The sequence below is a fragment of the Sprattus sprattus genome (genome assembly GCF_963457725.1).
Source record: "Sprattus sprattus genome assembly, chromosome: 5".
In the NCBI taxonomy this organism is placed as follows: Eukaryota; Metazoa; Chordata; class Actinopteri; order Clupeiformes; family Clupeidae; genus Sprattus; species Sprattus sprattus.
In genome coordinates, this window is record NC_137924.1 from 27286690 (window position 1) to 27358778 (window position 72089).

The 72089-nt window shown below is 42.4% G+C and overlaps 1 protein-coding gene and 1 long non-coding RNA gene across 2 annotated transcripts; one reads left to right on the plus strand and one right to left on the minus strand.

The window, feature by feature from the left end:
- Window positions 1–10172: 10172 nt before the first annotated feature.
- Window positions 10173–32239, minus strand: ttf2 (transcription termination factor, RNA polymerase II). Its single transcript, XM_080839740.1, has 23 exons — window positions 32156–32239; window positions 31563–31674; window positions 31310–31399; window positions 30950–31019; window positions 29404–30534; window positions 29005–29125; window positions 28356–28526; window positions 27945–28102; window positions 26324–26405; window positions 26040–26150; window positions 25231–25381; window positions 24705–24810; window positions 24104–24288; window positions 23499–23652; window positions 23184–23275; window positions 22667–22746; window positions 19087–19250; window positions 18593–18769; window positions 12881–12933; window positions 12496–12649; window positions 11718–11800; window positions 11373–11447; window positions 10173–10977 (listed from the first exon to the last, which is right to left on the minus strand). The coding sequence occupies exons 1-23, from the start codon at window positions 32181–32183 to the stop codon at window positions 10833–10835; spliced, it is 3693 nt and encodes a 1230-aa protein (XP_080695866.1). The 5' UTR covers window positions 32184–32239; the 3' UTR covers window positions 10173–10832.
- LOC308365912 lies at window positions 14670–17697 on the plus strand. The gene is made up of 3 exons (XR_013968668.1): window positions 14670–14700; window positions 16898–16980; window positions 17642–17697. It is a non-coding gene; the product is annotated as an uncharacterized lncRNA (long non-coding RNA).
- Window positions 32240–72089: the final 39850 nt, after the last annotated feature.

The window sequence follows — 72089 nt, forward strand, 5'->3', positions numbered from 1 at the left end:
GGAAAAACATGCCAGAGATGGTGTGCCAAGAAAGCCTCCATTGTTTGCTTTATAGCATTCGTACCAGTCACCGTCAAGGAATACAGCTGCCATCCAAAATAGCCCTGTCAACAGAAGACGAAGGAACTGCTCCACAACAAAACTGCTCCGATTACAGTGTTTGTCCTCCAGGCTCTGGTCACCACATAACAGTTTATGTTTGTGTTTGTCAATGATGAATACCAACAAGATAAGTGGAGGTGCGCACATGTACATTATTTCGTAACTGTTGATTCCAGGAGATCAGGTGCAAAAGAAAGCAAGCTCAAATATGTACTTGAGGATATAGAATATGACCTGGGCCACAAAGGCATTTGCAGCTGTGGATAAGAGAGTGAAAAGACTTTCTGCAAAGGCCTGGGCAAGATTAGGCATTATGGGTCGATGAGGGTAAAGATGGTCTGCTTAAAGCAAGGGTTCCACTGAAGAAGATGTTCAGTCAGATGATGCTGTGCTGCTGCAGATGGACAGCTGGCTCTGGAAAGGGAGGAAACACTGTTGAGTTTCAGTGTGGAATTTGCTGTCATACCTGCTTTACAGGACATAAGAAAGTATGATCATTCAGTTTTAATGAAATATCTTGCTTCTACTAAATGTAAAGTAACACTATGGAGTTTCTGGAGCCACCAGGTAGGGGGCTACTTTTTGCTGTTCTATTCAGTAACTTATTTGCTAGATACCAGTTACATTTTTCTGTCCATGTTCCAGGTCTGAATGAATGGTGTATCTATTTTTAATGTTGGCATTTACCCTCAAGTGCTTTGCCAAAGAGCCCAACAACAGACACTAGTAATCAGGATTGAGGTTGGTTTGTCATAAGACTATATCTGATTACAGAGAGCATGGATGACTATATCCCATTCATCAGCAATTTGGCAGCAGCCATAACCATTCAGTTTAATGTAATAGGATGTTAGGTACTGTGAACTTAGATACCTGTGATATATTGTAGAGAATATCCAGCATAACGCCCAAAAAACATACTATGGTGATAGTACTGAACCGGAAACAGGACTTAGAATTAGTCAGTTTCCTTCTTCTAACCTACATATCTCTATTTAGCGTTACTTTTGTGATGTTTACTTTATGAACTCGATTTGAGAGTGCCAGGTTTAAGTCTACTGTTGCACAAAACTTGAGTTTCTGTTGTTTGGTTTGTTTGTTTTTAAGAACCTCCAAACAAGCTATTTATTTGAGATAAATAGTGGTCATACTCCAAGAATATATGAAGATATAACTAAGGAATCGCTGCAACTGAGATATAGATTTTTTGTGTGATCATGTCCAGGGAAAAGGACCCATGTTCTCTTATACTGTGATTTTTGCTCCACAAACTGTGAGTTGGCAAAAAGTAAATCGGATGTATAAAATATCATTAAATTAAGGAAAATGCCTATAAGGTGAAGGTGTGAAAGGAAGGACAAACTCATTGCCGTTTAATTTCTAATCCGGTTTGCTGATTGGCTATTGGCTATTGGTGTGCCTTGGGCACAATACGTTTGAAAAACCTTGCAGTAGGGTATAGTTCTGACAGAATCATACCTTTAGCGTAACATGACCAGGAAGCTGGGCTCTTACCTGTAAAACTGCAGGTTTGTCACAGGTTTGTAGCTGAACACCTAGTTTGAAGAAGTCGGGCTATTCTAAACACACAATTTGTGCCATCAATTATTATTTTTTTTTTTGGTGGAATTGTGACAAACGCAAGTGTCATCATCACAGGCATTGTTTTAATCTAAATAGTTGACGATTAATCTTTTAAGGCACTGATACATTCTGAGCACAGAAATACTTCTTGCTTGAAAAGTATGACAATCCAAATGGAAATCCAAAGCAAAAACATTAACATTCTCTCAACCACATGAAAACACTGGGGAGGTAAAAGTTAATCTATAATGAATATCAGTTGCTAAATGAAATGGTGTTTTCAAAGTGCTTATAAATTCTTTAAAATGATTAATATTCACAACAGTTTGCTTTATTCAAACCACCAGAAGATGGCGATATGAGAATAATGTGTTCTATTGGTGTGTCTTCAGTAATCACAAAAGAAAAATATATATACAGTATATTTGCGGCTTGGCCCCTCTAGGTCAATGTACTACTTACAGCCCTGTGTCATGTCACGAAATGCTGATTCCTGATTGGTCCACCTTTAATAGTCGACTAACTTGGGGAACCATAAACCACATTATACTACAAAAGCATCCTCTGCATCACCAGCACACAGTTTGTCTCTGGGGTGTTGTGGAGCTCTGCTGTTCTTCTGGAGGGAGATCGGATGATCGGATGTCTTTCAGCGAACGTGACTGAACACAGTGCATTCCCTGCAAAGTGAACCACGGTAAATAAAAACTTTTACAGGACTAAAATATGGCTATTGCACAACATAAAGTGACATGAAGGTAAGTATTTAAGACAAATCTGACATAGACAACATGCATTTTCCAGTTATGATCATAATTCCATGTTCATGTTGTATCATATGGCAGGCTATGTATTATGTATGACATTAAAACTTTTTGGGAATCTGCTCCCAATTTAGTTTATCGATAGATAAACAAGTATGGACAGTGTTCAGATGTATTATTTTGAGGACAGAGATGAAAAAAGCCGTATATAGGACTAATCATGTTGCTCCTTGGATCATTGTTGTGGTGTGGTTTTCACACGTTGAAGAACAAATGCTACTGTTCTATCAGAGGCTGTGTGAAGAAAGCCACTGAAAAATCCTTAAGAGCAGAGCTGCAAAATAATATCTGTTTAATACACATGTGTCAAACTCAAGGCCCGGGGGCCTGATCAGGCCCGACAAGCTATTTAATCTGGCCCGCCAGCTCCTCAGAATGTTGCAAAAGTTCCATTGATTTGAATGAGCAACGGTGAAATTTTATTTGGTTTGCCTAATTTTCCCTCAGGATTAAAGTAACAGTATGCAAAAATAAATACTTCAGGATTAGGGATAGGATACTCGGTTTTACCTTAAAATAACAGCTTGAAAAAAATTGGGGCGCTACAATGACTTTTTATATGGAAAATTGCCTCCGTGCCGTTGCCATACCAGGGTCCATAGGCATATAACTGCTAAATGTAGAATTGACTGACGCTGCCCAGCTTTCCACTGTCTGCCGAACTAGTAGCTTATTTGCAGTCTTGCTTTGTCTTGTGTTGCACTTGCTTGATGTTTGACTGTGTTAGGACCAGTGTTGGGAAAGTTCACTTTCTACATGAACTTGTTCAGTTCATAGTTCATAATTCAAAATTTTTAACTGAGTTCACAGCTCCAAAAAATGAACGAGTTCAGTTCTTTTTTTCAATATGTTACGGGCTATATTTTTTCTAAATCTCTATCTGTCTGCAATACCGCTGTCGGCCTCTACGCAACTTCGCCGCTCTCACACTTGCCAGGCATAGGCAGTATGAGAAAGCACACGCAGCAATTGGATATAGGACTGTGAACGGACTCTTTTTCGCTTGGAAGTCTCTAGAAATCTGGCACCTTATTGAACAAAATTAAAAAGAGTGAACGTGCCGTTCACAGTCCCCAAAATTAATGAGTTCACAGTATCGTTCATCAGGCAGTTATACAGTATGAGTACGTTCAGTTCACGTTCACCAAAATTATGAACGAGTTCATAAACTTTCGTTCAATGAACACGTTCAGGTACAACACTGGTTAGGACAGTTGTTGAGTAACTAGTTCGTCATAATGTCAAAGTCAGCACATTTCAAGAGATTTCGTTAGTTTTAGCCGCTAGCATATCGTTAGCAAATAGCAGTTGATCCGGAAAGTATCAATCTATTTTTCTATCAGAGCTTGTCTGCCGCGGCCGCTGGTATGTCGAACACACCACAAATACTGAAAGTCACACAATGCACTGTCCCCGCGTTGGCACCATACGTCAATTTAGGGAGCGCTTGCCCCACTGTCTGGCCCTCGACTTCCACCCATTTATTTTATTTTGGCCCTCTGTGTATTTGAGTTTGACACCCCTGATCTAGAGGCTGCAATGTGTGTTTCTGACTTCCATTTCTGATACATCAACCTATGTTGCCATGTGTGTTCAGTGTGTAATGACTAATGAGACTGCTTGGACTATTATTTTCCTACAAAACATAGTGTTTAGTAGTATAATGATCCTGCTTGGAGTAGTCCTTTCCTTCAACACATGGAGTGTTCAGTAGTGTAATGAAGTAGCCTGTTGCTTATTGGTTTATTCTTATTTCACTTTCTTCAGTTTTATGGCTTTATCTGCATCTTTGGAGTTTCGTTTCTCTGGTTGCTATCCTCTTGCCCATGCTCCAAGACTCCATTTTACAAACGAAAGTATGAAAAATGGCTGGAGAAGACGACACATCTGCATATTAAGGAGCAATTGCAGGCCATGGCCAAAGCCAGAGCCCACAGCATCTGTAAAGACCCCCTCAGGATTATCAGAGAAACGGAGCATCTGCCACAGCAGCAATATCAGCAACAAGACCAGCTTCAGCAGCAGTTGTTTCTGCAGATACAACTCCTTATGCGACAGCAGCATGAGTGGCTGGAGGGACAACAACAAGGGCAGCATGCAGCACCAGCACCAAGGGGACAACAGGCAAATGCAAACAATCCACCTGCAGATGCAAACAGTGCAGACAATCCACCTGTAGGTGCAAACAATGCAGACAATCCATCTGCAGATGCAAATAGTGCAGACAATCCACTTGTAGGTGCAAACAAGGCAGACAATCCATCTGCAGATGCAGACAAAGTACTTAAATTGTGTATTAAAATATCTGATCCAGCCTTTCACATTACACTGCCAGCAGCGCAGCAATAGCAAGACTGAAAACAGCTGTTTCAGGATTAGCAGCCTGAAGACCAGCACGGTCCTGCAGCAGAAATAATTAGGTTTATAAAACATGAATGAGCCTTTCACCTAACCATCTTCGCTGATGAGTAAACATAAAGCAGGTATTTTCCACTGCACGAAATGTACAGCAATAAGCTGTCAGTATCTATTCAGTATGATAGATGGCATTTATAAACGTATTTTATAGCTTGCAAAACTAAGTACTATGTTGACATTCCTAGGCTTCTTATTATAGTTTTTGCAAAGAAAAGCTCTATTTTACATTTACATTTAGTCATTTAGCAGACCCTTTGTCCTAAGCGACGTACAAGGGAGAGAACAATCAAGCTAAGAGCAATAAAAACAATAAATACTGCTTTTTTTCAAGAAATAGAAAACGACATAGAAAGAAAAAGAAGTGCGGGACTGTCACTGCTTAAGTGCAAGTTAAGCCAAGGTGCCAGTTAGGAAGGGAGGTGCTCTCTGAAGAGTTGGGTCTTCAAGAGCTTCCTGAAGGTAGAGAGGGACGCCCCTGATCTGGTAGTGCTTGGCAGGTTGTTCCACCAACGTGGAACTACAACTGAGAATAGTCTGGATATTGGATACTTGATATTGTTCTACCTAGTCTTCTTATTCTTCCAGGATTACAGTTTTTCACTATTGTTAAGACCGTAAAAGCGAAATATTGGCACAATCTACACAACCTTCACGACATGTATCAATCGCTCAGCCCAAGTGGGCAATATTCAAGAGTCCCTTATCTGCATTAGACTCTAATTTTCCTTGTGAACACTCTAATGTCAATTACACATCACATTGTTGTCAAAACACTGTACACAAAGTTCTGTTGTTGCACACACTTCTCAAGTAAAATCTCAAAGCATCAACCTGCAAAATACAAATAGTCAAATCTCTTAACTTTCAGGTCTTTTGACCAATTTGCAGTGAGGACTGCACCATAACAGTGTCTTGAGCCTCTGTTTTGTTTGGTAAACTATTGAAAACTTTGAAAAGATCGACAACCAGAGAAGGAGAGGGGTAAGAGAGAGAGGAGGAGGAAGAGGAGGACAAGAAGGAGGAGGAGTAGGAGGTTGAGAAGTAGGAGGACAGAGTGAAGGAAGAGGAGGACAAGGAGGGGGAAGAGAATGAGGACAAGGTGAAGAAGGAGGAGGAGGAGGAGAAAGAAGAAGGAGAATGGTCATCTCTAATGAGATTTGAGCCGCTTGTGGTAGACCATGTTTTCATGGTTTTTCATTAGAACCTTCAGGATAGAGAAGTACAAAATCTGTTTGCCTTGTGTACTGTAATACTGCATATCAATAGAATATAGTGTGCTCACAGTATTTATATTTTGCAGGACTGAAAGAGAACCACACTGTGGAGGAAGAAAACACACTTTCAATATTTTTTGAAAGCAAAGTAGCATTTTCCTAGCCTGACGATGTCATACTCATAATTCTAGTCAGAATATGAGTCTGATACCGAACCATTGGGCTGTGATTATGGGGCGTGTTTCAACGAACCAGGGAAAAAAATGCCTCTTCGCTCAATTGGATACCTACAACTTATCAGAGCAACATAGTATGACCATCTGATACATTAAATGTTTTACCGGATCCCCATTTTTTCGATCGACAAATGCCTTGATCGCGTTTCTCTGTTCCTCTTTCAAAATGAATGCGCTGTCAATATCTGTGAGATATGCCTGCTCACGTACATATTAGCAACAAGGCTATAGCTAGCTACCATTTGTTTCAATGGGTTTTTTGTCTAGCGTTAGCAATAACCTATCAATAATGGTCTAGAGCGCTTCAGTTAAGACCTACAATCCTCGGCAACATTCGTGTTGCACATACACAACTAACCGAGTCAATGTAGACATAAAAAAGTCGTGTAGATAGCTTAAATCATATAAAATATGTCCCACTAACCTCCCGAGACGGCGCCATCATTGTTCGATGTATAATCTATCTATCTAATCAACTCAAGCGTTGGTTGGTCATCTGTCCATCAACGTATAATACCCGCCCTTACAATTTGATTGGTTTAGATTGCTTTTTCGACTTTTTCGAAAACTTGAACCTCTCCCAACTAGCTCAAGTCCAGACTGAATCTCCCAGACCAAAAATGTTGTGGGCGGAGCTCAGGCTGGTATCCAGGCTAGCATTTTCCAGGAGATATAAAGGGTTTTGCATTTATTGTTAGTTGTTTTGGGATTTGTGTTTAGAGTTTTAAGATAACGAGGCATGCTTTAAAAAAATGTGTGTAAGCAATTGAGAAAAACTGTAAGCATTTTGTATACAAATTTATGTCAATACAATATAGTGTTTGGTGGAACAGGAGACTGAAATTGTAAATATGGTTTGTGAGAACATCGGCATTGATGTTTTATGTTTGACTATGAAAAATGGTGTGATTCGATGGTGTGATTCGATGATTGTGTTTTCAATTTTGCACTTCTGTGTGCTGTAAATGCTTGGTAGTGTGATGCAAATGCTTAGTTGTGTGTACAAAATGAATGTATATGTGTGTGTTTTGAAAATATGGCCGTGTGTACCAAATGAAAACACGGGTTCCATTTTGTGAACAGTTAAGAGATTTGATAGCAAAGAGTCATCTTGCAAAGGGAGTGTCAGGTTTAGCATTTTGTGTGTGAGGTTTTCAGTTTTCTGTGTGCAGTTTTGAGAAAGCCGTTATTGTTTTGAAAAACGGGTTTTTAGCAATAGTGAAAAACTGTAATACCTCAAAAACCGCTTGAGGTAAAAGCGTTGTTCAAACTTTGTCTTGTAAATAGCACAATATGTATGTTATTAGCATTTTTCTACACTATATACTTTATACTATGCCAAATATTGTATTATTTTAAACTAACTTGATTTCCGCCCTCCCTTTTATGTTGCAGTCCATGTTGTGTCACGGCCCGGGTCATGTGACCACAACATAAAAATGGGAGGCAGTCAACAAAGTTAGTTTGAAGGAATAAATAATTGTATTACTCTTAACTTTTATTCTGACTGAAATTTGGTTTCTCTGTTATGGGCCTTAATCTGAAAACGGCTATCAGGCTCTCTTACCTATTGTGGATACTATTCGGGCTATTGCTATGGGTCTCTATTCTCTCTTTAAAAGAAAAAACACACACATACACACAGTCTACTTCCACAATATTATTATTCTATTTAATGTAGATAATGTACCGGTACTTTATTATTTTAATAATGTTACTATTTTTAATGGAATTGGTCCTTTATTCCTTATTTATTCACTCTGTTCTTTATTTAAAATTGTTCTATGCTCTTCACTGTTATAATGCAATTTCATTATGGAAGCATTCTCTAATCATTTCAGTAAAGTGACTATTGCTCTAATGTTCTGTATTTGGTGTTCTGAAAGAGATAAACCCACAGCAGATGCTAATTCCATTTTGTTGTTATTCCATTGTATGTACTTTCTTTGTTATATTCTTCACTTTCTTTTAACTGTATTTGAATCTTTTCTTTGTCTTTCTTTTTTCCTTTTGCTTAATTAAGTTTAACACCTTGAATTGCCTCTGTGTGTGTGATATACCTGTAAATAAACCTGCCTTGCCTTCATGAGGAAGCAAACAGCTCAGTGGCTCAACAGCATGCCTTGTGATCTATATGTTCTGTGCAGCACTGTTATGGTGCATCTACGAGTAGAGCGATGAAACGGAAAAACTAAATACTGAATAAATTGTGTTGTATGTAGCCATATAGCCTCAGTTGTATGCAGGCCTATAGCTTATTTAAAAACTGCAATGTCCATTGCTGAGGTAAAAAATGTCAATCAGTAATGGTGGTTTAACTTTTATAAATATGTGCCAGAGAAAGCTTATGCTAACTCTTGCCTTTAAAGTTGTTCAGATTGCTAAGGCATACACTTCTGTTTTACACAGGAGATGATGCTAAATTCTTTGTGCTATTGGTTGGGGACTTCTCATGGCGGCCAGAACTCTCACTGGCTGTGTTACCACGGGTCAACAGAAGCTGGGGCCATATTCTGGCCAACTGGGGCTAATGGTGTAAACGTCTCAAGTTGAGGTGTTGAGGTTCAAGTTGAGGTGTCCTGCAATAAAGTCTGGATGCCAGACGCCTTAGGACCTACTTCTGTTTTGTTGCCGATAGTATAGTTTTTGCATCCATACGCCCCGAGACACACCTTTTTTTTTTGTCCCAGCACGGCTTTGATACCACAACATAAAAGGGGGAAATTTTGTTTCTCTGTTACGGTTCGTTATCTGAAAATGGCTATTAGGCTCTCTTACAGACTATGGATAGGCTACTATTCAGACTATTGCTATGGGTCTCTATTCTCTCTTTAAAAGAAACACAAAAACAGTCAGGGCAACTTCTACAAATGTTTTTATTCTATTTTGTGTACTTTGTAATTGTTTTTAATTATGTTATTATATTTAATGGAATTTGTAATGTATTTCTTCATTTATTCACTCCGTTCATTAGCTTTTATTTTTCTATGCTCTTTTAAAGGCACCCAGTGCAACTTTATGTAAACATTCAATGAAAAATAAACATTCAATTTCTAGTCTTTTTTACACGTAGTAAGTTTCAATAACTCCATACCATTACATATCGACATTCAAGGAGCAAAGATGAGACGTCGTTGTGTGGTGAGAACTGATAGAAAATCGTAAACAACAACAATCGCCGGTGGGGAGAAGCCATTTTTCCATTGACTGGAAGCCTGCTTTATTTATTGTAGGTTACAAAAAATAAAGAAAATGGCGGCGATTGTTGTTGTTATCGATTTTCTATCAGTGCTCACCACACAACGACGTCTCATCTTTGCTGCTTGAATGTCGGTATGTAATGGTATGGAGTTATTGAAACTTACTAAGTGTAAAAAAGACTAGAAATTGAAAGTTTATTTTTAAGCCTCGAAAGTTGCACTGGGTGCCTTTAATTGTAATAACGCATTTTAATTCTGGAGGCAGACCTCTAATCAGTTCCTGACAGCGAAGTGACTTGAGTTAGTGTTCTCTGACGTGGAGTTATGCAATTAAGCTGGTTTTCTCGGGGGATGGATGATGAAATATTTTATTAAGGACAAAACATTTGACTTTCAGAGACAAACATAATCATGAACAGATAGATAAAAACAACAACAAACAAAAACAGGCAGAAGAAAAAAGGACAATTCAGCCAGCGGCCAAACTGAAGGGCTGAAAATCTTTACAGAATGTGATGAACAGAACTGAATCCAATATGACCAGACTCAAATTATGCTAAATGAGAACATAATCCATTATGAACAGACTCAAATGATGCTAACGGAGAACTAAATCCAACATGACCAGACTCAAATGGTGCTAAACGACCAAATTAAAATGGTAACATAAAAACGAAATCCTCTGAAGGCACATTTAAGTAAATCAGGTATACAAAGGAAGACCACATGCAACTAAAATAATACACTGTTGTAGTTGTCAGAATCGAGTCAAAAAAAATATGCATGTTGCATGATTGTTTACATTGTTTTACGCGTCTGACATTTTGCAGAAATAAAATAACTAGTTAAAACAACTGTCAAGCCAAGCATACAATCAAGTGTTTTAAACTAGCAGCATTTCACACCTGTTGGTGTAAAGCAGCATTCAAGTATCTACCCCTTGAAGGTACAGGTCATACATACGGTTGCTTATAATAATAATCTAAACACCTAAAAGTCCACTCCAATATCAGGTTGTTATTACATATGGTGGCAAGAGACCACTTTCCGATCAGTCCACCTCAGGCACAGTTAGGTCCTTGATATAGTATTTTTGTTGTTGACGTCAAAGGCAAAAAAATGAATACATTTATTAACAATTTATGTCTGAGCACTCACACCCCATTGCGTTTAAATAGGTTGCTTTCAAGTAAGTCCAATAAGTACTAAAGCAAGGTACAGCAGCGGTACCACGGTACACCATCCTGCCGTCACCTATACTCCAAAGATGACCCTGAGGTCGGCCAGAGAGAGCTTGGTGAAGGTGGAGCCTGTGCCGGTCAGCACCTTCTGGGCCAGTTCCTTCTTCTTCTCCTGGAGGGAGGAAATCTTGTCCTCCACTGTGCCCTCACAGATGAATCTATGAAAGGTGAGAGTAGGCTCAACACAGCTGAACACAACCCAGCTGAACACTGAATAGCTCAGCATAGCTCAACCCAACACAACACAACACAACCCAGCTTTACACAGATGGACACAGCCAACACAACTTATCACGGAATGTTCATGCTGTTGGGGCATTCTCCAGGAAGAAACAGATTAAATTATATCCCTATGCCTTCTGCTTTTCTTTTCTTTTCAAAACGTTCTCACTTTAAGGGGGATACAATCAGCTTAACTTTTTTTACACCTTTACACTCAGCATGTTCATAATGGACTTGCTTGTTTATTATTTGGAAAAAAAATAAGATGTATTGTACGATATAGTACAATAAAAACAATATAACATCAGGCAATTATGTAATATATTCTCACTTGTGAATGGTGACGTCGCGATGTTGGCCCACCCTGTAGATGCGGTCACAGGCCTGGTCCTCTAAGGCAGGGTTCCTGTAAAGCCACACACACACAGAAACGCACACACACAGACACACAAATAAAATCCATGGAGAAAAAAATTGCTTGAAGAACATACTGTTTTTTTGTAGTTCACTAAATTTATATGACACATATGTTCTATATACTGTATTTATGACTTTTGCAAACTCTAGTGCTTTCCATTTCTCCAAACCTAGACCAATGTTAAAGCTATTTAATAAAGGTTTTGCATTTCTAGCCCACTATGGTAATCAGTTAGGCGTGGGTTATGGGGGTGCTCACCAGTGCATATCGATGAGGAAGAGGTGATTCCCACCGGTCAGGTTCAGGCCTACCCCACCAGCACACAGGGACACCAGCATCACCTGCAAAACATTTTTTTTCTTAATGGGAGAACAGTCAGTATGCGTCAACTCTCATCCCAAGTCAAACAGCTGTGTGCAGGTGCGCACGTGTGCGTTTGCGTTTTTGTGCGTTTTCCTATCTGAAGAATGGACAAACTCTTCACAAACTTGCAAAGAGAGAGGTGTGTGTGTGTGTGTGTGTGTGTGTGTGTGTGTGTGTGTGTGTGTGTGTGTGTGTGTGTGTGTGTGTGTGAGGAATATAAGTGGATAGTGATGTTGTCTTGTAATGGTCCTACCCTTTTATTTTTAATATAGCTATTATTAATTATCATGCTTCATATCATAGACCTACCTTTTGTTGATATTTGATCATTTAAAATTCATAATACAGGTTATTCAGTTCAATCCAGTTCAGATGGTGTAAAATAAAATACAAATAAAATGTGCTTCTTGTAATTAGCAACAGGTTAAACCGACTGGTCAGCGTCCCCGAGGTAGTTTAGGGGATTGATCGTGGGGTTCAGCAAAAATGAACTACCGTTGAAAAGTAGTAATTCATGTTCCCCTAGTGAACTGCAGTAGAGACAGAGACAGATCATTTTGTTGGTTGAACATACAGATTCAAATCCAGATAATGATGTTGCTGTGCACCTCTCGTTTCTGTGCGTGTGCGTGTTTGTGTGTGTGTGTGTGTGTGTGTGTGTGTGTGGACACACCTCTGGGCCTCTGGGGTTGGTGTTGAACTCCTCCACCAGGTCCATGCGCTTTTTGATGTTGACCGTTCCGTCGATCACAGCAAACCTCAGCTCCATCTTCTCCAGGTGCACAGCCACGATACGCAGCATACTGGTCCACTGAGACACGATCACACTAACATACACACACACACAATATAATTCATTTTGTGGTCATGTACAAATGTCAAAGACAGTCCGTCAGTTTTTTTATCCTTTACGATGAAAAGACACATTTGAAAGACACCATATGTACATTTCAACTAAACTTACTGGACGTATCAATATGATATATTATTGTATCAGGTGCCAATGCAATGTTTAATTTTAGACCACTAGTGGCAAAAGAATACAACCAAGTCTGCACCTTTTCTGGTCTTTACTCCTGATCTCCTTCAGTTCAGTGAGGACCGCAGAGAGCTGAGAGAGGGAGAAGCAGGAAACAAGCTTGAAAATGTTGAAAAACTTAATAGGTATCAGCGAGAAAAGGCACAGGTTGTTTCAGACATTATTGAATTGAATCAATACAACAATCTCTGAGTGGGAGAGTAGAGTTGAAGGGTAGCACACTTTCACCATGGGCAGAGGGAGTATGGGAAGGAGGTGTGTGCCCTGTGCAGAGGGAGTATGGGAAGGAGGTGTGTGCAGAGGGAGAATGGGAAGGAGGTGTGTGCCCTGTGCAGAGCGAGAATGGGAAGGAGGTGTGTGCAGAGGGAGAATGGGAAGGAGGTGTGTGCCCTGTGCAGAGCGAGAATGGGAAGGAGGTGTGTGCAGAGGGAGAATGGGAAGGAGGTGTGTGCCCTGTGCAGAGGGAGTATGGGAAGGAGGTGTGTGCAGAGGGAGAATGGGAAGGAGGTGTGTGCCCTGTGCAGAGGGAGTATGGGAAGGAGGTGTGTGCAGAGGGAGAATGGGAAGGAGGTGTGTGCAGAGGGAGTATGGGAAGGAGGTGTGTGCAGAGGGAGTATGGGAAGGAGGTGTGTGCCCTGTGCAGAGGGAGTATGGGAAGGAGGTGTGTGCCCTGTGCAGAGGGAGTATGGGAAGGAGGTGTGTGCAGAGGGAGTATGGAAAGGAGGTGTGTGCCCTGTGCAGAGGGAGTATGGGAAGGAGGTGTGTGCAGAGGGAGTATGGGAAGGAGAGGTGTGTGTAGAGGGAGAATGGGAAGGAGGTGTGTGCAGAGGGAGTATGGGAAGGAGGTGTGTGCAGAGGGAGTATGGAAAGGAGGTGTGTGCCCTGTGCAGAGGGAGTATGGGAAGGAGGTGTGTGCCCTGTGCAGAGGGAGTATGGGAAGGAGGTGTGTGCCCTGTGCAGAGGGAGTATGGGAAGGAGGTGTGTGCAGAGGGAGAATGGGAAGGAGGTGTGTGTAGAGGGAGTATGGGAAGGAGGTGTGTGCAGAGGGAGAATGGGAAGGAGGTGTGTGTAGAGGGAGTATGGGAAGGAGGTGTGTGCAGAGGGAGAATGGGAAGGAGGTGTGTGCAGAGGGAGAATGGGAAGGAGGTGTGTGCAGAGGGAGTATGGGAAGGAGGTGTATGCCCTGTTCAGAGGGAGCATGGGGAGGAGGACTGTGGTTGGATTTAGGCCGTAAGGTGACCCTCTAAAAGTGCTTTAGAAACCTAACTTCGCTCCACAGGCTCCGAACTAAGCGAACTTCAGTTCATAAACAAGAATGAGTCGTGCTGAGCTACCAAAAAAAAGTTCACCGTTTTTCGCAATGCAAGGCTATTCAAATTCACAACGTTTAATGAAGAACTAGTGTCTCCGAGGCGTATGTACATATTCGGCAGGCGTAACAATACTTTTCGCCTCGAGAGGTGCCACGGTTCAGATGTCATCAGAAGGAACGAATCGGATAGCTAGTATGTCAGCTGAGCTCGAGTAAACAGAAGCGGCATGGCAGCCATCGTATTAGCCGAAGAAGAAGAAATCTCGACAGAAAATGTAAAACAAAAGATATCTTCGAAACGCAAGATGTGTTACATGCATATATCTTCTGTTAAGCATGAGGAAACACAGAATTTCACCAACGCAAGGTGGAATACCTATCGAAACCTAGGAAACTTCGATCCAGATCAAGCTCTGGCCCCGTCCTACCTGCCATCTGTATAATTTGCAAGAAAGACAGCAAATTCATCGTCGCGAGTGGCAGACGTCAAAAAGAAGCTTTGTCAAAAACACAGACTTTAACAGCAGGTAAGACTGTTTCACCCTCACCCCCAACACACACTAACAGTAGGTAGTCTATGTGAATGCATCCCATCCCCCAAAACACACACACACACACAGATGTTTGGAGAAGTTGAATGACTATCTAGCCTACACTGCTGCACAATCATTGTATTTGTCCAATTCTAATATGAATGCATGTGTGAATTGCCATAATGTGTTGTGCATGTGTCTGGGTGTAAAATTACATTTGGGATTTTCCGCTTCTGTCCCTGTGTGTTGCTGGGCGGTCCCAGTAACCTTACTCCATCTCTAGAGGTGTATCCTGCCTGTGCTGCACATATGTGTGCTTAAGGACTCTTTTTTTGGGTGCACCACCTAGCACCCTTTTTACTATCTAGCCTACACTGCTGTACAATCCCTGTATTTGTCTAATTCTAATATGAATGTATGTGTGAATTGCCGTAATGTCCTGTGTGTGTGTGTGTGTGTGTGTGTGTGAGAGTGAGAGAGAGTGAAATTACAATCCAATACATAACATTCCCATGCCTATAATCAGTGGCGGACCTACCATTAAGGCGAACTAGGCAACTGCCTTAGGCCCCCACCCAGCAGAAAGCCCTCGACGAGTTGCCCACCCAGGCACCGATGAGCCGATGGGATGGCCCAAGTCCATAACCAACCGGCCCTCCCGCAGATGTTGTCGTTCGCGACAGGTTTCCTTGCTTCACAGAATACATTATATACTTCTAATGACAACAATTTGGAATCACTGTCTGGTATTTATACTACTCCTAGTGACCTGTATTCACACTCATGGTTACTATTTTCTTTACTAATCTAATCTCCTCCGTCAGTCTTACTATGTTTATTTGTTATTAAATGTCAATCACTCTAGCCTAATACTTGCGTGTCTCGCTCGTAGACACCTTTAACAACCCTACACACACACACATAATCACACACCCAGCATGCAACACTACCATTACCACTGATGTTTACACCCCATCGTATGTTCTGTTCTGTTCATTTCTACAATAAAGTTCAAACCAGTGGCGGCGGACCTTAAGGGCGATTGTGGCGACGAACTGCCTTCAGGAAAAGGAGATTTTTTTTTCTCTGTCGGAAATTACCAAATGTCGAATCAGGCAACAGTCACGCAACAGTTGTGCTTCAGAAGGCGGCGTCCCTATTTGGGGTTAAATGGAAATCGCCCCAGATCTCTCTCACTCTAATGTTAAATCCATTCTCTTTCATAAAAGAGGGCTCTCAATGCATTTTCCATGGCTTCCGGGAGGGCTCGCCATGCTCCATTCTTTCGTCATAAGTATAAGGACGTATGAGTTTAAAAAAAACGGTCAAGGCATATTCTGTCAAGATGTCTAACATTCAGTGCAACAACTGGAGTCACTCCTTGAAAGAAACTCATTTTTAGTCGGCGTACTAATTAAGATAACTTGACAACAAAACAATTAGGACTTCCTACACCAAATGTATCGATTCAACAGGTTTCTACAAAGGGTGGATATTTTACACATATTTTATGTGTCCTGTAAAGCTATGTTGCATCATACAACATTTGAGACATGTGGATAATGAAAAAGTGGGATAATTTAATGTGGAGCCAAATCATGTTTGCTTATGAAGGCTCCTGAATGCAACTTTCTTCCATATAACTAGCTACTGTAGCTATGTAGGTAGAGGGGAAATACGATTGATTGTGTGCTGCCATCTACTATACAAAAAGGTATTGCTGTATGAGTTAATCAGCCTACAAAAAAAATGATATTGCTTAATGTAGGATACTAGCCCAGAGTTAAGCATATTCATCCAGCAAACTATACCTACCTTGAAGTGTTACAATAGCCAGTATCATTTTATTCCATGTGTCCATTCAGGCAAATTTGTGGATCCAAATGTTATTAAAAAACATATATAATGTTATTTCTTTGTAATCATCCAAAATTATGTTAAGTGTATGGGTATTTTGCATACATTGAGTGGGCAACGCGCCGTATATTAAGTGGGCCGCTCTGACAGACAACTCCCGGGCCACTTTTTTCCCCCAGTCCACCCCTGCTTTGAGGTGGCCCTTTTTTTTTTTTGCATTAAAAGGACGGATGAAGAGGGCCCCTGGCTATGTTCGCCTTAGGCCCCCAAATGACTAGGTCCGCCACTGCCTATAATACCCCTATAAATTATTTTTTCTTTTCTTTTGTACAAGGCAAGTTGCAGGAAGCAGCTGAAGTAAAGGATGACCAGAGCATCCTCATTCACATCAAGGACAGAGACTGTGTGGCTCTGGAGGTGCAGTACCACAAAAGTTGCTACAGAGAATATACAAGGTTTTTGAGTGAGCCTGCCAGAGCAGAGAAAGAACAGCAAGTCATATCTTAATTTTATGAAAACACATACAGCACAATGTGTGTCCTATGATTGAGACAGTTTGTTCTCACAACACAGATCTCACAACGAAAGCTCTCACAACACATATCTTCTTCTATATTTTTTGTAAGGATCGGGTCAACATTTGATCTGAGCTATAAATTATTCTGTGAAAGGGTAATCCGTCAAAGGCTGCTGATCAACCAAGAGGTGCTGATGATCCAACTGAGGAAGGCATTTATTGACCTTGTGCAGTCAGTTTATTATTTGTCAAATCCAAGGGAATCTGCTCTGCTTGTCATATGCACATACTGTACATGTATTATTTTGCAATAAGGAGGATGACAGTGTTCTTGATAGTGTGATGTTTGTTACAGTATGTGTTTCTCTTGGGAATACTTGGTATTATATATCTGTGGCATAGCAAGTAAACTCCACCAATATTATTTTATTATTATATTATATTATATTATTATATGAGTTAATTTGTGAAGGTGGCTATTGTATATCAGCCACAACATGAAGCCCCCCTTTGCTGGTACTCATATGACTCTTTTTTTGTTGTTGATTTGTTGTGTTGCAGACAGGATGTATTGAAGAAGAGACTCAGCCGTGATTTTCCACAGCTAGTGTTCCACATCCCCGATAAACGCAACACTTCTGAACTGGTCTTTGCTTTTCTGCAGTACTGTGTTGCACAGATTTATGTCATTATAGTTATTGTGCCAATTCGAAAGAAAGTGAGGAACTTGATAGCTGTCCTGACACTGACAGTGAGGACTGAGTGTCCTTAATCTGTTATTCTTTAATTCTGTTTTGTACTGTTTTCATATTTTTCATAAAGATTGTTTATATGGTTGATCAGTGTTGTATTCATTTGTGGAAGAATGAATGAATGAATGACTGAATGAACAAATGGTCATTGGTTGAAGTACAATGCTGCCTTTTATTGATACAAGGAAAGAGGTTTATTTGTCACATACATAGAAATACTAACGTAAAGCATGTAGTGACATTTTGTTTGGTGTTAAGCTTTTTGCCTGACCTCAGTGTTTTGAAAAGTCAATGGCCAGTGATGATGCCGTCAGGACACTATCCACAGCTGTGGGGTGTACTACGAAACTCGATTTGAGAGGTAGGTATGCAGTACCACGAACTTTGTTCTCTTTTGCGTCGCTACATCACCATGGTATCTTATGCTAGCAAGTAAACCTGGTCGGGAGGAGATTTTGTGCTAAGTAAAACTCAAACCGTGTGAAAACACCGCCTACTGAACAAGCGATCTCACGTGTCGAACCGTGCCACCACTCGCGACCAAAATCTTATTACGCTGCGAAGGCTCTAGTTCTGCATAAAACATAGACGTATCGACAATCGGCTGGAAAGTAAGCGCCAAACTTTTTTTTGGTAGCTCAGCACGACTCGTTCTTTTTTATGAGCTAAAGATTGTGTAGTTCGCCTTCTGTGGAGCGAGATGAAACGATAACAGGGTTCACCATCCGGCCTAATTGGGGAACATGAGGTTGTAGGTCACCTTGGTGCTCCCGCGGGTCTCCTCGAAGAGCACGGAGCGGAAGCGAGAGCCGTTGAGGCAGACGGTGTCCTTGAGGTCGGCGTTGGGGTCAGACGGCCCGGAGAGGGAGAGGGCGTTCAGCTGCTCCTCCAGAGACAGGGTGATGCCATCGCCCTGCAGCTCGGACTGGTCCAGAGTCTGTGGGGAACAGGCATCCAGAGAGAGGAGCAAGGTAGGGTCACAGAGGGTGAAGGGAGTATAGGAGTGTGTGTTTGTGTGTATTACCTTCTTGAGCAAAGACATGTGGCAGCAGCACTGCCTGCGTCTCGGCAGTAGGGAGAGGATGTGTGTGTGTGTGTGTGTGTGTGTGTGTGTGTGTGTGTGTGTGTGTGTGTGTGTGTTTTACTACCTTCTTGAGCAGGGACAGGTGGTAGCAGCATTGCCTGAGTCTCAGCAGTAGGTAGAGGATGTTTGTGTGTGTGTGTCTGTGGTGTGTGGTGTGTGTGGTTTATTACCTTCTTGAGGAGGGAGAGGTGGCAGCAGCACTGCCTCAGTCTCAGCAGTAGGGAGAGGATGTGTACTGCGCTGGAGGCCTGAGGCTGCTGCTGGGACGAGGAGGGCGCCCCCTGCTGGGACGAGGAGGGCGCCCCCTGCTGGGACATGCCAAACTCATTCGCCACTGCAATATAACCACACGGCCACACAGACAGAGAGACAGACAGAGAGACAGCCACACAGGCAGGCAGGCAGGCAGGCAGAGACAGAGACAGAGACAGAGACACACAAAGAGAAGGGGGGTATTCTTAGTCTGAAGATTATTGTATAACATGAATTACAAAATGTCATAGAAGCACTATTTGCCAAATTCGTTTATTTGAACAATAAAATGTGAATGCTACTAAATGAACGACCCTGATATAAAAGGGTCAGTGACAAATAAGGATTGGCAAGATGCCAATTAAAAAATATGTTTTAAACTTGTTCAAACAACATGCCCAAGGACTGTTAGAATGTATATTTTGCATTTCTGTTGGTTTCATAGTATTTTATATGACATTTCTACCATTTTTCACCAAATACAGAACTAATGGCCCTGTATATTGTCAAATGGTGTAACCATTACACAAGTACAAGTATTTAATATTTCATCCTCCTAGATTTTATGTACGTGTAGTCATGAAAACAAGTAATTGATTTTCAAATATCACATGCATTTTTTAAAATTATATTTATTTAAAAAATTCAGATTAAATTGATGTTTTAATGTACTGAGCAAGACGTTATGTTGTAAACATTAAAGTTTTCTGCATATTCCATGGCCATTTGGGTAAAAATGGTTTTAAAACACATTATAACAGTGTAGTGGAATACTTAAGTATCATCCATATTCACTTTTTTGTACAATATGAGATTTTTGTGAAAAATACTGGTTACGCCAATTGACATTAATCGGTTACACCAAATGACCATACTGCTTCAACAGCCAAAGAGCAAGCAATTGACACAGAAAAACAAATAAGTAGTCGCCAAGGTAAAATGAATTAGATGTTTTAATATATTCTCATGTTATTAATTAAATACATAAATAAATAATTCATTAAATAAATAACTAAATACAACTAAACATACAAAAAATGTATCTATCAATAAACTTCATGGGAAAAAAATCACATTTAAACCTGCTGTTAACTCTTTGGTGACTGCCCCAAAATTGACAATTTTTAGTGACTTTTTGTAAATCTTGGATATCTCTGCAAATATTGAACATAACACCATATATTATGATTCATTTTAAAGGGTGATGAATGTAGAATCAATGTAGAATAGATTTTGAAAAATAATTCTCTCAATTTAAATTATTAATAAATAATTTATGCTAATTTATGCGGCGATATTTCTGAAATAAAACACAAATTGTAGGTGTAATCTGCTGTGGTTGCCATCATGTTTAAATTACTGCAATTGTGCAAACGCTAAGTTTTAGTATATATTGTAAGGAATCTTCCTGCCAAGTTTGGAGTCAATTTGACTAAATCTTCATCTCCTATCATGCATCTATAGGTCGCTGAAAAAAACGGAAAAACATATTTATTTAGAAAAAAACATAATTTTTTCCCAAAAAAATATATTTTCTGTATCTTGTTGAAACGACAATGTATTTGCCTAAATAGATATAAAACATGTCACTATAGAACATTTGAACAACATGAACAACAATTATTTGATCAGGTTACTTCAATAAACAAACATGGCATGGAAGGTCAAGAGTGACCTATTTTGTGGTAGCCCTTACTCTGCCAAACTTGAAAACTACAAACTATTACGAGAAATAACAACACAAATGCAAGTATAGAAATATATTAGCATTTATTTTGGTTGATCAAGATACAAAACAAAAGAACTATGAGACAGAAGTGATAGCATTGTATAAAATAATTTGTATCGCGATCTAAATGCGGTACATATGACACGAACGAATGCATGAATGACACGTCATTCCACGTGGACCCAAAACACTGGAAACACATCGGTTATTTCAAGAAAACGTCTAAAAACTTCCAATAACCCCTTCCAAATAATAATATAATGTTCAAACGTTTAGTGTTACTAAAAATGATGTATATATTGATGGCGCAAAAAAGCGGAAATTGAAATGTAAGGATAAACAGCGTGTCGTTCAGAAGTCAACATAGACGCATCTCACCTCAATTCTTGATCAGATCACAATCATTCATTAACAGATTGTCAAGTTCTTACTCTTCTCCACTGCTCATCCTACCAGTTGAACTATCTGCATCGTTATCCTCTTCATTGTCCGTTTGTAAACAAAGCTGAACCGCTTGATCGAGCGTATACACTTTGCTTGAAAACGCCGTGTTTGAAATGAAGCGCCGTCAATTATTTTTTCCGGTAAAACGTCTCTAAACCAATGGTATTTGTGATTGGGTACTCAAATAAAATACATCCTTGTGATTGGACAACTGTAAACAACATTTTCAGTACCATGGGAACGAAGATTGAGTGAAATAGAACAAGAATGTAACCAGATACGTGACCGGTCATGAGTGACCGAAATTTAAATGGACCGTCACCAAAGAGTTAATATTGACCAGTAGGAGTCACTATTTCAACCATAACAAAATGTATAATCAGGATCACAAATAAAGCTTTTGGCCCTAAATTGATCAAATCGGCCTCAAACAGGAAGATGTCAAATGGTGTAACCGGTTACACCATTTGACATTTCAATTTAAAACCAAAATCTGCAGGCATTATTTAGGATGACTATGTCAACACTTAACATTGGTGTGAATATTTAAAAACATATTTTACATTTAATATAAACACTTTGATTATAATGGTTTATTTATATTTTTACTGAGGTCATACCACTTGACATGTCACCTGACCATGGCTGAAAAACGCTTAATTATGTCAAATTTCAGAGAGAGTGATAACCTTGACATGTAGCAGTTAGGTTTTTCAGGGGTCCTTCTCTGCGACATGATCTTCTGGCACAATATTTATAAATGGCTCCTAAAATGCGGTTACACCACTTGACATTTCAAGAGGTTGACTTGGCAGACATGATTCCCCAAATTAAATTAAATATTCCGAACAATGATGTTACATAACTATTATTAAGTTTTAAAAGGTGCAAATGAAAGATCATGCCAAAGTATATCAGAGGCTAATTTGAAGAGAATTTCACATTTTTTTAGCAAGTTTTAATACTTGGTACCACGTTTTAATGGTTACACCACATTGACAATTTTGCCATTATTCTCTTAATATTCTCACCAAAATGGATAAAACCAGAACTTTTAGATTTTGATCTTGAAGGAAATGATGTTTCAAAGGGATTTGATAGATTATTCTCAAATGTTAACACTTTTGAATGTATTTCATCCTCATGTTCACAAAAAAATGAGCGTCACGTCTTTGACCCAAAAACTAAAATAAAAAGTTACATTAAATACTGAATTTAATACTTAAATGCAATCAATAGACCAATGTAACCTAATCAATACAACAATGGTCATGGTAGGCAGTGGCCTTGAGGTGTGCAGCCAAACGCACTAGTGCTTTACGGACCTTTGTCAAAGGGGTTACTGCCGTCTCCCCCACGCCCCTCCTTTCCCTCATGTCTCTTCAGGTAGGTTTGAAGAGTGGACCTGAGAACACACACACACACACACACACACACACACACACACACACACACACACACACACACACACACACACACACACACACACACACACACACACACACACACACACACACACTCTTACAATTTTAATATTACTAATAACAAATACTAAGTCAGAATTGTTGAACATGGCCTTTTCTACTCTGTGACCAGAGTCTATAAATCAATGGAATATACAATCCATTTCTTGATAAACGGAGATTTAACACAACCATGAACAAACATTTGCCCAAATGTCCAAAACATCATCAGTTAAAATTGACTTTTGTGTGTGTGTGTGTGTGTGTGTGTGTGTGTGTGTGTGTGTGTGTGTGTGTGTGTGTGTGTGTGTGTGTGTGTGTGTGTGTGTGTGTACTTGAGAGAAATGACTGGGGGCCAGAAAAAGCCGAGCTGACGTACTTGGATCTGGCAAACACCACGTCGTAAACAGACTGCTCATCCTCAGAGAGCTTCACGCGGTGCACCTCACAGCTGCGGTCCGGCAGATCCACCTGAACAGAGTAGACACTAATGAATCAACTCCAGCATAGAAACACGCAAGACATATAATACACACAAAATAAACTATCCATTCCATCTGCTTCATCAGCAGAAGCCTACAGGCTACACCTACAAGGATAATAGTGATAATAGTTTTGACTCATTTATTCCAGAGCTGGTGTGTGTGTGTGTGTGTGTGTGTGTGTGTGTGTGTGTGTGTGTGTGTGTGTGTACCAGTGGCTTGCCGGCGGAGTCCTGCTGGTCTTTGGTGCGGCGCAGCATCAGGGTCTGGGTGAGGATGTGGAGCCTCTCTCCGCCCCTCCTGGAGCCGTTGTCCACCTGAGCCTTCCACAGCTTGTACTCATCAAAGGGGGCGCACCTCAGGAACCTAACACACACACACAAATAATAATTAAGACACATCACATACACCCCCCATTGATAGCCCTACACTCGGTCACAACACACACATAGGGTGATTCTCTCTTTCTTTGAACGTCCCACTTAGTGTTGTGTACATACTGTATGGATGAGTGTCATGACCTACAATAAATATCACAGTGATTTCACAGTTTTACCTTATTGCGCTGTGAGGCTATATCTCACAATCAAATATCCCAAATGCATACGTAATTAAATGGCTGAATAATAATAATTAAACTAAATCTTTTTTTAATCAATACCAAATATGGTAACTATGCATCAAAATCATACAACCTTAATTGAACATGTCAAAATGAGACATCTATCAGACAGCTAAAGCACTGTTCCGCTGAGTCTCTCTGACTACGTAACAAAGTCTGTAGTGTCGTCTCCAGAACCGGCACGGTGGGTCGTACTTGAGCAGTGAGTACATGTCCAGCAGGTTGTTCTGGATGGGGGTTCCGGTGACAGCCCAACGGGCCCGTGCTCTTAGCTTGCACACAGCCATGGAGGTCTGCACCTTAGGGTTCTTGATGTTGTGGGCCTCGTCCAGAACCACACGAGCCCAGGCCACACACAGCAGAGGAGGCAGGTTGGCTCCCTGATTGAACAGAACCAATCAATCAGAGGGCAGTGTAGAAAACAACATACGACCTCTAGGCTTCAGGATATGTTTTGGTGATACACTGTCAATGAAAAACCACTGTCCTGTATGTATCTTGGGAGGACAGGAAATGGAGATTTTGCATTGCTTTTCAAGTGACAGTTGGTTTCATTAGTTAAATGGGTCATAATTTACATTATATGTATTTTTTAATGATATACAATTATATTATTGATTAACTGTTCAGAAACAGTAAATTGGTATTAAAACACAAATGACACCACACCACAGGCAGCTAAACTAACTGTGATTAAGCTCAAAAAGTCTTCAGCAGGCCCTGCATTAACATCACAGTGTACTGTAAGGACTAACTATAGTCTCTGTATGTATGTACGCATGACCAGGAGGCATACCACAGGGACAGAGTCCTGGCTTGGCCTCTCTGCCTCCTCTTTCTGCACAGGGATCTCCTTGGAGACCAGACTGTAGGTGGTCACCACCACATCATAATCGGCCAGTCTAGAGGGGGATTATGAAGCCCAATTAGAAATTCAACTTCAACTTATGATACACTTTCTCTTTCTGCTTATGATCATTTTGTCTATATTAGAATCTAATACTGGTTCATTCTAAGGCATTTTTTATAAAAAACACATATGTGTGTGTGTGTGTGTGTGTGTACTCTCATACTGTTTGATATTCCTTTGGCAGTTGGGATTGTGGTGTATGTCAGGGTTCAAGCTAGGATATTTTCTTGCTGGTGTGTGTGTGTGTGTGTGTGTGTGTGTGTGTGTGTGTGTGTGTGTATGTATGCTTGTGTGTTTGTGTCTCACTGTTCTGCATTTCTCGGGCAGTTGGGCCCATGGTAGAGGTAGATGCTGAGGCGGCCTCTCTTGATGTGCCTCTCCACCTGTGTGTGTGTGTGTGTGTGTGTCTCACTGTTCTGCGTTTCTCTGGCGGTTGGGTCCGTGGTAGAGGTAGACGCTGAGGCGGCCGCCCTTGATGTGCCTCTCCACCTCCTTCTTCCAGTGGTGCACCAGCGAGGCGGGGCAGATGATCAGAGTGCCCTGGGACGCCACCACAGACGAGTCTGAGCGGACAGCAACAGCAAACACAAACTCGTTACATTCAGCGCACACCAATTCTAGCATGTTAATGGAACACAAATACAATACGTCAAATGTATTAGCTTGTTGACAAAACAGCTTTTTTCAAAAGTGCTATAAAATACGTCAACATGGCGGGTGTATTAACATAACATGAACATATAATGTACAATAAACACAATTAACAACAAAAATTGACTTCAACAAAAGACAATGAAAATGTAAGACACATGACATTAGAAACATACAATAATGTTGCTTACTGTACTTTACTATCAATCTACATTGATTTTGTAAAATGTCTGCAGCCTTACGGTTATTGCATGGGAATACATTTTACAGCTAGTAATGTGCTACAACCGCCAGAAGGTGGCAGTAACGCACCTAAAAGCTGTTTGCCGACCACTATATAAACAACAGAAGAAGTAATTTTGCCTGAAATGCCCATCCCTCCTTTATACAACTTCTAAATTGGTAAGTAGTGCTCGCACCAAAACTATGTGACAAGATGAGGTAGCTTTGTACAAACCACAGTTTTAAAACCGTTTTTGTAATGCTGTTAATGTGCAATGCAGGTTAATAGTCAGGAAATGATGGCATACAGGAGACATACTAGGCTTGAGGGATGGTTGGTTTCATTACCATGTTTGGAGATCCATCCTTCCAGTTTTGGGTCCTTCTCGTCCTTTGGCTTCTTCTGAGCCAGTATTAGGGCGATCATGGTGAGTGTCTTTCCCAAGCCCATGTCATCCGCTGGAATACACAGTTACAAAAGATGATTTATAGAAGCAAGTGCCTATGTGAAAAGTCACGGCAGACCAGAATGAAAATATCAAATACTACAACCAAAGGTTTCGACTTTGTGGCTGGAGCAGTAAAATATGTCTGTAAACACACAACACCCCCATGTTAAATGTAATTTTTACCCAGAATTCCACCGCATGGCTTCTGGTCCTCTCTCCACAGCAGCCAGGCAAGGGCCCGCCTCTGATGAGGAAGCAGCTGCACCTGAACACAATAGAACCAGAACCAGAATTATTAACCAGAACCAGAACCATGTCCAAGTGTCTGTTTATGTGTATCTGGTAGGGATGCAAATTATCGATTAATTCATTAATCATTAGTTGATAATCTTATCGATCGACTTTCGATTAATTGATAAGCGGCGTTTTTCACCTGAGTTTCAGTGCTTCAATAGGGCCTTTAAAAATATCAGCTAAATAGTTGAGTTATTATAGGCTATTACATTACATTATGATAATTATATTCTATTCTATTCTATTATACATTCATCAAGTAATTATGCATTAGGAAAAGAAAGCAGAAAAGTTTTTTTATGGTATAACAAATACATTCTTTAATTTAAAAAAAAGAAATACATTATGGACTGGCTCAGTTCTTGCATTTGAAACAGACATACAAAAAAAAAAAGAATTGAAGAAATTAAATAGTGAGCCAAACAGAATATTATTGAGCCTATAGATTATGAAGAAACTGCATCTAGGCTATTACAAGCTAAATAGCCAACACAACTCTCTGAAGTTTAACTCGCGCTCACGGTAGTGAGGGATAGAGTAGCTACTTACATTCTTAATGGCAAGCCATCAGGCAAAGGTAAGCTAGCCCACTAACAAGCTAGGTATCTAATATCATTAAGCCTGAGTGAGCTAGTCCGCTATCAAGCTAAATAGCCAACTAAACTCTTACTTACTTACTTACTAACTCTCATGAGCCAAACTCGCGGGCACACGTTAGCGCGGGAGTAGACAGAGATATTCACATTCATAGCAAGGTGAGCTAGCCCGCTAAGGAGCTAGGTAGCTAACTCTATGAAGTCTCAGTAAGCTAGCCCGCTAACAAGCTAATAGCTAACCTGAGTTTTAAGACTATAGCCTTAACTCGCGGCAGTAAGCGATAGAAGGTATAATACAGTGTAGCTGTGAATTTAGGTTGACCAGGTGAACTGGTGGTGCCATGCAGGACAGCAGCATGCACGGTGTTCAAATGATAACTGAGTGAGCTAGTGGAACTATTGTATTTCGATACCGCATTACACAGAGAACATTTGACTTCTTTGCCTGAATTAACAATGTTGAAGTGGTCCCACACCGCACTTCTTTTCGCTCACTTCATTTTGTTTTCAACCGGTCTCTCGCGCTAGCGCCCTCTAGCGATTAATCGTGATTAATACATTTTGATCGAGCAACCTCTTGATCGACAATTAATCTAAAGTCGATTAATCATTTGCATCCCTAGTATCTGGACAAACACATGCCAGAGCTAGGTGGTGCATATAGGAACCTTACATAGAAACACACACTGGGAATTGATGCAACATTTAAAACAGAAAACCCTGTCAATCAAAACTATGTCAAACACTTAGGTAAATCTACATTAGCATTTACATATAAAAAAACCCTGCATTAATTATTGTATTTGTGTGGAAGAATGTTCACGCCTGACACCTCACAATTCATGGTCTGTGTGTGCATGTGTGCATGCGTCTGTGTATGTGTGTGTTCATGTGTGTACGGCGTGCTGTCCAACCTTGATGCCTTTGGGATCTTTGGTCTCTGTGTCTGGGCCTGGGCAGGTCTCCAGTGACTTGTGCAGGTGGTTGATGGTGTCGGTGGTGGCGTTACGGATGGCCACCAGCCGGCCCTCAGTCATCTTGCCCCCGTAGAAGGTGTGACTCTGGGGATCCGCTGACAGAGAAGGGGGGACAAACTGGGTGAATGCTGTGAGGGGGGGGGGGGGGGGGGGGCAAGCACCTGGACAGATATTAGATACAGAGAATATGAGAAACAACATCACCAAGACAACGGAGAGACTGAGCATTCATATGAAAAAGTGTGAGATGGAGAGCACATTCACGAGAGAGCACGAGTGAGATAGTGCAAGAGAGGGAGAAAGAGAAAGAGGCCATGGCTGAGCTTGTGAGAGCTGGTGAACCAATACCTCCAAACATCTGGGAGTAGCCCTGGCTGAGGCCCAGGGAGCCGGTCGCCTCTTGGGGGGACAGGGCTGGGGCATCGGGCAGCAGGATGGCTCCGCCGGGGCGGCCAAAGGGGTTGGACTGGCCGGGCACAGGAGATGCCTTCTGCTCCTCCTTAACCTCATCCCGTGACTCTGAAACAGAGACGTGGTGGAAATGAGGATGAGATTCAAATACACACATATGCGCACAGCTCCTACTTCCTATACAATACATCAACTCTTTTCATGTCTGTTATTATGTGACATGTTAATTGACTGAATTATTAACAATATTTGATCATATAAAAAAACCTTACCTCAAATATAGTCCTATATATATTAAAATGAATGCTTAATGAAATTACAATGTTCTCTTAATACTTGATATTTACAAAAAAAGGATTATAAGGATAAGTATAGTTCATTCTGGAAAAGTGTTACGTCACATACAGTACTTCCTTGCACTAGGTTGATGAGTGATGATAAATGCAATAAATAATACATACGTGTATTAAAATGTAAGAACAATTAAAGGAACATGAATAAACTGAAAGAATCGTGTGAAATATAATTCTTAGGAGAGTGTCATCTCTGAGATGGGCATCTTGGTGCCGGGTGGATGCCTCCTCACCAGGCTCTGTGAAAGGGGTGAGACTCAGAGAGTCCAGAGCGTCCTCCAGATCCTTCACCTGACTCCTCAAACGTTCCCCCTTATCAGGCAGAGCCGACAGGTTCACCACGGACAGGGTGGCCTAACAGAGGGCAAAACAATTGGAGAGTGTGTGCGTGTGTGTGTGTGCGCGAGAGAGAGAGAGAGAGAGTGGGGGGGGGGGGGAGTGAGAGAAGAAAAATGCAATGAATATAAAAAAGAGGGAAACGGAATAGTGCTTTCGTTAAAACCATAATCTACAGCTCATCCCATAATGTATTATCCTTAGGGCGATGACCACTATTATTCAACCCCCACAATTATACTTCAAGGACCTAAAGGAAACTCGCCACAATTTTCACTATGCCTCCACAGCTGTACCTTCTTCTGCTTGAGCTGAGCCGTGAGCTGGCTATGCAGGGCCCGGGGGTCCTTCTCCTGCCCCTTCAGTTGGGAGGCAGGCTGGAAGAAGGAGGTGAGAGTCTTCTGCACAGGAGCGGATGGGACAGGGGGGCTCATCTTCGGGCCGGGCTGCACTGAAACAACCTGGACATCGTCATCATCATCCTCATCACCACCTTCTGCCTGAGGACCATCATCATCATCATCATCGCTCAGCTGTATTGGGCTCCTCCTCTGAGGTTGGCCCCGTGGAGATGCCTGGGGTTGTTGGTCGGTCGGTGCTGCCCCTGAGCGTGGCTTACACTGGTCTGCTAAAGCAGCGAAGGAGGGTGGGCTGTCTGGTCTTGCCCTGGAAGCCTTGTGGGTCTTCTGAGTCTTCTCTACCCCAGAGCTGCTGCTGCTGCTTCTGCCACTGGATGAGTCATGACGTCTGGGCGCTTCCGCAGTCGTGTCAGAGGCGAAGCGGGCCCTGGTTTGACAGTCTGAGTCGCTGGCACAAGATTTCTCAGAATGCCGTTTCTTATCTCCGTCTTTATGTGGGCCAGATTGGAGAGGTGACACTGCGACAGGCGGCTGATCTTCTGTGGACTGCTCATTGTCAGATTTCGGGCTGGGATTGAGTGCTCTGCCAGACCCCTTCCCTTCTGAAGAGCTTTTGCTTTTAGAGGGGACAGTTTCACTTCTCTCCTGACATCCTTCTTCTTCTTGTTCTTCTTCATCTGTGGTTCTGGTGCTGTCATTCCTCTTTTTCTCTTCCTCTTCTCCAGACACTCTCTTCTTTATCTTCATCCCTGCAGGCAGTGCTCTCCCTCTCCAGGACTCTGTGCTGCCATGTCTCTCCTTCTCCACCTCCCCTCCGGACTCCTCTGTTCCACCTCCATCCCCTCCTCCCCTGTTGCCCTGGCGTTCTCCATCTTTCTTCTTCTCGCTGACTCCGTTCTCCTGCTCTTGGCTCTTTCCATCCTCCTCTTTTCTCTCCGTCTCGTGCAGCCTCTTCCACTCGGAGGCATCGTCTGTTTTGCTGGGGGCTTTGAAGGGGTTCCTCACAGGGGGGAGGACGGAGGGCTTCAGGTGTTTGTCCATCAGAGGGCTCCTTTTCTCTGGGTCATTCTGTCATTAAGAAAAATACAGTTATCTTCTACTTCTAATACCATTATAACTACTACTACGATAAATTCCTAATAGTTTTGAAGGCCTTCCACAGAGAGAGCAACATGATGCACAATTCCGTTTTGAATCTTTGAAATAAATGCTAAATGTTTATTATACAGACCATGATACAGAGTCTTATGGAGTCTCTCTTTAGAAGAGGTTTCAGTTGCATTCATTAATTAGCTTCACACAGAAAATCCCAAATAAGGAGGAAACCATACTTTGTCAAATGGGGACAAAAGCTGCCCCTAGAGACACCATTCAGTCCAAATACTGGACAAGGATGGGACACTGACAGAGCATTTAAGCATGGAGCTACAACAAATAAACAAACAAAAAAAACCTGAAATGTTGAGGGAAATGAAATACTTACAGAATTCCAGGGAACACTCCCACACCACTTCTGCCCCTCCTTCTTTCCCAGGGCACAACGGAAGTACAGCCTGGGAAAAAATAGGTTGTCAAGAGGGAGAGAGAGACATTGAATCTCACAAACACATGTACAAGTAAACAAATGTAATTTGAATTAAAAAATTAACAAATAACAGATCATGTCAGAAAACTCACAAACAAAACACATGACACACACACACACACACACACACACACACACACACACACACACACACACACACACACACACACACACACACACACACACACACACACACACACACACACACACACACACACACACACACACACACACACACACACACACACACACACACACCTGTAGCGCTGAGATTTGTCGACTGACTTAATCAGAGCCTGGAGTTCAACTACAGAGTCTTCATGGTGCAAACAGTGAGAGGGAGGAATGCTGAGGAAAAGGAGTATCAGTATCAACACCATTGTAATTTGTCTTGGTCCAGCTTAGAAGCAGCTGAGTGACTTTCGAGAAGTTTTATAGAGATTTACAACCCATTAAATACTGTACAGATGGCATAACTAAGAAGGGCCAAATCATTAAAACAAAAACTTACTCTGCAGTTTGAGTGAAACCGCAAGGTGTACCCTGGCGTGCTGCGCAAACGTAGAAAGATTTCCCCTGGTTTGGGCCATCTCTCACGCCGGTTTTCAGAAGGCAAGTGGTTCCTTGAGGAACGTGAACATAACAAGTAGAGGCGATTAGGCAACGCTTGAATGAGACGTACCTTTGTTTATCGACGTTTTTTTTAGGCTTAAAAGAGACATAACAGGGCAGTTAACTCCCATTACTAAACCTAGTCGTCTTGAATAGACTAACGTTACTACCGATATCTGTAAGTTACCTAATTAGTAAATAACTGTGAAAAGCTTGCCCTTTTTTACCACTGACTAGCCAAGTTACCAACTTCCTAGAATACAATTACCAGCGAAAAAGGCACTGCTATGACTAGAAATGCAAAACCACATCTGCATTAATGACAGAATTCCAACGCAAAGAAAAGGCAGAAAGCCGTTAGCAGAGTAGGTTGGTGTGATGACTACATAGCCAGTTTTGGTTAATTAGCAAACTAACTCCATCTTATGATAGGCCTACATAAATGCCTGCGATAACACAGCTGCGACATAATTGATCTGACACAAGACTTACCATGTGTGTCACAACGCGTAATTTCCATAATTGCTCCCTAACGTTTACTTCAGATCCAAAAAGTTGCAGCGTACAAATTATCTGGCTATGACAATTCAATGCGCGCGCGCAGTCCACGTCTTCTTCTCTGTATGGAAACAGGGGGCCGCCAGATAAATGTTTCTTGTGCTGCCATCTGCTGTTAAATAACTTTGAGGAGTTCGAACAGAAAGATATTTAGTTTAGCGCCAGGGAGTTAGAAATATTACGTGTGATGTGAAATCCACGATCTGTTGAAAGTAATACGTTTGATAAAAGCACCTTAGGTGAGGGTACGTAGAGCAGAGACAGGTTGACCAGGCCTTTAGACATTTTCAAGAGTAGCCTACACTTTTGAATGTATGTGCCCGTCGCAAGGTGGCAGTATTTACTTACACAGTTACTCATAATAATGCTGAATGGTGATATATGGATAGTTGTACAAAAAGGACCAGTAAACCGTGAATAAAGTACATGACATTTCGTAAAGATTCTGATAACGTAACGTATTGTAACGAATTACCTTTCCAAGCATAATGGAGGAAAAGGCATTTTACATTGCATGTAGGCTATTTCAGTTGAGTGCACTTTAGAGCAAGTTTAGGCCTGTAAGTTGTACAGCAAAAGAACATACACTTCACCTGCCTTTTTACCTAGTGGTCCTTAGTTAAAGGGAAAAAGAAAGGCTATCTTTTTCCTCATTGAATCCCCCAAAGGGTCTCACAGCATGTCTGTGTTTAAATAAGATGAATGCTCTGAGGTTTTAGCACTTGGGCTTGATAATTGTTCTGACTGTGATAAGTAAATCAAATAAAAACATATGATTTTCATTTTTAAAATGATCCTAATACCTTCACATTATTACTTTTGTTAGTTTGTTTAATAATCTAAATATAACCCTACTCATTTCACATGCACTTGATATAACAATAAAACAAATGTATCATTACATAGCCTATTTAACATGTTTTGAAAGTTTAAACACCAAAACCATAGTGACCATAACTACAGTCTTCTTGTTTTAATTTTTTTCTATTTACGCATGGAAATGATACCATGCAATTTTACCATGTACATATTTTCAAGAATAAAAAAAGAGGTAGGCTATTGGGTCTTCTGCTATCAATCAGACACCACTTTTGGCCATTGTTCAGATGATCTACCTTCCGAGAATGCCAACGCCCCTTCCATGAATAGCCATAAGCGCAAACGGGAGAAGACACCTATAATAAATATTCAAATAATTCCCTGAAGTATTGCTTCACCTACAAAGAGACCGATGGTGACGAATTTCCAGTGCGGTTGGCTCTTCCGTGCTATCACACGAAAGTATGAAGCCATCAAATATGTAACTTACACTTAAAGACAACCCATACTCACTTGACCGTAAAAAGCATTTAATATTTCCAAATATTCGTGTGAGGGCCAGCAGACCTTGATGAGACAATCACCCAAAGTTGGCGAGCTAGCTTTAAAGCCTTTTATCACGTTGCATTACGTGGAGCTCAGAACAAAAAGCCAAACATAATTGCGGAAAGTTTAATATTGCCTGCAGCTAGTGATATGTGCAAAACAATGTTTGGATGAGTAACCTACGTAAAAAAAATACAAATAAAATGAAAAGCATCCCATTGCCCGCCCCATTGATGAATTGGCTGATGTGAGGGCAAACTATCGCGAAACTCCCGAAGGAAGATTTTTTTGCACTACAATTAGGCGAATCCCCCGATGTGTCAAACGACGCCCAGCGTTTAGCGTTTGTGTGGTTTGTCGACCAAAATGAGATGCTGGAGGGATTTCTATTCTGTAAGCAGCTAACTGGACGTACAAGAAGTTTGGAGATTTTCAAAGTCATCGACGATATTTTCCGTGAACATGATAGGCTATACCATGGCCAAAATGTGTCGCGATGTGCACAGACGGTGCAAGAGCCATGTGTGACGCACTGCATGCTTCATAGGGGGAATCTTGTTGCAAAAGACATGAGTTGTGAATTGTCAAACGTCCCCTCACTAGGTATGAGATATTTCATCATAGCCATAAGCTTCTCAAGCTCTCAACAATTATGTGTCCCTCCCTAGTATAATTCAGAGTGATGGCTAACTGTAAGGAAGTGTGTGTGTGTGTGTGTGACTGGCACTTAGTTCCAAATAAAATATACAGTATGAGCAGGGCCGTAGAGAATACCCCCGCAGCCCCCGCACCGCGGGGGGGCCTCGCAGGGTTGGGGGGCCTCGCAGGGTTGGGGGACCTCGCGTGGCCCCCACCAAAAAAAAAAAAAAAAGGTGTGGTCAGGTTCCTGGTGGGAAAGAATCTCACAAAGAAACCTTTTCATCAGGGTTAATATCGTTTCTGTTTCAAAGTCTCTTTCACTTCTTTGTTACAACATACTTGTCAATATCAGACATTACATAAACATGGCATGCCAACAATAAACCAACTGGAACTGAGTTCCATTGTGCGATGACAGGTGAATCAGATGAACATGAACCCTTTAACCTCAGAAAGAGTACTTTGGATATTTTTATTTTTATTTAGCCTTACTCAACTTCTTTTTCAATATTGCATTAAAATCGCATAGCGGTCAATAAGGCAATAACATTGAGAAAAATCAATGTCTCATGACTCTTAATATACCTCAGTTGTAATAAATATAAAGCATATCAATCCTGCCCATGTTCACGTTCCAACTGAGTAGCAATGGCCTATAAAACACAGCTGAACTTATTTTATGACACCAAAAAGGCTACATAATTCAGTATTTCCTTGATAAAGTCCTTTAACTCATAGTGTTCCTTTTTCCCAGATACATAGACAATATAATCTGTCCTCACACTGTTGCCTATTCATGTTACCTACCTTCACTTTATGTTTGCTTTCATCGCTTAGATGATTTCACCTTTTGGAGGGGCTTGGCCCTAATGAGATTGTGAAGCCTACCATTTTCAATCAAATAAATGTCAGCCTTCTCAACTGGTCAAACTTTCCAGGGGCCTTTTAATGTTTATTTTTCCTTGAGATGTTTTGGGCCCTCTGTGTGTCATTCAGGCATCAGATCTACTTCACACTACTTGGCACATTTCCTGTGAGAACTAGAGAGAGAAAGAGAAAGAGAGGGGAAGAGGTAGATTGCACCAGTTACAAGGCCTGTCATTAGCTTAGCTAATTCACTAAGGCAAGACTTTAAAGCTATGGATATTAGAAGCTTTTTCAAAAAGAAAAAGAATGGAGGAAAAGAGGTGCAGGCGAGGCAAGAGGAGGTGGAGGAGGAGCTATCTCCAGTTGCTGACAGTTTCAGTAAGAGCAAAGTAAACGGCATGCTAGTTAACACATGTGAAGATGACTAGAGCTGCATTACCGTGGTGAAAAATAATACATGTATAAATATATAAACATACAGGCAAAACCCGAGTATTAACCACTGGGCTGAAGAAAATTTAGGAAAGTTTACAGATGGCTGACCACACCAGCCAGAAGATTTCAACATCATTCAGTCTGGAAAGGACAAAAACACTCCTTCAATCTAGTGGTTCAAGAGACAAACATGGCAATGCTAGCGTCATTGCCAAAAACCGTAATGCCTACGCTAATGACCTTTGCTGAGTCAGAGAGGCACTTTTCAACACCGAAAAGGATTAAGACATTCACACACAATACCCTTAGGCAACAGAGGTATCTACAATACCTTTAGTGTTATACAGTAATGTGAACTGCCTGACTGCAATCCTGGTCGGAAAGAATCTCACAATGAAATGAATTCACCGGAGTTGATGCAGTTTCTCTTTTTCATATTTTTCTTATACATTCTTTCACTTCTTCTTTGCAACACACTTGTCAATGTCAGAGATTAAATCAACACGTCGTGCCAACACTGAACTTTCTGGAACTGAGTTCCTTGGGGCAATGACAAGTGAATCAGGTGAACATGAACTCTTTAACCTCAGGAAATGTTGTCTTACTCAACTGCTTTTTTGATATTGCCTTAAAATCGCTTAGCAGTCAATAAGGTAATACCATTGTTTTACTTTTAAACCATTTAAAAAGTGTCTCATGACACTTAATTTACCTCAGTTGGGATAAATACTGTATATAACATATAAATCCTGCCTGTGTGAGCGTTCTAATTGAGTAGCAAACATGGCCAATACAAAACAGCTCAAAAAAGCAAAATGAATACCTTATTTTATGACTCTGAAAAGGCAGTGACAACAGAACACAGTAGTTCCCTTGTAACGTCCTTTTAATTCATTCTGTTCCTTTTTCCCAGATACACAGATAATGTATTTTGTCCTCACACTCTGTTTCCTATTCATGTTTGCTTTCATCCCAGGGACACTTTGAGGATTACACCTTTTCAGGCCTGGGCCCTAATGAAAAGTTTTGGGTACTTTGTTTGTCATTTAAGCAGCATATCTACTTCACACTACTTGGCATACAACTATTTTATGTGTGGACAATTGGGAAAGAGACTGGTTAAAGGGCTTGTCATCGTTAGCATCTGTTCGGAGCTAGCTACCTAATTCACTGAGACAAGACTTGAAGGCTGTGGACATACAAAGCTTTTTCAAAAAGGATTAAGGCAACAAGGCGCAGGTGAGGCTAAAGGAGTTGGAGGAGGAGCTATCTCCCGTTGCTGACCAAGAGCAAAGTAAACTGGCATGCTAGTTAACACATCCAAAGATGACTGGAGCCGCATTACAGTGGTGAAAAATAATAATTGTACAGGCTGCACCCGAGTATTAACCACAGGGCTGCAGAACGTTTTCAAATGTATAAAACGTATGAGACAATGTATGAGATTAATTATTGGTGAATAACAGTAATTGTGAATGAAACTTTGATGCCACACACCATCCAACTGACCACATAAACAGCCCTGCGGGAGTACGATATGTGCCATGGGTTGGAAGGGGCTGTGACCATAACATGTGGGTGTAGTGAAAACCACAAAGAATTAAGGTGAGGTATGATAGGTAGTTAGGTAGTGTGCCGAAGAACGATTCAGGAGCTGTTGGGCTCACAACCTTTTTGTACAACATGGATGACTTTAGGGTGACCATATTTGAGTTTGTGTAAAAGAGGACACTTCGTCACGGGCGAAGGGGCGTGGTCAGAGATTTTGATACAAAATACAAAATACCGTTCAAATAAATGTATCAAAATAAAATACAAAATACTGTTGCCAGAAAATGTAACAAAATACAATACATGTATTTTTAAAATACAGGAAATACTTTTTCTGAATTTTCAGTTTCTCACAATTTCGTATAGCAGAACATTCAGGTTTGGGTTATTCAGTGGCGTAACGTAGTTACCACGGGCCCAGGTGCAGGCTATTATGACGGGCCCTTGTCAGTGTTTTAAGGCAGTGGTTCCCAAACATTTGAGTCCCATATTCTTTTTTTCATGTTTGTAGCCGCCGCCACCACGCCCCTCCCCCAGCACACATATTCCGCCTATTACACCTGTCAGTGTAATTTTTTCACTGAATATAGGTATACATCAGTATTTTTGGCAATGTGACTTGGCTATTCAGACTATTTAGATTGACATAAATATGTTTATGGGCACTGGCTATGGGGCTATAATGTTCACAAAGCTTTGGTGAACCCAGTAAAAAAAGGAAGAACAGTCACAGAATGTCAGTGTAACTAAGCAAAAGAGGACACTTCGTCACGGGCGAAGGGGCGTGGTCAGAGATTTTGATACAAAATACAAAATACCGTTCAAATAAATGTATCAAAATAAAATACAAAATACTGTTGCCAGAAAATGTAACAAAATACAATACATGTATTTTGTATTTTTAAAATACAGGAAATACTTTTTCTGAATTTTCAGTTTCTCACAATTTGGTATAGCAGATCATTCAGGTTTGGGTTATTCAGTGGCGTAACGTAGTTACCACGGGCCCAGGTGCAGGCTATTATGACGGGCCCTTGTCAGTGTTTTAAGGCAGTGGTTCCCAAACATTTGACTCCCATATCCTTTTTTTCATGTTTGTAACCGCCGCCACCACGCCCCTCCCCCCGCACACATATTCCGCCTATTACACCTGTCAGTGTAATTTTTTCACTGAATATAGGTATACATCAGTATTTTTGGCAATGTGACTTGGCTATTCAGACTATTTAGATTGACATAAATATGTTTAGGGGCCCTGGCTATGGGGCTATAATGTTCACAAAGCTTTGGTGAACTCAGTAAAAAAAGGAAGAACAGTCACAGAATGTCAGTGTAACTAAGCAAAGCTATTAAAAGACAACAACTTGAATGATTTTGTATATACACTACAGTTCAAATGTTTGGGGTCACCCAGACAATTTCATGTTTTCCATGAAAACTCACACTTGTATTTATCAAATGAGTTGCAAAATGAATAGAGAATATAGCTGCAAGCAGCAATGGAGGGTTCATGCAGCGAATCGGCCAAATTCGATTGGCTGTTGAAGGCGAACGCTTTCAGAACGCAATGCAGTGATAAAGCATGGTCTGTAGAAAGTCCGTGCCAATTTTGGTGAAGATCGGATCAAATTTGCGACCTGTGCAAACTTTTTAGTGTTTTGGATTAAATTAAGGTCAAATGTCACCAAATGTATTGATTGTCCCCCAGATGGGGTCAGCAGTCCATGTACCAAGTTTGGTTTTCATACATTACAGGGTTGCCGAGATATGAGCTCACTTCCTGTTTGGCGGCTTCGCCGCCTATTTCAATTGGCTGCTACTGGCAAACGCTTCCATCAATTGTTCCATAAACTTATGCAGTTATAAGGCATGGTCTAATGATGGTCTGCGCCAATTTTGGTGAAGATCAGATCAAATTTGTGACCTGTGTTTGCTTTTTAGTGTTTTTGACTAAATTCAATATGGCGCCCTGATCAATTATGATAATGTCACATATTTGCATGTGTCAATCTAAAGACCTCCAAGAGCATGTATAGATCCCACTAGTAAGTTGAAATTCCAAACACGTCAACAGCTAAAGGCCAAAATGCATTTTTTGTAATTACAGCGCTACCTAGAGGTCAAAGTTCACCAAATTTCTTAAGCTTCTTCCTGATGAGGTAAGCGGTCCATGTAGTAAGTTTGGTCTTGATACATAAAATCGTTGCTGAGATATGAGCCCACGTCCTGTCTGGCGACTTCGTCCCAAACTTTGATTGGCTGTCACGGGCGAACGGTTTTAGTTGCGAAGATGTAATCCAATAACTTTTGTGAGGCTTGGTCTGAAGATGATGTGTGTCAAGTTTGGTGTTGATCGGACAAAAATTGTGACCCGTGAAACTTTTTGAAGGTTTTTGATAAAATCCAAAATGGCGGAAAATCCATCATGGCGCAAAATGCATTGAACTCGTGCTGGTCCAAGGATTCTAAGGATGCCTCATTTTTGAAAATCGGGCCAACGGGTCAAAAGTTACGTGTGTGAACGTACGTCCAACTTTGACCTGTTGGTGGCGCTAGAGCGCTACATCTGCCTACATGAAACTTGGTGAAATGAATCATGGGACTGTCCCCAATCAGTGTGCCAAATTTCACAACTTTTTACCAGACGGTTCTATGGGCTGCCATAGGATCCCAGCAAAGAATCATAATAATAAGAAAACATAGAAACACAATAGGTTTCCTGCAGCTTCGCTGCATGAACCCTAAATATAGTCAAGACATTGACAAGGTTGGAAATAATGAATTTTATTTGAAATATTAATTTTGTTCTTAAAACTTTGCTTTCGTCAACACATTACAGCATTGGAGACCTTTGGCATTTTAGCTGTTAATTTGTTGAGGTAATCTGTAGAAATTTTACCCCACGCACCTCCTGCAAATTGGATTGGCTTGATGGGCACTTGTTGTGTACCATACGGCCAAGCTGCTCCCACAACAGCTCAATGGGGTTGAGATCCGGTGACTGCGCTGGCCACTCCATTACAGACAGCATAAAAGCTGCCTGCTCCTTCCCTATATAGTTCTTGCATAATTTGGAGGTGCGCTTTGGGTCATTGTCCTGTAGGAGGAAATTGGCTCCAATCAAGCGCTGTCCACAGGGTATGGCATGGCGTTGCAAAATGGAGTGATAGCCTTCCCTATTTAAAATCCCTTTTACCTTGTACAAATATCCCACTTTACCAGCACCAAAGCAGCCCCAGACCATCACATTACCTCCACCATGCTTGACAGATGGCGTCAGGCACTCTTCCAGCATCTTTTCACCTGTTCTGCGTCTAACAAATGCTCTTCTGTATGATCCAAACACCTCAAACTTTAAATTCGTCCGGAACACTTTTTTCCAATCTTCCTCTGCCCAATGTCTGTGTTCTTTTGCCCATATCAATCTTTTCTTTTTATTGGCCAGTCTCAGATATACAGTAGCTTTTTCTTTGCCACTCTGCCTATAAGGCCAGCATCCCAGTCGCCTCTCCACTGTAGAAGGTGACACTGGTGTTTTGCGGGTACCATTTAAAAAGCTGCCAGTTGAGGACCTGTGAGGCGTCTTTTTCTTAATCTAGACACTCTAATATACTTGTCTTCTTGCTGAGTTATGCACCGGGGCCTCCCACTTCTCTTTCTACTCTGGTAAGAGCCCGTTTCTGCTGTTCTATGAAGAGAGTCAGTGGCGTTTCTACATTAGGGGCAGGTGGGGCAGTGCCCCACCAGATGGCGCTGTTGAGCAGAAGGCTCAATCCATTCCTACTTCGTGGCAAACTATATATATATTTATATGCAAAGTAGCGTAACTATCTGTGCGAATAAACTTCACTCACAAGCATTATAGTCTTTTTTGGAGTAATTTGATTTGTGTGTTTTTCTGCCTGTGTGCTTGCCATAGACATGAATGAACGTTTATATGTCTATATAGTGCTGCTTGCTTTGTGCAACGTCCGGTTTCCGGGAGGGCAAGGACCCACGCTGCCCCTCTGTTACCATAGAAACACCAATGAGCGCGAACCACATAGGCCAAAGTTAACATTGAGGCTTGGGGCAATTTCAAATTTGCCCCTAGCCGTAAATTGCGTAATCTACGTATTCTACGTAATATAGACTGGGATAATGCAAAACCCGCGAGAACTGCACCCCGAGACTAAGTGAAAAAAAACATAGTCAAAGATCATATCATCAGACAGTCCATTACCAGTAACGTTACTGCTGGTTAGCTATCGCTAGTTGTTGAGTATTTTGGAAGTGTTTTAATTCAGACTACAATGAATAATGTAGACTATTTGTTGAGGGTGCAATTTAATACATTTTCGTTGGAAGAGAAATTCGAAATTAAAAGTTTTGGGCCAGTCAGACTGCAGCATGGTGAGAAAGTGACTTTAACTTTCAAGACGGAATGGTATGACAGAAAGACATGGGAAACTGCTAACACATCAAAACGAGCACTGTTCTGTCGTCTGTTTGGAATTGGTACTAATGCAGACTCAGTTCGGACAACGGGTGGATTGAAAGGCCTGGAGCATCTGGCAGAAAGCTGAAAAACCCATATCAATTGCTCCCTGAAATTTGGGTAGGTCAACATCATGGCAGCTAGATAGTGCATATCAGCGGAACATTTTTGAACATAACAAACAGACGGAGGAGAATCGTTATGTACTGGGGAGGCTGATATCGTTCATAAAGCTCTGTGGGAAGTGCGAACTTTGAGAAGATGTGCGAAAGCGTCACCAGGCTAAAAAGACACAAAGATTCTGTGAGTCAAACCTTTTTTTTTGGAGCTGATGGAAAAGTTTTGTTAATTTAGCAGCATGTGTTGTTGCTGTTGTCTGTTTCAGTTGTGCCTTTTGCTTCATATTGTATGCCACACGTGTGCCACAAGCTTAATAAATGACAGTTATTTGAGCTATGTGTCTGTCTAATCTTTTTAATTTGTTGCAATCATTTTTCTTTAATGCTGTATTATAGGCAACATCTTTGTGTCGCGCTGAGCGCTAAAGCATTTGAAATGTATTTGAAATAGGATTTCTTCTCCCTGCTGGCACTCAAAATGTAGCCCATAGTTTATCTTACTGGTCTATATAGGCCTACTGCTTATAATAATCAGATACCTCTATTATTAAGACGATGACATGAAGTCAAACAAATTTGCCCCACCAGAAATTTCAGGCTAAAATCGCCACTGAAGAGAGTAGTACACACCGTTGTAGGAAAAGTTCAGTTTCTTCGCAATTTCTCTCATGGAATAGCCTTCATTTCTAAAAACAAGAATGGACTGGCGAGTTTCACATGAAAGTTATCTTTTTCGAGCCACTTTGAGAGTATAACCGAACCCACAAATGTGATGCTCCAGATAGTCAGCCAGCTCAAATGAAGGCCAGTTTTATAGCTTCTCTCACACGCAAAACAGTTTTCAGCTGTTCTAACATAATTGCACAAGGGTTTTCAAGCGTTTTCTAGTCATCCATGAGTCTTCTAAGGCCATTAGCAAACACAATGTACCTGTATGAGCCATATTCATTGTCCTTTCATTTGGTGTGATTTTGCCCCGTGCCACTAGGGGGCTGTATTTGCTGTGCGGCTTAGTTGACCTCGGGTCAGCCAAGCTAGGCTATTTAAACCTAGTGAAACCCAAACGCAGGTGTTGCTGATTTGGGAAGCAAACAGTTTTTCGACTGTGCCTAGGTGCAATGTGGTTAGATGCAGTGTATCAGATTTGAATGTAAGCAATTTGGTTATGTTGTTTTGGTTACGAGTATTATGAGTTAAAGTTATTGCTGCTGTATCATATGGATAATAAATGCGAGATAATTGCATCACTGAACTTTTCGTTTTATTAAGGGCAAACGCACCGGGCGCACATCGGAAACTAAAGAAGCTTTCAGCAACCAGTACTAGACTTAGTTTAGGACTTCGTCAGTACAATTAGGTCGAAAAACTGCTTCAATTGGGATTACCGTTCATCAAGCGGACGCGGACTTGTTACATTGTGGAATTACGTTTCGTTTGGAAACCGCGGATGTGAGGTGGGCAAATGTTTGGAGTTGCCAATTGCTTATTGTAGCTGTACTGGGGTGAGCTACATGGCCAGCGGAATACCAGCTTCATCACACCGGGACATCATTCATCAAAGCCGGCCAACGCTCGATTGGGGTATGTGTTGATCAGCGCTGATATTATGAATGGCCATGGTAATTTGTGTGCACACGTTCGCGTAAACCCAATGCATTGGTAACAGATTCGCAACCGTCTAAAAATAACTTTGCTCGTCGAGACGAGTTGTTGCGCAATACAAACAATTTCGCGGACTAAAGACAATTGACTTTGCGTGGTCATTATGGTGGTCATTATGGGTTTATTGCCTGATGATGAAGCAAGCAAACATGAAATATGGTATCAAGCTAAAATGTTGAATGTGAATGAGTTTATTGTGGGTACAAATCAATGGTTATCTGGCACTAAAGCTGGTCCAGCTACCAAGGAGGGTGATGATCATGATAATGAAGTTAATGATGATTTGCTGGGTCAAACTGAACAATCTCAAACTGTCCAAGGTGAAAATGAAATTGAACCAACAGAAACGCACATGGTTGTTGACAACACTTTAAAGGAACATGAAAGGGATGATCCTCAAACTGTTGATATCAATGCTGGAAATGGAGCTGCTGTTGGAAATGATGAGGAGGATGAGATTCGACCTCAAGACAGCATTTCAAATGTGCACTGGAGGCACCATGGCTCAATTAGCAGATCTTCAATCAGCAGATCTTCCACTTCTTCAGCAAGACGCAAGGCTGAGGCGGAACAGGCCGCGCTCTTTGCTCGAGCTGACGCTTTACAGGAAAAACATGCACTGGAGGAACAGGAGCTCATCTTGAAGAGAAAAAAGGAACAGCTTGAGTTGGACACTGAGATAGCTGCCACTTCTGCTAAGCTAGCAGTGCTACAGGTAGGGAGCAGCGTCCATTCAAGGCAATCTGATGGAATGGCTTCCTACATCAGAAAAGGGGCTAGATCTAAGCTCCTGCTCACCTCTCTCGATCCACTGGCCTCCATGTGTGTGGCTCCATCCTCACAGCAGCCTGCATCTCTACCACTGCAGAGCAATGCTTCGACATTGGTAATGCCAACTACCATGCCAAATTTGGGGAAAAAACAAGTTGCCGTTTCATCATCTTTACCCACTCATTTTGCATCACAACCAAAGCCAACTGTCAGTCAACGCTCTCAACCCCCTCAGTTACAATTAAAGACAACCTTCAGTCAAAGCTTTCAACCCACTCTAGGCCAACAAGTGCAGCAACCCCTGCAAGGCCAACATCAGACAGCAGGTCTCTACAATCTGCTGCAACAACAGAATGACATAACAGCTCTCCTTGTTCAAATGCAAACGTCGCAATTGCTGCCGCGCCGAGAAATTCCAACATATGATGGAGATCCTCTGCAGTTCAACACATTTATGAAGGCGTTTGAGCACTGTGTGGAAGTGAAGACCAGCTGTAAAGGAGACTGTTTGTACTATCTTCAACAATTCACAAGGGGGCAGCCAAGGGATATTGTACGCAGTTGCCTTCATATGACTGCAGATAAAGGATTTGCTGTTGCCAAAAGGTTGCTCAAGGAGCACTTTGGAAATGAGTTTAAGATAACAGCAGCCTACATGGAGAAGGTCACAGGATGGCCAGGTATCAAAGCTGAGGACACCAAATCGTCAAAGCTTATGGACTTTTCCTCCGTGAGTGTTCCAACGCTATGGAAGACCTTCAGTACTTGGAGGAACCTAACATGCCAGCAAACATAAAGATTCTGAGTCAGAAGCTTCCATACAAACTCAGAGACAAGTGGAGAGCAAAGGCATGTGATATACAGGAGAAAACTGGTCGAAGGGCGCGATTCTCAGACCTTGTGAAGTTCATCGAGCGCCAGGTCAGAATAATTTCAGATCCAGTCTTTGGTGAAATACAGGATACTTCACCTGTTATCAAAGGTGCTACAAAAGCGATCAAGTTTCAAGTGAAACCACAGCTGAGAAGAAACAGCTTTGCAACACATGTGGTCATTGAGGATGGATGCAAAGCAGAAGCTCACAAGAATGAGGATAGATGCAGCAAACCAGACGGTGACAAGAAGGAAAAAGCTCAGAACAAAGTGACATCCTTTACCAAGACTGATTGTATTTCCTGCCAGTATTGTGCTACTGGTGGTCATGTTTTGGAACAGTGTTTTAAACTGGGAAGAAAGCCACACAGGGAGAAACTGGACTATCTAAAGGAGAAAGGTATGTGTTTCAGTTGCTTGTGCACAGGACACTTGAGCAAAAATTGCGACAGGCGCATCACTTGCAAAAAGTGCAACCGAACGCACCCCAGTGTTTTGCACATTGAACAGAAGGAATGGGTCACTCTGAATGAGCAGAAGAATGGTGAGCAGTCAAAGACTTCTGACAGCTGTACAACATCATCTGCTTGTGGTCTTACAGGGGCTGGCCACTGCAATGGAATTCTTCCCATTTTGCCTGTTAAGGTGAAGTGCTCAAAGGGAAACAAGGTTATTGAAACCTATGCTTTTCTGGACCCAGGGAGTACAGGAACTTTCTGCACCAGGAAGCTCATTGACAGGTTGAACATTGAAGGACGCAAATTCAAGATTCATATCCGCACCTTGGGACATAGTAACTCAGTAGAAAGCTCTGTTGTTGACAGTCTGGAGATTTCTGGATTTTCTGGTGAGTGCTTCTATCCGCTTCCCAAAGTGTGTACCCAAACAGAGATGCCCGTCTCTACAGCCAACATAATCAGTGAAAGGGAGCTGAGAGAATGGCCTTATTTAGAGGATGTAAACATTCCACACATAAATGCTGATGTTGATCTGTTAATTGGCACAAACGCCTCCAAGTTGATGGAGCCTTGGGAGGTGATTAACAGTCGTGAAGGTGAAGATGGACCCTACGCGATCAGAACCCTACTGGGGTGGGTAATAAATGGTCCGTTACGGGGAAGTAGCGATTGTGGAAGTGACCACCCTTCAGTTTTTGCCAACAGAATCGCCATTGACAAAATTGAAGAACTGAAAAAAGTACAAACAGAACTGGGAGGGAAGAGTCCCGCTGCCAAACAAATTAAAGCGCTCATTGCTGTATTAAGGGAAAGAGATACATCAATGCATGAGGACAACGAGGAGTACTTAAAACGCATAGCTGAGCTAGAGGTTGAGCTGGACGAAAAGATTGCTGCCCTACAAGACATTGAAGCAGAAAAAATCCAATCAGTGATCAGGGTGATTAAACAACAGGACGAAATTAACCAACTGAAGGACAGGTTATCTAGAGCCAGAAATGATTCTTCCAAAAAGATAAATGCAATAGAAACTGAGCTGGACAAGAAGCGCCAAGAGATTGATAGGATGAAAGCTGAAGACTGTGGAGTTGGCATACGGAAGGAAGAAATTGAAGTCATGGAAAGAGCAGCCAGAGATTTGGAGTCCAAACTGAAACAGCTCAGACAGTCCTCAGAAAAAGAGATTGCTGACTTGATGAACCACCTTAAGATGAAGGAGGAGGAGCTCAAAGCCAGTAGTGAGAAGCTGGGAAGTTTAGACAAAGAAAACGGGGCACTGATTGTAAAGCCCATTAAAATGCAGGATAAAATGGATCAACTCTTAAGTGAGAAGAAAGACCTGAAACAGAGAATGGCAGAGGAAGTTGATGACCTCAAGAAACAGCTCAGTATAAAGGAAGAGGAAAATGCCAAAATAAAAGCCGAAAACAATGCCTTGGAGAAATCTAAACAGGAAGTAATCGACAGCTGTTCCACAATTAAGGAACAATACACAGATCTGAAGACAACAGTGACAGAAAACATGAGACAAATTGAAGACGTTCCCAAATCAATTCTTAGGATCAGCATGCTGAGCAGTGAAATTGAGAGACTGAATAGAGCCATAGGGGGCAAAACTGGAGATGAGACAGAACTGAAGAAGGAACCAGGAGAAGAGGAGTTTTGTACCTGGAGACCTGGTCATGGTTGCAGACTCCACAGCACCACGTGGGTCATGGATGCTAGGAAGAGTCCTGGAAACCATCCCTGATAAGAGAGGTCTGGTATGTGTGGTTCGTTTAAAGACCAAAACAAACATCATTGAACGACCCATAACCAAAATACGCTTGCTTAATGAAGCTAAAGAGCAATTGGTTACCTTTTTAAAATGGACTATACATATTTTTGTATTCATTTGTATCCCCTCTGTATTAATGGCTCATTTCAAATGTGGTGTAATTGCTCTGGCAGATGCAATTAGGGGCTGGAGTGTATGAGCCATATTCATTGTCCTTTCATTTGGTGTGATTTTGCCCCGTGCCACTAGGGGGCTGTATTTGCTGTGCGGCTTAGTTGACCTCGGGTCAGCCAAGCTAGGCTATTTAAACCTAGTGAAACCCAAACGCAGGTGTTGCTGATTTGGGAAGCAAACAGTTTTTCGACTGTGCCTAGGTGCAATGTGGTTAGATGCAGTGTATCAGATTTGAATGTAAGCAATTTGGTTATGTTGTTTTGGTTACGAGTATTATGAGTTAAAGTTATTGCTGCTGTATCATATGGAAAATAAATGCGAGATAATTGCATCACTGAACTTTTCGTTTTATTAAGGGCAAACGCACCGGGCGCACGTCGGAAACTAAAGAAGCTATCAGCAACCAGTACTAGACTTAGTTTAGGACTTCGTCAGTACAGTACCATTAGAACACTGGAGTGATAGTTGCTGGATATGGGCCTCTATACACCTATGTATTTATTTAATTAAAAAACAGATATTTCCACCTAGAATAGTCATTTACCACATTAACAATGTATATAGTGTATTTCTGACTAATTTAATGTCATCTTCTTTGAAAAAAACTGTGCTTTTCTTTGAAAAATAAGGACATTTCTAAGTGACCCCAAACTTTTGAACGGTAGTGTACATATTTTTGCAGGCTTGACTTTCATGTTTTCACAAAACAGGGCTCTCATTGCAATCTCTATGGCTTCCGGGAGGGCTATCCCCACCGTGCTTTCGTCATACGTAATTGCGTATAAGGACATCATACAGCTTTGATCAAGTCACATTCTGTCAAGATGGCTATTGTCAGTGCAACAACTCGATTCGCTCTATGAAAGAACCTCCTTTTAGTTGGTGTACTAATGAAGATAAATTGACAAGGATCAAGACATATATCTAAGTTTTCGACCACAGCCCTGTTTAGTGAAAAAAATTGATTTAACATGAGAGTCAATGAGAGAGATCTGGGGTGATTTCCTTTTCACCCCATAAAGGGGCGGGACATAAGAAGCACCACTTTTGGCAAATTGACTGATGCCTGATTCGACAATGACATTCAGAGGCAGATCAGTTGGTCTAGTGGTAGAATCCGACAGAAAAAAAATCTCCTTCTGCCTAAACACTGGAGAAAGTATTTTGAGTATTTAAAATACAAAATTACGTATTTTGTTACAAATAACATTCGATTTTTTTTATCGGCCCTATCAAATACAAATGACAAAATACTCAAAAGTAAATCAACTAGTATTTCAAATACAAGTAATTAAAATACTGCCCATCTCTGGGTGTGGTAGTGTATAGCATACAGATGACCCCGCCCCTCCCCCCAACAAAGTTTATCTGGTTTTACTATTTATTGATATGTGTTAAAGTAAAATGAACATTTTTGTTTCATTCTATAACCTACTGACAACATTTCTACCAAACTTCAAATACAAATATTGTCATTTAGAGCATTTATTTGCAGAAAAATGACAATTGGTCAAAATAGCAAAAAAGATGCAGTGTTTTCAAATCTTGAATAATGCAAAGAAAACAAGTTCTTATTCCTTTTTAAACAACACAATACTAATGTTTAACCTTAGGAAGGATTCAGAAATCAATATTTGGTGGAATAACCTTGATTTACAATCACAACTTTCATGTGTCTTAGCATGCTCTCCACCAGTCTTTCACATTGCCGTTGGGTGACTTTATACTACTCCTGTTGTCGAGGGGCAATCCGCGGGCTTCCTTGAGATAAACCAACCTCCATAGAGGTGGAGTTTAATATCATGCCCAGGAAGAGAGCGGACTGACTGTGAATTAAGACGCTTTTTTCTCTGTTCACCACGAAGCCTAGATTATGTAGGTGCAACACCACTAGATGACACTCTTGTAACGCCGCTTCTTTCGACTTCTAGCAAATAAGCCAGTCGTCTAAGTAATTGTGAATTTGCAAGCCTTGTCGCCGCAATGGGGTGATGGTGGTTTCTACGCATTTTGTGAATACCCTTGGAGCCAATGCTAGACCGAAAGGGAGCACGCAGAACTGATAAGCCTTCCCTCCGAACGCAAACCTCAGAAACTGTTGGTGTCTGGGGTGAATCGGGATATGGAAATATGCGTCTTTTAAATCGATGGAGGTGAACCAATCTCCCAGTCTTATGTATTGAACTAGCAGTCGAGGGGTCAGCATCCTGAATTTCATCGTCATGAGAACTTTGTTCAGAATACGGAGGTCTAAGAATGGTCGATATTTTCCATCCTTTTTTGGGACCAGAAAATAGCGACTGAAGAACCCCCTGTTCTCTTCTCCGAGAGGTACAGGCTGTATTGCTCTCTTTCTTAGAAGGGAGTCTATTTCCTCCTGTAGGAAACACGTTTGGTGTAGTGGCACTAACGTTTGAACCACGCCCCTGAACTTCGGGGGGGGCGGGAAAACTGGAAAGTGTAACCTACTGATATGGTTTTAAGAACCCAAGGTGACACTGCGCATGCCCGCCAGCTCTCCACACAGTCGAGCAGGCTGGGCCGAGATTGAAATACAAGGTCGAGCACTTGCCTGCTCATATTCAATCTGTCCAGATCTGTGCCCCCTCGGTTTGAATAAAAAATGCGGGATGTGTGTGTGCAGTGGGGACACTGCGGGGGGAGTTAGACAAGTATGTCGAAACGCTGCGCCTAAAGGGACAGTTGGGACAGATGTATTTTGTGTTGGTGTAACTTGACAAACCATTGCTGGCATGATTTTTGCATGCGAGTAGCGGGCCAATTTCCCTGGTGGTGAGGATTCCACCTCTCCCCCTCTCCTCTTTTTCAGCCGCAGATCAGGAGGCTGAAGAGTTTCCGCAACCTCTCCCCCGCCTGGCAGCATGCTGGTGTGGGGCGCTGGGTGCGCTCTGCGTCTGGCGTGGAGCGGGCTGACGGAGTCGGGTTGCTCTGGAAGGCGGTAGGGGTGCCTGTGCCATCCACGGCGCGCCTGGACCTTAGCTGGCGGAGGTGCTGGTGAGCGGAATCCGCTGCGCTTGGCTCCTGTGGCTGGCATCGCTTGAGCAGAGGAGAGCTGGTCAGAGATGGAGCGGGGCATCCAGGCTTGGAAAGCATCGCGACTCTTTTTCTCTGCCTCGAACTGGGCGGCCATCGTGCCCACAGACTCACCGAAGACCCCGTCGATGGTGAGTGGCGAGTCCAGAAGAGGAGCCTTCTCTTTGTCGCTGAGCTTCGCCAGAGACAGCCAAAGCGCCCATGACCCTCCCTTGAGCCTGCGCTGTGCAGCGAGTGAGACGGAGAGAGAGATCCGTCGCCCTGCGCAGCTCAGCCACCACCTGATGGTCGCCTCACAGGGACGCAGCTAACTCCGTAACTCCGCCTGGTAACGCTGCAGGAGAGCGGAGGTGTTGGTGGAACAGGCGGTGTGCAAGGCCGCCAGGTACGCCTTCTCCGCCAACGAAGCCTGGTGACGGGAAATGCGCGAGGGCAGGGCAGGCTTCTGGCCGAGACGCGCCGTGGGATCAGAGGGTGAGAGGTAACCCGCCACTGTGTCTTCCACCGGAGGGACGGAGAGGTAGCCGCTCTCTTTCGCCTGGTCGAGGTGGAGGTAGGTGGCGAAGCCTGGAACCGGGGCACGTCCTGAGTAGGGCATGGACCAGGTCGCTGTGTGCTTCCTGTGCAGGGAAGACTGAACGATGGGAGATGGAGGGAGAGGGAGACCGATGTGGGTCGCAGCCCTCAGTGCCACCTCATGCAGTTGTTGGCCCAGGGTCCTGGAAGTGACGGGCAGCTGCTCGGCTACATCCATCTCCTTGCTCTCCGACGAGAGCTCGTCGGATTCGGGCAGGCTCTCGGTGTCCAGACCAAAGTCCAGTTTGAGGGCCGGCATCTCCTCGAAGCTAGAGGGAAGCCTCACCGCCTTGCGTTCCGTGGTCACCAACGTGAGGCTACAGCCGGAGGGCGGATGCCAGACACCACGCTGCTTGAAGCGGAGGGAGCACGCAGCCCGACTGGGGGAGCGCCCCCAGCCGGCACTGGCGTACGCGTCCCTGAGCCCCTGCGTTCCCAGAACGCCAGGCGCTTCCTGACTCTGGCCAACTCCATCTTGGCACAGAATTCGCACGAGGGGTCGTCCTCGCCGAGGGCGGCAGCCGCATGTTCTCTGCCTAAGCAGACCAGGCACAGGCGGTGACGGTCCCCTTTCTCTTTGGGGTGCCCACAGTCCGGGTACGCCTGTCTGGTAGACATATCTGCAAATACAAAGAATTAGTGCGAGTGAAAGTAATTGTAACAAGCACGTTATCTGGTTAGCAAGCTAGTCAGCGACTGGCTAGCAACAAGTTACAATACAGTGACTCGACTACAGAATAAAACAAGCCAATAAACTCAAGGCACTCAGAGCTAGTGAAGGGATAAACCCGACTCACCGGCTACAAAGAGTATAAGCACACAGAGAGAAATTAGCAAGTAGCACATTTTTTCTTGAGCGTAACGAGAAGTGTGATGTTAGGTACGTATACCTAACGTCAAAAGTTGAAAAGAGGAAGAGACGCGTCTGCTGCTCGTATTTAAGCGCTCCTGAGGTGCGGGCTCAGGAGATGATTGACGCGTCTCAGCCTTCCAGGCGTGAATAAATAGTGTATTCAAAGTTGGATCCGTGGCTACGTCATGTCCCATCTGGTAATGTCACAGGTCCTGCGACAAGGAACCCATGTATTGACTGCACCCTTGATTTAACCACATTATTTTCCAATGTTATGTCACTATGTCACGTAATTCTAAGAGGTGGATGGTGAATAATAAAACAGTAGGCTTCACTGATGTCTGCATTGATTAAAGCACACAAAGGGCCCTATCTTGCCGATCAGAAACGCAAGTAGGACGGCGCCAAGCGCAAGTAACTGTGTGGGCGGCTCTATGGCGCAGTTGCTATTTTAACGGCGGAAAAAACACACTTGCGTCCAGCGCAAGTGTCAAAAGGGTTGGTCCAAAGGAGGTTACTCAGCCATAGGTGTGGTTTGGGCGTAATATGCAATAAACCAATCCGAGCGTCATTTCACATTCCCTTTAAGAGCGAGGAGCGCATAGTCCATAGCGGCTTGTTATTTTGATGGCGGAATTACCTGGTGGAAGACCGGAAAAGTTCACAGCCGAGGAGACCGACGTGAGATTTACACCAATTTTTTGGCAAGCCATATATAATTACAAGGAAAATAAAGTATTTACCACTTGAGGAAAACATTGTGACACCCATATCCAAGATATTTTAAAAATAGGCATAGGCTACATCTAGCGTAGCCTACACATTGACCCAAATGATTCAGGTTAATTGAAGCTGCGTGACATTTGATTTATTGTATGGCTTTGTAAAAAGCCGGGAGATATATATGGGGATGCGAGAAACCCTCCAAAAGTAAGCAAAGTCAAGCAAGCATGTCAAGATATTGCCGTGATTGTTTCTGCAACGGGGCACCCGAAAACGTTGCCGAAAACGCTATAATGACGTCCGGAGACGTGGGCCATCCAAGCTGGAAGGTAACACACGTTCTCGTGCCTTCACGGGAGGTGGATCTGCCTCGACCCAGGATCTGACGGCAGCAGAGGACATCGCCACGTCTACCCTCACGCCTGAGAGCCTGCAGGGATTTGGGGGCATGGAAATCGGCACCCAAGCCAGTGCACCAGCTGACCAAACCCAAGGTACATAAATAAAGTCCACATACACAGAGATGAGTTTACAAGATTTATAATAATACTGGCATTAAATAAATGCAACAAAGCCATACAATAAATCAAATGTCACGCAGCTTCAATTAACCTGAATCATTTGGGTCAATTGTGTACGCTAGATGTATGCCTAGTTTTAAAATGTCTTGGATACGGATATCACAATGATTTCCTCATGTGGTAAATACTTTATTTTCCTTGTAATTATATATGGCTTGCCAAACAATTGGTGTAAATCTCTCGTGAAGACGACAGAAGTAAAGTGTAGCCTATAGGTCCTATACTGTGCGGGCAAGCACATGCGCCCTTAAAATAGCGTTCTGAATACGCGTTACAGACTTTAGACATTGCGCCTCACATTAGACCAGCTTTTTTTTGGTCAATGGCGCACGGCGCACGGCGTTGTTTTGAAACTGCAAAATACCACTTGCGCCAGAGAAACGCCTTCTCTGTTCCGCCCCCGCCCATGTCGACGCAAGTTCATTTCGAAGCGCGCCTCTGGAGGAAAAATCGCGCTGTGCGCCGGGTGCAAGATAGGAATTATACATGCGTCGGTGACAATGTCAATTGCGCTGGGTGCAAGATAGGGCCCAAACTGTTAGAAATCCCACACAAGCAAAATAAGCTAAGGGTGAGAGAAAAAGGTGAACAAAAGATGAGGAACAAGTTCATGTCCATGTATAGGCCACACCTGAGTTTTAAATGCAGGGCTGCAGAACGTTTACAAAGTGGATGTATAAACCGTGGTTAATAGTCCGGAAATTACGGTAATCCAATTCAGGAAATGTCAGTTGAGAGTTCAGTATATGCGCTAAGAAGAACTCTTTAACTCGGCTCCGAAATTGGGAGGCAAATGCAATTGCTTTGAATGAGCTAATAACCATTTGTGAAGAGTTTAATTTGACCGGCTGTTGAGCTCAACTATCTTATAACTTTTTGCCAGGATTGCAGACTCTGCCTTTAAGTGCAGATTGGGTGGTGGAGGAGGGATTGAGTAGTGTTAATTGAAGTTGTGTTTCAATGCTACCATGTGGTAAGGGTTATGTACATATTTTCAAGAATTTCAAAAAAGGTATTCTATTGGGTCTTATACTATTGGAACACAAATTGCGAGATTGCTTCCATGCATGCAAATGCATGCTGGGACTGTGATGAAGGCTATTGCATTATTATTCTTTAGAGTCCACCAAATCATTCCCTAATGTTGTTATTGTGTAGGAAGTTTACATCGACTCCAATGACCACATTCAGTACATACTGTAATTAGGTATGCAGCTTCTTATGAAACCCCTCTCATTCTCATGAATGACATCCCTATGGATGATTTTGAGGCAGGTAAGATTTGGAGTTCTGTAAAAACCCAGTGGTGAAAACTAGAGATTACAGACAGGGTCAAAGATTGCCAGTGGAGAATCTGGTCCTAATGACATCACATATTATTTGAGTATTTCACTTCATTTAAATATGATTTAGTATTCTCCACCCAAACACCTAACTAAACTCTTTGGATAGTCTGGGGAGATCTCTGTCCATTAGTGTTGTATCATAATGCTGAGGGATATTAAACATTAATGACAGGTGTGCATGTGAACCGTCTGACTGCATTCCTGATCCTGTATTTCAGGGTGTGGTCAGGTTCCTGGTCGGAAAGGGGTTAAAGCAGTTTCTCTTCCTTATACTGTGGAAAACTAAATGCAAAACATGCAAAATGCAAAACAAAATGCAAAACAAAATGCAAAACATTTTTCTCATTATTTTGTCAATGTCACACTTGTCAATGTCAGACATTAAAACAACATTTTGTGCTAACACTGAACTATCTGGAACTGAGTTCCTTGGTGCAATGACAGGTGAAACAGGTGAAAATGAACTTCTTAACCCCAGGAAGAGTGCATTGGAGATTTTTATTACAAAACACAGCTCAGAAAAGCTAAAAGAAATGCCTTATTTTATGACACCAAAAAGGCAGTGTCGACAGAACTCAGTAGTTTCTTTGTAATGTCCTTTAACTCATACTGTTCCTTTCCCAGATACACAGATAATCTAATCTGTCCTCACACTGTTTCCTATTCCTGTTCATGTTCGTTCATTTTCATGCAAAACTCTGCTCTACCCTCCTCCTCCTCCCCCAGCTACCAACCTCACTGCTGATACCTTTGCCTCCTTTTTCACAGAGAAAGTGGCAGCCATCGGAAAGCAATTCAACCAACTGTCTACTCCCCCTAAGGGCACAAGCATCAATGGCTCATTGTTTCTTTCTTTCACCCCTCTCACTGAGAGTGAGGTCTCCAAAATCCTAACAGGTAGACGTCCTACTACATGCCCGTTGGATCCCATCCCATCCAACATCCTTCAAGCCATTTCACCAGCAACATGTGATTAATGCTTCATTTAATTCTGGAACATTTCCTTCTTTATTCAAAATGGCTCGGGTGACACCGCAGCTCAAGAAGCCGTCTCTTGATCCCACTCAGGTGGAAAACTATCGGTCGGTCTCACTTCTCACACTCCTAACCAGGGGCGGAGTGGGACACAAAAATCCACCGGGACTATTCTGACTGCACCGGCCCACAACGTGCCCAAAACTGGCCCAACCCATCCCCTCCACCTCCCATATATCAACTACACAAACAATTATTGTTAGACTTAGTGTTGATGTGTGGGTGACAGACGTGTGTATTTGTATATATACATTTATGGAAATACGGAACAAATCGCGTCCTGTTTTGGCTCAAATGTTATGCTAATTCGCAACAATGTGTCCTGTCAACTCACTCGCATCACCAGTTGATGGCTGGTTGAATAAAATCCGTAATTCTTGTACATTTTGATGCACTCTCCTCCAGCATCCGCCTCTTTTTCAGTCTGGCCTTTTCGGCCCCTTCTTTCTCCTTTCTCTTATGTCCCTCCATCAGGTCCGCTTCACCTGCTCTCTCTCCCTGATAGCCGCTAATTTATCTCCCTACGCTCACTTGATAAAGGCAGAACGATTCGCATTTCCCATGAGGCTTTGCTCCGACCATTGTAAAATATATGAACAAAAAAACAAATTAAATCGCTGGCCAATTTATATTTGTGGTCATGAAAGTAATGTAGTGTCTGAATAAAAAGAATTACGTCAATATAAGAGGCTTAACAAAAATCAGTAGGCTGGATAAATGAAAGTGAGTTAAACACCCACCATGAGTTACAAGTAGAGAGACAAAAAGTGCTATAAATATTGGTTGGACCGCCATTTTGTGTAACTCTCGGAGAACTTAGAGATTTTCACGCGACCAACATTTGAAGTACATGAAAACTAAATTGGCCGCTCATGAACTTGACACGGCTGCGAAGGCTGGCCTGCAGGCTGCTTCACGTGAGTTCATTGGCCGACCGGCCCACCGGGAAAAGTCCCGGTGCTCCCGATGGCCACTCCGCCCTTGCTCCTAACTAAAACCATTGAGAGGGCAGCTTCCAAACAGGTCACAGAGTTCCTGCTTTGCTTTCAGCCAGCTACTCAAACAGATAAGTCTGTTGACATTTTCAGACAACCGTGAAGCTCGCTTCTTTTGCACAACACAACATTTAAAAGTAAACGTTCCATTCAGATGCTTTTAATCATCCATTTCGCCGTATCACGCTCACCATTCACTCAAACCGTAACGTTAGCCTACTACTAATGGCTGGCTTCCAAGCCCAAACGGAGTGCCTATTGTTTTGCTTCCGGTCTAGCTAGATCCAGCGTGGTGCTGTAGTTTTTCTAAGGTTACTTGTTGTTGCAACAGCATTTAAAAAATAAAATACACAGTTTGCTAGGCCAAAAAGAACGTTAATCTAAATCTTTGCGCTAACGTCGTTAATAACGCGTTTAACTGAGACCACTAGTTTTCAGCTTACGACTTGTTTGGACAGTGCTGGCTGCTCCAACTGGGAGCCCGCTTGCTTGTCTACAGATTCTTCATTTAACTGAGTGAGAAGTAAGAAGCAAACAAAGCTTCCCTTTTTAAATGCAAATAAAGCAAACACATCTTCCGTTTTTAAAGCATGTATACTGCACACCATTTGTGTTCTTTGTTTAAAGAAGAGATGTAATAATATTGCTTATCGTGGAGTGAAAAAAACACATAAAGAATCCATTCTAAGTATATTTTGTAATCATTTGGGAGAGTGTAGTTCACAATGAGCATTTTGTTTAGCAGAGTCTTGGTGTTCTGTAGTACATTCTGGGTGACAATCAGGTGCTCTTTAAGCTCCAGCACCATGTCTCAGAGTTCCCTGAGCTCAGCAGAGACGTCCAGCTGGGTAGACACTGCAGCAGCCCCAGTGCTCTGGCTCTCTGTGTGAACTTCAGTCTGGGTGCCCAGAGTCTGAGATCCACACCACTGGAGGGGCTTGGGAGCTTGATATACAATGTGCACTGATTGGATGGGAATGAGTGCAGATGTGTGTGTGTGTGTGTGTGTGTGTGTGTGTGTGTGTGTGTGTGTGTGTGTGTGTGTGTGTGTGTGTGTGTGTGTAGATGCAGGAGAGAGAGAGAGTAGGGTTCATCCAGTCCTCACTATGACCCCAGACACCACAGAGAGCCTTGTCTAACAGAGCGCTGCCACATACCCAACAGCAGAGACATTGTTGGAGACTGAGCGAAAATGCCCTAACAAGTGTGTGTGTGTGTGTGTGTGTGTGTGTGTGTGTGTGTGTGTGTGTGTGTGTGTGTGTGTGTGTGTGTGTGTGTGTGTGTGTGTGGTGAGAGACAGAGAGAGGGAGGGACAGACAGACAGAAGGTTGAGACAGACAGATGGAGAGAGGGAGGAAGAGACAGACAGACAGAGGGAGAGACAGACAGACAGAGGGAGAGACAGACAGACAGATGGAGAGAACGATAAGGGAAGAGACTTTTACAGTCTTTAGTACTGAACTGCACAGTTAGGCTACAGAACCCACAGACAGAACAGCGTGTGTGAGTGAATGTCTGTGTGTGGTGTCACCAATGCATAGGAGCTGGCGGCTCATATGAACGGCATATTGACTCCTCAAACACTTGTATGAATGGCACTGAACTGGTTCCCATATATATTACTGGCACTGAACTAAATGGACTCTGGTTCCAATCCCATGCATATGAGTGGCAATGAACTAATCTGGCTCCTGTGGATCCCACACACTCTCTTTGCCTGACCCTCTGCCATGTTTGCACACAAACCTCACTGGCGTAGTGCAGCAGGCCTACGAAACATGTTTTTCAGTCAGAGAGACAAACTCGGCGTGCGTTTAATGTAAAGTGAACCCTGTGTGTGTGTGCGTGTGTGTGTGTGTGTGTGATGTGTGTGTGTGTGTGTGTGTGTGTGTGTGATGTGAGGTGAGGTGAGTAAAGTCAACCCTGTGTGTGTGTGTGTGTGTGTGTGTGTGTGTGTGTGTGTGATGTGTGTGTGATGTGAGGTGAATTAAGTCAACCCTGCGCTCCCGTAAACCACACACCCTGGTCGCCATTGCTCTCCTAAGTGATGAGGGGGGAAAGAGTTGGCCGGAAATTGAAAGAATTCAAGGAGTGGAGTGTGGTGTGCAGGGGGGTAGCAACGTGGTGGCCAGGGGGGACCACGGCCAAAATTGGTCAGAGAATGGACACCCTGCCGGGCCCCTTCCCCCCCTAAAAATCCTCCTGAACAGAAACGGTTTAAATCTGAAATAAATGCATCAGTATAAGTCGTCTTATATTGTCATTTGTCAATTATGCTACAAGCCCCATATTCGCAGCCTGTGTGTGAGTTTTAAAATAGTAGTTTTTGACAATCAAGTGCCACCCCAAATAAAAGACTGGCCAGAGCTGGCCCCCCCCCCAGAAATAATGTCCTGGCTACGCCCCTGGCGGTGTGTGACTTCCTGGAGCTCCACCTGTTGAAGAACTTAGCATTAATTGTGAGGGTGTTTCCTTAGTCGCGCACATGTAAACAAGATCTCATCCTTCTCAGTGTGAGAAGCTGGTTTTGACTGCAAGCATTTGTTGAGTAAATATATTTGCAACAGCACAGCGTACAGCATATAGCATTACACTTTACAGTTGGTGATCAAACGCACAAGACAATGGTCATGTTTACGGTGTGCTGCTCATACACTGTACTGTACTGTGTCCCAATATGGCCACTCCTGCAGTCCTGACTACCTCTGACTGTCAGTCCTCTTGTTCAGAGATGGAAACAGCATCTGCTGCGTTCTTTAGGAAGTTGCACACTCTCTTTCTTTCTCTCTTCCTTACTTTCTGTCTTTACCTTTTTCCCTTACATTCTCAGTGACACACACACACGCTATCTCTCTCTCTCTCTCCCTGCCTCTCCGTCTGTCACACAACACTTGCTGTATAGTTTTCCATCCTGATCTTCCATTCTTTGAGAGTTTTTGCTCTTTTCTCTGTCCAGTGGATGAACACAATGTGGTTGAGATAAGCTGGCTGTTTTAATCTTTTGTCTGTTTTGAGACAAAAATGAGTTTCGGTGCGTGTTTGTTGTCTCGTGGCTGCCCTGCTGTGTGATCTGCTGTTTGGGAGAGAGGCCTGGTCTCAAACACTTCACTCTCTATCTCACGCACGCACGCACACACACGAACAGGCACAGGCATACACACAAACACACAGACACACACACACACAGACACACAGACACACAGACACACAGACACACAGACACACAGACACACAGACACACAGACACACAGACACACACACACACACACAAACACACAGGAGTGAAGCTTGCCTAGAGCGCCAAATGTGCTAGGGCCGGCCCTGACTCAAAGAAGCTCGAAAGAAAGACTATGTGTTCTTTTTTCCTACATCTGGAAAATGCACACCCTAACATTTGCAAAATTATAATAAGATGACGTGGGAACCCACCACGTGGTTAGCTCTGCTGATATAGTGTTTTGTCAGAGAACCCCAACTTGAATTGATTTATTTATTTAGGCCCCGGAAGAAACATTGAGGAAAAAGATCCTCATTTTCAATGGTGCCGAGGGTACAACGAGAGTTAATACATTGGATACAATTTCTTTAAAATACAATAAATGATATAAAATAGTCCAGGAGTACAAGGGAACGATCATAAATAACAATTTTGAATATCCAGTAAATCCAGTAAAATACTATGAGTTGGGTCAACAGTTACAATCATTGCAGGAGAAGTCTGTACATTTGATTAGGCTTGTGAATTCCCTAAGTGAAATAAATGAGCACAACCTTAATGATTTTTGGACCTCATTCCAAATGTAGGGTGCCTTAAAACAGAAGGCTTTCTTCCCCAGTTTTGTGGTGGCATGTGGCGGATGTAATGAGAGCAAGCTTGGGGAGCGTGTATTGATGGTGTTACAGTTCCAGCTGATCAGAGAGTAGAGATATAGTGGCATTAGCCCAATTATTGTTTTGTAAATTAAAAGTTTTTCCTTTCTTTCAGACAGGGCTGGCCAGCCAACCTTGTTATATAGAGTGCAGTGGTGTGTGCCATAGCGGTCTCCAGTTATAAAACGCAGAGCAGAATGGTACACAGCATCCAGGGTTTTAAGGGTGCTGTGGGATGCATTCCCATAGATAACATCACCATCATCTAAAACTGATATAAAAACAGACTCAATAATGCATTTTCTGGCTGGAAAAGTAATACAGCACCTATTTCTGTATAAAAAAACCCAATTCTATTCTTAGCTTTTTTTGAGTTGATTCACATGTGCTTTAAAATCAAGCTTCTTATCCAACCAAATTTCAACCTTTATGGTCCTGGTGTGTTGTGTTCAACTCTGCTTCTGTCCTGTGTGCCAAGACACAAGTGAGCCCGATAAGCATATTGAATAAAGAGATACCTATACACAATTTTGGAGTCCATGGTTTTCACCTTACAACTTGTTTGGACAGTCCTGGCTGCTCTGACTGGGAGCCTGCTTGCGTGTCTACAGCTTCTTCATTTAAATGAGTGAGAAGGAAGAAGCAAACAATGCAAACAAAGCTTCCCTTTTTTAAAGCATGTGTACTGCACACCATTTGTGTTCTTTGTTTAAGAGGTGTAATAATATTGCTTTGCATGGAGTAAAAAAAAACACATGAAGAATCCATTCTAAGTATATTTTGTAATCATTTGGGAATGTGTAGTTCACGATGAGCATTTTGTTCAGCAGAGTCTTGGGGCCTGATTTACTCACAGGATTGCGCCCATTTCTGGCGTAAAATAGCGGTCGTAAACATAAAACGATATTTACTAAGGGGGCGCATTTGACTAGAGTCGCATATTAACGCTTTGGGAACGTGGGTGGTAACGTGCGTGGGCGTGCAGCGCTATTTAATGGGAGGAGTGCGCCTAATGATGTATTGCGTGGTATTTACTAAACTGCCTGGCGAGCTCACGTCCCTGATTTGCGGGCTAATTCTCCGCCTCATAAAAGCACGTCTTAACCAGGAAGCGCATATACATTTCCCCACTGCCATAGCTGAAATTAGAGACATCAAACAGGCTTTTTTTGAAATCGCAAACTTTCCGAACGTAATCGGAACAATTGATTGCACCCACGTCCATATATATTGTAGTGAACCCATGTCCCTTGTAAAAAATTATTAATCTCGCCATGTACACATCTATATTGTTATAATAGACAGTTTATGCATTAATGCCACCAATAGCATATTCTTTATAATCGTGTTCTTTTAAACATCTCGCTGCAGGTGATGGCGGGAAGAACAACAATATAACAGCACACACATTGAATCAGATTCAGTGATTGAGCGAACGTGAACCAATATATCTATCTCCTCTTTGCTGAAACTTCATTTTCTCTTCCTAAATAAATACCACGGAAAATGCGCAAAAACACTGTGCGTTAATGTGCGACCGCAGATAAAGCTACGGTCGCAATCTTAGTAAATCAGGCCCTATAGGGCGGAGTAAACACAGATTGCCCAGCGCTGATCTGGTTTGATAAATACCACGGAAAATGCGCAAAAACACTGTGCGTTAATGTGCGACCGCAGATTAAGCTACGGTCGCAATCTTAGTAAATCAGGCCCTTGGTGTTCTGTAGTTCATTCCGGGTGACAGTCAGCTGCCCTCTCAGCTCCAGCACCATGGCTATGAGTTCCCTAAGCTCAGCAGAGAGGTCCCGCTGGGTAAAGACTGCAGCAGCAGCAGCCCCAGTGATCTGGCTTTCTGTGTGAATTTCAGTCTGTGTGCCACAAGACTGAAATCCACACCTGCAGTGTGATTACAACCCCCATCTTAAACATCACTCCCTCTCTGACACACACAGTCGTAGGTGTAGCAGTGGTTTCTGATGTCCGGTGTGTAGACAACCTCTTTATAAGACTCAGTTGGCTATTTTGTAAGATATACAGTAGCGATTTTAGCCTGACATTTCTAGTGGGGCAATTTTGTATGATGTCATGTAATCGTCATAAAAATAGAGGTAGCTGATTATTATAAGCGGCGGCGCTTCTAGTGTTCAACCAACCAAATAGGGCACATGTCACCCAGCTACTCATTGAGCTCCACTGGCTGCCGGTAGCTGCTCGCATTAAGTTCAAGTCACTTATGCTTGCCTACAGAGTGCTTGCTGGTTCTGCTCCCACTCACTTACTGTAAATGCTCTTGTAAGGGCAAATGTTGCACCCAGGACGCTGCGCTCATCTAGTGAGCGGCGTCTGGCACTGCAGCCTGTTCAAGCATGGCAATCCAGACTATTCTCAGTTGTAGTTCCACGTTGGTGGAATTAAATGCCTTGCACTACCAGAGCAGGGGCATCCCTCTCTACCTTCAAGAAGTGACAGTCCCGCACTTTCTATCTCTTGAAAAAAAAAGCCGTATAGATTACATCACCATAATCTAAAACTGATATAAAAACAGACTCAATAATGCGTTTTCTGGCTGGGAAAGTAAAACAGCACCTATTTCTGTATAAAAAAACCCAATTCTATTCTTAGCTTTTTTTGAGTTGATTCACATGTGCTTTAAAATCAAGCTTCTCATCCAACCAAACTTCAACCTTTATGATCCTGGTGTGATGTGTTCAACTTTGCTTCTGTCTTGTGTGCCAAGACACAAGTGAGCCCGGTTAGCATATTGAATAAAGAGATACCTATACACAATTTTGGAGTCCATGGTTTTCACCTTACAACTTGTTTGGACAGTCCTGGCTGCTCTGACTGGGAGCCTGCTTGCGTGTCTACAGCTTCTTCATTTAAATGAGTGAGAAGGAAGAAGCAAACAATGCAAACAAAGCTTCCCTTTTTTAAAGCATGTGTACTGCACACCATTTGTGTTCTTTGTTTAAGAGGTGTAATAATATTGCTTTGCATGGAGTGAAAAAAAAAAACACATGAAGAATCCATTCTAAGTATATTTTGTAATCATTTGGGAATGTATAGTTCACGATGAGCATTTTGTTCAGCAGAGTCTTGGTGTTCTGTAGTTCATTCCGGGTGACAGTCAGCTGCCCTCTCAGCTCCAGCACCATGGCTATGAGTTCCCTAAGCTCAGCAGAGAGGTCCCGCTGGGTAAAGACTGCAGCAGCAGCAGCCCCAGTGATCTGGCTTTCTGTGTGAATTTCAGTCTGTGTGCCCCGAGTCTGAAATCCCAGCCTGGTCTCAATACATACAACATACAAATTCGTAACAATACTTACAAATCAAGTGAAATTTTGGTATGGCATTATCAACCACGCACATAATACACAGTGAGTCAACTTCTGTCTCAGCCATCTTGGATTTTGTTCGCTTCCATTCACTTCAAATATACCAAAATGTGTGTAATAACTTGTTTTCTGCTTCATGAAATACAGTTTTTCTGTTATATTCTTACAACTTAACATTGATTTCTCATTAGAAATGCAATCATAACATGTTTATTTTACATCGTTTGACTACACTAAGGGCCTGATTTACTAACATGCGACCGCTGCTTAATCTGCGCTCGCACATTAACGCACGGTGTTTTTGCGCATTTTACTTGGTATTTATCAAACCAGATCAGGCTGGGCAATCTGTGTTTACTCCGCCCTATATAGGGCCTGATTTACTAACACTGCGACCGCTGCTTAAACTGCTGTCGCACATTAACGCACAGTGTTTTTGCGCATTTTCCGTGGTATTTATTTAGGTAAATAAAGGTTCAGCGAGGTGGAGATATATATATTGGTTCACGTTCACTCAATCACTGAACCTGATTCAATGTGTGCGCTGCTATATTGTTGTTCTGCCCGCCATCACCTACAGCGAGATGTTTAAAAGAACACGATTATAGAGGATATGCTATTGGTGGCATTAATGCATAAACTGTCTATTATAACAATATAGATGTGTACATGGCGAGATTAATAATTTCTACAAGGGACATGGGTTCACTACAATATATATGGACGTGGGTGCAATCAATGGTTCCGATTACGTTCGGAAAGTTTGCGATTTCAAAGTCCACAATTGCGTTCAGAGCCGAACTCGCGGCATTGTATGGGTAGCTAGCGATAGTCATGGCTCTGTGTGTGTGTGGGTGTGTGTGTGTGTGCGTAAGTTCAATGCCTCTCTCTCTCTCACTCTCGGTCCTGCGGGCGACGAGAGTGAAGTGTCTTTCTCCCGTGTCTGCGGGGCAACGTGAGTTAAAAGTCAATGTTAATGTTGACGGTGGAAAGGGGAATTCACTTTTCCACAAACTGGTTGAAATTATCCGGAGGCCAATATTTGCAAATTAGTTTTAACAACTGATGGAATGGAATGTGATCGCCGGGTGGAGGGTTGGATGTCTCTCTGATCTGGTCCAGTAATTGAAGGATTGCGTGGCTGGTTAACCTGTACCGTCTAATGATTTGTGGTTCGCTTAACTGAAAATGCGTTATACGAGTTGAAAAAAAAATTTCTGTGCGCTGTCTCTGTCTTCTTTCTTCGCCTTGCTGTTATCACTGCTGCCATATCAACGTTTTAAGACTCAATGGAAATGCCCTTGCTGGTTAAGACGTGCTTTTATGAGGCAGAGAATTAGCGCGCAAATCGGAGACTTGCGCTTGCCAGGCAGTTTAGTAGATACCACGCAATACATCATTAGGCGCACTTACCTTCTCTCCTCCCATTAAAGTGCGCTTCACGCCTACGTTACCACCCACGTCCACGTTACCTACCCTGTTCACACCCACAGGCGTTAATATGCGCTGCGCCCCCTTAGTAAATACCGTTTTATGTTTACGACCGTTATTTTACGCCAGAAATGGGCGCAATCCTGTGAGTAAATCAGGCCCCAAGTATGTTTATGAGGAACTCAAATCCTCATTCCCTTCGAATGGGGTGACGTCATCAGTTCCATTTTGCCAAAATATGTGTAATTACTTGTGTTCTGCTTCATGAAAAACTGTTTAGTTGTTATATTCTTACAATTTAACATTGATTTCTCGTCAAAAATGCAATCATAACACGTTTATTTTACATCGTTAGACTTCACAAACTATATATCAGATCGCCATAGGCTTTGAATGGGATGACATCATCAGTGGTTGCCCGTTTTGCGCACGCTCAAAGGACCCATAACGTTGTGTTGGCAAAAGCTATGTACTTTTTTATTAATAACCATTGTCGCTGCCAAATGTGAGTCCCTGCCTGATGTGAGTCTGCATCAGGGTTCTAATCGTTAACGAAAACTAGCGAAAAAACGAAAACGAAGTGTGATTTTTTTTGTCGTTAACTGAAATAAAAATAAAAACGAAGCTTTATCAAAAAACGATAACTAACTGAAACTGTATTTTGTCTTTACAAAACTAACTGAAATAAAATAGAATTATAGAGAAAATATCTTTAGTTTTCGTCTTTGTCAATGTATTTCATACATAGTCAAGTCAATCTTCCTCTATACCGCTTTAAGTACACGCCCCTCGCCTGGTATCATAGCGGCAAAAGTCGGGAGAAAGCGACAAAGTTTCTATTTGGGATTACCTGGAAAAGTGATGTGCGGTGAGGTTCCTGGCTGGTGAGGCACTGACTCTTTCAGAGTTAGATTTACAAATATATAAAACCAATACAGTATATTAAATCAGCATTCGATTGGCAGCTTGCACATTGACTACTGGTTGTTTTTCAGCATTCTTCACACACACACATAGTTGGCAACTGCTGCTAGCTTGTGTTGAACTCGTGTGAATGTGTGATTATGCACTCATGAATATGTCTTTCATGCAGTTGCACAGGCAGGCACCCTGAGGGTTTCTTCCTTTCCCCAATATAATTTGAAGAGTTAAATCGACGAGACTTAAACATCAGCTAGATAACGAGTTATCATGTCATGCAAATTTAATTCTTCCATTTAAACCGTTTAAGGTTATTAAGTGTCCTTAGATAGCTAATCAGCTAGCGGAGCAACTACATGACATCAAGCAGGAAACACAACTTTAGCTGCAATTTAAGTTTAATTTATCAAAATCAGCTCACCAAAGTGATAACAAGCACTTGTGTGGTGTTAAATGGCTTCACATAGACATCAAACAATCCTAAGAGAAATAATGGGAAATCCACCCAGCAAAGGCTTTCTCTGATATCGATGTCATGTTAGCGAATGAGGAGGGAGAAGCCCCCCTCCCCCTACTACTATTAAGTATCCGTGTACACCCAAAACCAACTCTATTCTTGAGGTTCCAAATATTTTCAAAGTAATTTGGCTTTGATTGTGAGACGTCGATCGAGATATCTTCTCTCCCGTTGTTTTAAGCATACCTTTTAGACAGTGGCGGTCCGTGCATTTCACGACTGGGCCTTCAGCGATGTCCTACACGATGTTAAACTGAGTGAATCCACCTCCTAATACCATCATTATGACGCCATGGCTCTCGAACCATTATATTTATACAGAAAGGCAGTATAAGTGAGCATTGCATCACCTTAACATAGTCGAGTACAACAGACTTCATTAATATTTCCGGAGCATTTAAAATCAATACACCCGTATTAACAATACATTAAGAGTAGTACACTCTCAGTTATATGATCGCTTGGATATTACTGTCACAACTTAAAAATAAAAGGCGATTTTCAGGGATTAGTCTACAAAGTTGTATCAAGTCCACCGAAAGCTTTAACAAGTTTGTCCACTAAACATCGCATTGTCCCACCTGCAAAGCAGTTTCATTAAACTTCCCATCCTCACGATATCCAGTTTTTCTTGAAAGTTCCGTCTTGAAATGGCGTTGTAATTGTATCAAAAACTGGAATTATCAAGTTGGTGTAAACTAGTTTATTTTAGTTGGTTAATGTAATATATATTTAGTCTTACCAATTGAAACAACTAGCATAATAAGCATTGAAACCTATGTACGTCGTTTTCGCATTAGCCAGCTAAACTGAGCACTGAAGCACTGCACCGGTCTGCCTCAGTATCCAATCAAAGGACGTTTACGTGTCACGTTCAACGCGAGGAAAGAAATCTTCCGGGCCTTCTAGAAGGCCCAGTGTCGCCAACTCGAAATCTGATTGGTTGTCACAACTGTTTGTTTCAGTTCATTCAACTTAAATGAACTGAAACAGCCAGTTGTGATAACCAATCAGATGTACACGGGCCTTCAATGTGAATTCTGAAGGCCTCAGGGAAGATTTCTGTTCTCGGGGAAGATTTCGCGGAGCGTGGCAACACATGATAGCTGAAATATGATTGGTTGAAAGCTGTAACATAAATTAACAACGCTGGAAGTTATTAAATGAAAATAATGGACATTGAATACATATTTATGAAAAGAAAATATTAAAATTAAATGTATTTTATTACATTTATTTTCTGATGATGTTTAGGCCAGCAGAGAAGGCCTTGAAGGCCCTGACGGACCACCACTGCTTTTAGATAGGGCATTGGTCTCCCATTATTGATCACTTCACGTTTGGATTGAAAGTACGGTTTTGAGAAATGTTTTAGCTTAGCTATAGAATCGTCCATTTTTGCAGTCAATGTCCAATAAAAAGTGAAGAGGAAGAACAACGGCAGTACAAGCATAATCCCCTTTACGAGAGGTACTGTTTGCCTGATTGCCTCTCCGTGCTTTTTCACTGCGGGTTTTAAATGAGGCCAGCAAGACTTAATAGTTATACGCATGCCAGTTTGTGAGTGATTACGTAATCCGAGATGCGGCACAGCCCGTCGCTGCCTCGCTCTCTCCGGTCTGTTTGAACAGGACATGCGCAAATTCTGACTGATTCTGATTCTGACACACATCTGTCATAGTTGTTTTTTGTGGATGGCTGTTCATCTGTCCTACGTGAATATAAAATGCTAAATGGTATGTTTTGATGAGCTTGTATCACTTATTATTTATTATAGCTTGTATCTTTTGTTCTGCAAGCAAAAAAATAATCATTACGCAGTAAAGACTAAAACTAAAACTGAAACTAATAAAAACTAAACACAAACTAAGCATTTTCAAAAAATAGAAAACTAAACTAAACTAGCAAACCCGCTTTAAAAACTAATGATAACTGAAATTGAAAACAAAAAGTCAAAACGAAATAAAAACTAGTGAAAAATGCAAAACTATTATAACCTTGGTCCGCATGCGTCACTTTCGACACTTTTGTAGTACAACGAGCCAGGTAATGCTGGTGGTGTACAGCATGAAGTGGAATGACAAGCGCATTTGTTTACGTTTGAAATCCACCAAGGTTATGATGTTAAGCTTCATGTTTATTGAATTATTGGTTAAGCAGTGCATTCATTACTAGTAACAGTAATACAACATAGCCCCATATGTTGACGTTGAGCCTTATGCTGTTAACCGTTTACAACACAATTAAATACAACATTAAATGTACTGGTATTATGTGTTAAAACCAGCCCCATATGTTGACGTTGAGCCTTAGCTGTTCACCGTTTACAACACAATTAAATATACCAGTAAATATACCTACATTATGCGTGAAGACAAGCCCCATATGTCGATGTTAGGCCTTATGCTGTAAACCGTTGACAAAATTATAAAACACTACGTTAAATAAACCTACATTAGGCGTTATGAGAAGCCAGATACGTTGATATTGAACCATGTATGAGCATGCGCATCTTGGATAGTTTGCTCCTGAGCCTTCTGCCGTAAACCGTTTTTGTTTGCGCATGCAGACTTACATCAGGCAGGGACTCGCATTTGGCAGCGACAACCATAACTTGCTCAATTTTCAACCGATTTTTAAACTGTTTGGTTTGTTATAAACGTCAGAGGTGTAGTTATGACAGGACATACATATGAATAATTGTTTTATTTTCTAAAGAATTATAGCCAAGTTTATAACGTTTGTAACAAACCAAACCATTTTTAAATCCGTTGAATAATTGGGCAAGTTAGGCCTACGGTTATTTAAAAAGTACATACCAACACCAACACAATGTTATGGATGAGCGAGCTCATATACGTCTAGACATCTAGCCCTTATATATATTGTAATAATTTCCTAAATGCCACAAGATGCCGTTGCTAGGAAGTTACGTGAAAGTGACCAGCGAAGCTGCCACCACCTTAAATTAAATCCCGGTCTGGTCCGGTCAAAGCACTCTGAGCAATCAGGAAATCTGCAGCAGTAACAATTATCTTTGTTAAAGTTCATAAACGTAGCTCACGTTGGCGCCCTCGCCACACACAACTTTGGGTACACAATAGTCTGAATAAATAACATAGCACACGCAGGCCACAAGTCTTTGGTTGCACGCTCGTAAGGATAATTCCACTGGCGTCCACCTATGCTTTCCTGGCTATCTGTGTAGTTTTCTCCCACTGTCTTCCTCCGGGCCAGTAAGTGGTTCCCCGGTCTCTTCAGCGCCGGTGGTGCTAGCCAACCACGAACGCCTCAAAGCATTTCCCCAGTCCGTGTGAAACACCAGCGGCTTCCTCAATATGGGGTAGGGGAAAAGAGTCCTTACGGGTCCTACTGTTTAGCAGGCGGTAGTCTACACACATGCGTAGACTACCATCCTTCTTTTTAGCGATGACGATAGGTGATGCGTACGGGCTACTACTTTCCCTTACTACCTGCGACTCTAAAAGCTGATTGATATGAGCTTTGACCGTCTCGTAATCAGAGGGTGGGATACGACGGTGCCTTTGCCGAACTGGTATGTCATCCAGTAATGGGATGTCATGGGCTATCAAATTCGTGCAACCTAAGTCGCGGTCATGAGCTGCGAAAACCGAGCTATACCGTTGTAACAGGCTCCTTGCCTCAGCCTGTACTTGTCCTGTCAAATCCGACAAATCTACCATGTCAATCTTATCTGGCACAGAGCTGGTGGCTTCCTGGCAGGAAAGGGTAGAAATTATAGGCCGAACCTCAGAAACCCCAGATGGAAGGCTGATTACTTCTGCACAACTTAAGGAGCCCATGCTAACCCGAGGATAGAGAAGGACCTCAGTTACTCCTACATTAATAATAGGGACATAGGCTGTGCCTCTGGTGACTTGGACCAAACAAGGTGACGCGAGTAGCCCTGCGGGCAACCCCGAGTCAGGCGGCTCGAAAAGCACAGTCTGGCCTGACAGCTGTTCTGAACAGGTACTGGCTATGAACTTCAATGTACCCCCCGCTATGCGGACAGCCCGTGGGCTTGGACCCGGGCAGCCCCAAGTTGTATTCTGGGAGTCTCAGCTGCGGAGAGGTGGCACCGCTGCAATGCCTCAATGACAAGTCCTGGGGCTTGTGACACAGAGGGAGAGTAAAAAAGAGAAGGGCCATGTGCCCCGAAAAGTTCATGGTAGCACCGGCTAATCATATTCATCCCAAGGACTCCGGGGACGGTAGGTGGGCCTCCAGGAAGGTCCTTCACTATTAGAATACCGTAACGAGGCATTACCTTACCACACAGAACCACCTCCAACTCCAGGTAGCCAATATAGGGAATTGCCAGGCCATTGGCAGCCTTAAGCTGAAGGCAATGACATAACTTGAGACGTTCCTGACCCCATGGTTCGAACTGTTTTAGGAAGAAACCCTCAGTCACAGTGGATACCATGGACCCGGTATCCAATAAGCGAGACACCCCCCCCCCCATGTAACCCCCCCATCAAGACATGTGTGGACATGATGACATAAGTGTAGATACCTCACTACCCCGTGAGCCTGTGGATACCCCAACTGAGCTGTGGCTCGGTAGCTCAGTGGGCTTTAGTTTTCCGGCTGGTGGGAAAAGTGGGATACTCTCACAAGGTCTGAGGGCAGACCAGAGGTGGAACTAGCTCTGGAGCGAGAGGGAAAGCATTGCCCATCACACTCCCTGGCAAAATGTCCTGGCTGTTGGCACCGTCGACATAGCAAGGGAGCATTGTGTGGGGCCCTGTTATGTAATGGGGGCTTCTACATTGAGGTCACAGTATGGGTGAGCTGGTTAGCTGCTCCTGCTGTTGCTGCAACATCTCTTTCAACTCACCCCATTCACCACCCCGTGGAGATACAGGAGAGGCTGGGCGAGAACGGCCTTGCACGCCAAACTGTAAGCCAGAGGCCGTGGGAAGAGAGCAACTACGTGCCCTAGCCCCACCGGGAAATCCCTCTTGTTCCCGTCTAATGGCCCCTTACGAACATCCAGCAAAGTAGCGAGTGGCTGACGGCGAACAAGCTGTTTCAGCTCTCTGCGGAGAGCACTGTCCAAGACATGCTCAATGAATTGGTCACGAAGGAGAACATCAGCATTAGGCACACCACTTGGGGCACGCTGTTTGACCTGTGCCATCAAAGCCATCAGAGCTAGGGAAATTCTTGCAGTGTCTCCCCTTCCTGTTGCCGTCTAGAAAAGAAAGCTTGCTGGAGGGTCACATAAGACTGACTACACCCATACAATTCCTTTAAAATAGCCAGAACCTTAGAGGGATCTGATCGTTCTGCGCTGGAGCGATACTTAATCTCCTCCCCTGCCTCGCCTTCTAAATGGTCAAAAATAAAGAAAGCCTGATCTATAGCAGAAAGATGGTGAGCACGCATACAGGCCTGCGCTTCCTCTATCCATTCTGCCATGTCAAGGCCTGTCAACAT

What these genes read in the sequence shown, in the direction of transcription:
- ttf2 (XM_080839740.1), bottom strand. Translation starts at nt 32,183, where the DNA reads ATGGAAATTACGCGTTGTGACACACATG. An exon ending in AGGATGGATCTCCAAACATG is followed by an intron (nt 25,382 to 26,039) that starts GTAATGAAACCA and finishes CTGTCCGCTCAG; the next exon opens with ACTCGTCTGTGGTGGCGTCC. An exon ending in CCAACCCCAGAGGCCCAGAG is followed by an intron (nt 11,801 to 12,495) that starts GTGTGTCCACAC and finishes AATGTTTTGCAG; the next exon opens with GTGATGCTGGTGTCCCTGTG.